Raw genomic sequence first — 70,191 nt, 5'->3', positions numbered from 1 at the left:
TTCTTTTCATGGGAGAATTTTTTTCTCATGTCTTCTTCACAGCACTAGTCTAGCAAGTCTCCTCTTTCTAGCAGCAGGCCAGGAAGCAGTGATGGGTCTGCGGGGCAAAAAGTCCAGTTACCCACATGAGAGTCAGAAAGGCTTTGCCCTCTCCGTGTCGGAGGCTCTGTTTTCCCATTGGCATTGCTTGTTCCTGCAGTTCCCACCCGTAGTGGCAGCAGGAGAGATAACCTGCTTCTCTCTCTGCTGAATGCTGTGCTGCGGACGCAGCTGCTCCTGAGCCCTCTGAAGGAAGGTGGTTGCCATCTCGGTGAAACAGCTTTGGGTAGTTGTGAGGGAACCTGTCACAGCATCAGTGCTGGAACAAAGGGCTCAGTAAGACCCCAGAGGCTTGGTCAGGGCGTGGGCTGGGCTCAGAGGGGAAGCAGCGGGGTGGAGGGACGCAGAGCAGCTCATGTCACATCTGGCCAATGTCCTTATATAAATGCCTCAGACCTGTGAACCACTCACTCCTGCCAGTTTCGTTGGCTTTGCTCTGCTCGCTCTCCTCCCCCAGGCATTAAAATGAGTCTCTGAATAATCCTCCTTTTGATTTTCTTGCTCTGAAGTCCTCCCCAGCATCACCAACTTAAAACTGCCCTTCTGTGGGGAAATTGCCCACTGCTCCGGCCACGCACTGCTCCTCGGGGCCACGCTTTTCCGTTCCCATCACATGCTGTGCTGTGGGGAAGCTGGTGGCTGCTGGTGTCTGCAGAGGGCAAAGTAGATCTGCTTGGACGCCGGAGAGCTCTTGGATTTGGCGCTAACACCCAGACAAACCCAAGGCTTTGAGGAGGCAAACGCTGTGTCTAGGAATTCAGATCAGCAGTTGTTAGTGAAAACCTCAGTAAGGCAAGAGGCTTCAGAGCTGCTGTTGCCCTCCAGGGATGCCTTCGCTCTTTGTCAGGGCGTATGCATTGCTCGCTCAGACCTTCTTGGAAAAGGAAGCCTCAATATCAGCCACACCGATGGGATTTTTTTTTTTTCTTTTTGAGCTGAAAACCAAATCCTCAGTGTTTGCTGCCCTACTGATTAACTGAAGATAGGATAAGCCCTTCCAAGCACTCTGTTAGTGCAAAGGTGCAAACAGTCCTTGCCTATCATTACCTCTTCTGAGCAGATGATGTGGATCTTGGGGAATTCTGGGTCTGCTCCTGGTCCTGAAGTGTGCAAAAGGGGTCCTTGGGGCCCTGCGAAGCCCTGTGAGACCAACAGCTTAACGAATTGCTGTCAACCTTCCGTTTCTCTAGCATCCGTGTCTCTTACAACTTATTAATTTCTGGAAAAGAGAAGGCAGCAGTAGGGGAATGCACAGAGAGAAGCCCTGAACATGTTGGGAAGGTGGAGAGGAGAAACAAGCCCAGGATATGGAGACGTCCTTGCTGGGACATAAGGCAGGTGGTCCCAGATCCCGTAGGTGCCTGCTACTTTGGTAACACTGGGCTGGTTCTGGTGGAGAAAGGGCCCTGTTTCTGTTTGCACGGTTTGGAAATATTTTCCAGGTGCTCCTGGTCCCGAGGAGGAGCACAGGGCTGTTATGATCCAGCTGGCCTGTGGAGGTCAGCCTCGGCTCAGGGAATCTCCCCGGCAGCTCCCGGGGAGCAGCAGGATGGCCCAGCTCCTGCCCCTCTGCACCCTCCTCAAGTCGGGGGCCATCTCTGAGGCTGCACCTTTCCCCCCACGCAGGGTTTAGTGGCTCTTGCCGCTCTCCTGCAACATCCCACTGCTTTTTCTTAGTCGTTGAGAGGGAAGAATACGGGGACACAGGGATGTTTGACTTCTGGAGAGGTAGAAATGTTTGTCCCCGTGTTCTAGGATCTGTGCCACATCTCCAGTGTGCTGACCTGTGTCTCACACTCCTGAGGGTGCAGGTCAGAGATGACCACAGATGGACATCAGGACTCTTCTTGGTGTTTTTCTGTGCTTTTGGTGTCTTTGAGATCCCTCCTCATCCAACAAGTGAAGAACACTGGAAATGGATGAGTGTTTGCTGTTGTAGGAGTCTCTGTTCTCACAATGCCACAAACTACGACAGCTCTGTAGCCTGGACAAAACGCAGCTCTAGATGCAGATAGTTTTCGAAGGACTCTGGGGAGCTGAAGGCTGTGTGATGCCTCTCTCCAGACCCTACCAAGCAGGCCAGTGGGACAAGCGCCTCTTATTATGGCATTTTAAGACCATCTCTTTCCCACAAGGCATTTCCTTGGCCCATCCCTAATGGATCCTCACTGAGGATCCCAGAGCATGGTAGGATACTTGGGTGGTTCCTCTTGCTGTGTGCTGTCTGCGCAGTGCCTGGTGCTAATTAGCAGAGCTGAGTTTAGGCTCCTGAAATGACCTCTGCTGCTGGGCTCCTGTCCTGCCCAGGGGATGTGGCTTTTATGCCACTTTAGTCACTAATGACAGTGATTGTGGTCATCATGGGAAATCAGGTTGCTGGAGCTCTGAAGCAAAGAAGGTTCCCATTGCAGGTGTGTGGTGAGGCTTTAGCGTCAATGGAGAACTGATGGAGAAGAAAAGTACCTCTCACTCTTTGATCTCTCCCATAGCACTTGTCAGCCCCTTCAAGGGAGACTGTAACAGTGAGATCTGAAGGTTTCATGTCCCTGTTTTCCTGGCAATAGATGGGACAGGTATTAAACCCAGTCTTCTTGAGTTGGTGCCTGGTGCTGCACCACAAGCCCTTGCTGCCACTTCCACCTGACAAGGGCCCTGTGGGACCATCTTCCATGCAGAAATACATTTCCCTTTTTTTAATACTGAATTAGCTCTGTCTTTGGCAATACAGAATTATCTGACATGACAAGTTTCGCAAAACCAAGGCTGAGGAGACTCAGGCCTGCCTTTGAGTCTGTTCAATGCTGGCCATTGATGGTGCCCTCTAGTGTCCTACCACAGGGGAGAAGAGCTTGGTTTAGGATGGTGTTGAAGGTCCTCGCCTTGCCTAGCCCGTGTGGCAGTGGTTGCTGCCAGTGCCCTTTGCTCTGGCCCCAGCGATGATTTGGGACAGCAAGTTTTCCTCTCAGGTGTGTAGGAAATTCCCGTGGTGAAGGTCCAGGAGATTTGCTGGAGCTGGGCACCTCGGGTGTTGTCAGAGCAATAATTCTTCCCATTTCCCACCTAATCAAGCAAGGAAAGCTTAAACGATGTGGATGCTGTTGGTAACCACAGCAGATGCTCAAAGACTCTGCTGCTCTCTGGCCGGGTAACTGTCCTCACTTTGTGCTCCCCGGGCTCCATCACAGCCATTAATATGCGGAGAAGTTGGATTCACATTTTAGACGAGCTCATATTCTTTGCTATTAGCAGGTTTCTATAGATGCCACAGAAAGCATGTTATTAAGGCAGATGAAAGGCCAAGGAACGAGTTTGCTGTGCTTGTGCATGCCCATGGGGTAAACTTTCTGCCCCTCCCCCATTTTTTTTTTTATTGTATCCATTCTGCATCAAAGTTGCTTCGAGAAGCGAGCGAGCTCCCTCCCCAGAAGGGCCCTGGGTGGTAAGGGAGCAAAACCACAGAGTGTTTCACTGCTTGTGAAGTACCGGACTGATCGCTGGGCTGAGCCAAGCTGACAGGTTGATCTTTTGCTTCCTGCAGCCTGTTGTTCTACCAAAAAAAAAAAAAAAAAAAGGCAGCCCCCCTCCTTTCCGGAGACTCCTCCACCTGCCCTGCTCGTTTGCTGACTCGTGCATTCCTCCTTCCACATGTTATAAAGATTAATCGCTCCAGTTGGAGCTTGGTGCGACTGGGCAAGGCGAGACATTCCTCTGTTGACATTGCTGCTTTTGACTGAGGGAGGCCAGAGGTTTTGGGCTCGCCCTGGCCAGTTGATGTGTGGGCAAGCTCCTCGTTGAGTTTGGCCACTCCTTGTCTTGGGCACAGAGGGCAATGAGCCCCCAGCATGTACGCAGTCCCTGGCAGGAGGGATTTCTCTCTGCAGGATGCACAGCTGCCTGCTGCTGTTGCAGATCCCATGGGTTTGCTCTGGAGACCAAAGGGGCAACCAGGTCCTGAGCTGTGTGACAGTGGTCTGGGCAGGTTTGGACATAAACTTGATTCTGCTTCCTGCCTCAGGAATGGGAAAGTGCTGCTGTGCCGTGGGGCAGGAGTAGCCACGTTCAGGTAGCAGATAAAGTAACGTGTCTGTAGGACAGTGGGGAGCCCTGGTGGAACCATGGTCAAGGGTCTTGGGGCTGTTGCCTGTCCTCTGTCGCTGCTGGAGCTCTCGAGCACTTTAGATCTCGGAGAGCTTTTGGCTGAATGCACGTACCCTCTCTCCAGACCCAAATCAATCTCACAGCCACACCGGCTCTTCCTTCAGATCCATCCATTAGAATCTCCAGCCCTAAAGAGAGGAATGTGGCTCCTGCCTTGCCCAGCTCCAACCGACCATGGGACGAGATGGCCAAGGCTGTGCCAGAGCTTTGGGAGAGCGGAGGCTTTCCCCAGGGTTTTCTCTGCCTCGTGCTGTCCTGTGCTGTGCACGTCTGCCCCGAGCTGGGAAATCAGGGCTGGAGGCTGCAAGGTCAAACCTCAGAGGTAAGTAGGTATTTCTGGAATTTCATAGAAGAGAGGAGAGATGGGGAGCCTTGAGCAGAATGCACGAAGGGGAAAGGGTGCATCGTCTAGAGAAACAAGGACTGGGAAGAGGCACAAATCTCCCTTGTGGAGATGGGAGCGGCGGAGGGGAACTGCTGTCGGGGTGGGGGAGAGGAAACAAAAGGTGCAGATTCCGGATAGATGTTAGAAAAAATCTCCGGTCGGCTCGGCAGGCTGGGGAACCGCCACCACTGGGGGTGAAGGACGTGTTAAAGCGCTCCAGACAGATGTTTGTCTATGTAAACACCAGCGTGCCTTGGGCGAGGGAACAGGTTCGGCGGCTCCCTGGGCTCCAGCCCTGTTTCGCGGTGATTTATATGCACACACTCGCTGGGGAGCGCCTTCGCTCGCCTCTGCCCTTGGCCCACCAGAAACACGCGTTTTGGAGCTGGAACAAAAGTTCACATACATACTGCTTTTGTTGCGTTTTGTCATTTATTCCTAGTCTCGTTGGGCGCCGTAAAACAGCTTCTGGGTATGAGAAGGATTATACAAATGAAGCTGTTGTAGGACTGTAATTTCAGAGGTTTTTTTCTTACCATTAGAATTTTTTCTTTTCTTTTTCCTTTACTAAAAAAACCTTCTTTTGTGCACTTTGGACCAAGCTTGTCATATTTCTTAGAGTCTCCAGTGACTCCTTCATACTACAGACTTTCTGGAGTCCTCCTTGTTAGACCAAGAACTGCATGATTCATTGTGTGCTGGAGATTTAATACTGCACGTAAAACATTCCCAGTTCAAATTTGTTTTCTTTCTTTCCCCCCTCCCCTCTTTTTTTTCTTTCTTGGCTTCTCACTTACATCCTGGAATTTTTTCACGAGATATAAAATAAATACATTCCCAAATATGTCCAGTAGGAAATGATCCGCTTGGATTTTTCAGCTGCTGTTTTAAGGCCTTTAAAACAATTTGGTGCTGTTCAGCTTTCTGAAGGGATGGCTGTGTGTCGGGAGGACCATCTCCTGTCCCTCATGGTCCTCTGAAGACGCACATCACTCCATGAACAGCTCAGCCTCTGCGTGCAGCTGGGTTCCTGCATTTGGAGACACGTGTTGCTTACTGAAGACTTCTGGCATTGCTTTACCAGTGGCGAGATGTAGATATTTAGTGCCAAAAGGGACCTTTTTGGTTATTCAAGCTGGCTGAATCCCATCCTTTAAGGTCACCAGCCCTGCGGTGGCATGTCTCATCCCGGCGTTAATCAGCAGGTGGTTCACTGGGTCTGTCCAGTGTCTCCTGGGACTGAACTGCCATTTCAAGAGCAGTGGTAGGGGTCAGCTTCTTCTGAGGACAAAGTCCTCTAAGGGGCAGTTAAGTGATGACCTGAACCTGGGAAGAATTAGTTGAACTCTTTAATTACAGGTTGCCTTAGGCCTGCCTGTAGTGAGGTGTATCTGTCCTGACCAGGCTCCTCTTCATCTGCATTTTTAAAATATATGGTAATGAATTCAAGTCCATCTTAGCCATGACCTGAGAATCAATTTTTTTGAAGGAGCCCAGGGCTGGGTTTCCTGGGACTTGGTCCTGGCAATGGGCTCTTAGAGCAGCTCTCAGCCCTTCCCAAAGCACTTGAGGAGTTTGGTTTGCAGGGGGACCTCAGCTCCACAGCAGTTTCCACCAGCCTTGCACTTTGAGGAGCCCGTCCCCAGGCTGCAGCGTGGTGGGAGCACGGTGGTCCCGCTCCCTTCGCGGCCCGAGGACACGCTGCCTGAAGCAGCGCTGGAGTCGTATCACCTACAGCAAGGGTGGGTTAGCCAGGGTGTAGAGGCACACGAAGACGCTCTGACTTCTTGAAGGCCAGGAGCACCTCCTGGTTCTGCACAGTGCCCTGAGGACCCGTTAGCCTGCTGGGTGCTAATGATCTTCTGCTGTTTCCCGGTAGGCACTTGCCTCCATCCCGCTCGCTTCCTGCTGGAGCACTAGTTTGCATCGCAGCTTGACCTCAGGATGCAAATCCCCTGACTCTCCTCGTTAACGTGGTGATTTGGGCCCATGGCGGAGCTGTTATCTCTGTGCTTGAGTGACTTGAGCAGCTCCTGTGTGTGTGTGAAACTATTTATCCAGCCAGACAGTGTTCCTGCTTCTGTGCTTGTGTAAACACCTCGGGGGTCTAATGCAACTCCTGGCTGCCATCATTTCTCTGCTCTGCTTGAGGAACTGCCTGGAAAGGCAGCAATAATCATATATGGGTTTTGCTTGACTGATGTGTGCTGGGACAGGCTCAGCTTGGAAACACGGGCTGTCCGAGCCAGCCCCCAGCAGGATCATGGAGATGCTGCCATCAGGCACTGTCCCGGGACGCCCAGCCAGCTGGCACCCAAAACTACCTTTGCAGAGTGGGTATTTTTTGGGAGCTTTGTTCCTAGCTCTCCTTCTCCAGGTGACCCCAAAGGAGAACTTTGCAGCACCTCAACCTTGCAGAAGCAGGTTTGCCACCCCTCTCTGAAGGCCTTTCAGCCACCCTGACACCCCATGCTGGGATTCCCCAGCTCCTCGTCCCACACCAGCCTACGGGATACCCAGGGATGGGGGGGTCCTGCCCCCTCGTGCCCTCCAAACCCAGGAAAATGGGAAAGGAAGGGAAGGTGGCACGTGGGGACGTGGTTTGTATCAGCTCAGTGAGGGACCAGAGGCTGTAGGTTCAGTTCTACTTTTTTCCTTTAGCTTTGTGCAGGGTCCCACCTTCTTATTTACCAAGGAAAAAGTCATCTCAAGGCTGTGACCACCCTTTGTATAGTCCAGAGGTCATTTCCAAGAGTGGCCACTAGCAAGAGTGGCCCTTCTGCAGGTGCATCAGCTGCATCCCCACCGGCCTCGCTGCCTCCTCCTGCGCCGGCGGGACCCGGGGGCTGCCAACCCCGCCGGTGCAATCAGCCAGCCATCGCGCCGCGGAGCCGGCGGTTCGCGGGCTGGCTCGGCCGAGGAGCCCAGCGCCGCTTTCATTCAGCAGCCTGTAAACACGGCGGTTCAGGCGTTGCTTCAAGTGTGGTTCAGCCATCGCTGCTGTGGGGGCTGCAGCTTCCCGGCCGGGGTGGGGCAGGCAGCTGGGGGCTGTAATTGCTTCAGCCACCCGACTTTAATCCACCTCTGTTCATGAGTCAGTGCCCTGAGGGGCTCAAGTTAAGAGCTTGGGCTCACTATATATAGTCAGTGGGGCTGCTAGGAGGCAATTCAGGAACCTGCCCCTCCCCGTTGGCTCCCCGGGTACCAGAGGTAGGGAGAAATACCCCAAGATGGGGAGTTAACGAAACCTGTTCTACTTAACGCTGGGCCCAGACATGGAGCCCATCTGTGGTCAGTTGTTGCAGTTCATCTGCGGCTGAGGCAACTTCTCAAACCACTTGAATTTGCGCTTAAGACGGCGTCTGCTGGCGCTGTCTCACGGTGCACAGCTCGCGGGCGGATCGGCCCTGGGAGCCAGGATTTGTCCTCCCACCCCAAAGGTTCACGCTCTGCTTCTAATTCGGGGGGCTGCCCGCGTCTCCCCTGTGCCTGCAGCCAGGTGGGATGTTCCTGTGGCCCCACAGCAGAGCTGGTGGGAGGACCAGGTGTCCCCAACACCCCACGGCATCTCAGCTGCTGTTCATTGACTGTTTCCACTTGCAGAGGGCAAATATCGAGCTCATTTGCCAGCCGTGTCTCCTGCAGAGCCACCACGGCACGAGGTGCAGCTGCCCTTTAGGGCTCTGCAGCTCCTGAGCACCAGCAGAGAGGACCCAAATCTCCACCCCACCACGGTGATGGAGAAGGCGGCTTTAAATTGGGGCTCCCTTTGTGCCTGGCTTTGCTGCGCTGGCGAGCACACTCGGCTGATGGCAGTGATGGAGCAACTCCCCAGCACACATGTTAGTGGTTTTGAGGGCTAAATTGGACCTTGAGAATTAGCAGCCTTGTAAGTCAATAACAACATGTCCTAATGAATGCAAGATGTCCCTAGGAAATGAAGGCTCCTTCGCTCAACTGGCATCCTGTGACTGGGAGAGGACCAGTAAACAAGAAGGAATGCTTCCACTGGAGATGAGCAGAAGATACAAAATCGACATCTAGATATTTCAAACACACCCCAAATGTGGGTGGCGGCGGGGGGGGGGGCGGGGGGGGCAGCGCGAGCCCTTTGCAGTTGTGAAACACGGCAGCGTCTGCCGCCCGGCCGGCCCCTGCATCTCCCTGGGGCGGGGTGGGCTCTGAAAACTGCAGGCCCGTCCCTCCTGCCCCTCGCCGTCACCCCGTGGGGTGGGATGACACCCGCGGCCGTCCGGCCGAGCACTGGCAGCCCTGTGGCCTCTTGTGCAAGGGCTGTGTTTCCCTCTGCCCCCCTCCAGAGTTGCCTTCAGAAGCACCCAGGGGCCCCGTACGCATCCTCCACGTGTGGCTGCGGGCAGCCCCGGGTGCATCCCATGTGCTGCTGAGCTCTGCCCTACCGGGAGGCTGCGAGCAGCCGCCGTTGCAAAGGGGAGGTTTGTGTTCAGGGATGGATTTGTGGGGGTCTGGTGTGCTGGGAGGAGGTGGAAGTTGGGGGGTGGTTTGCAGATGCTGCGATCGCCCCTTGGCTGCCCCGATGGCAGAGGAAGGAGCTGTGGGTGAGCTCTGCTGGGGGCACAGCCAGCAGGTAAGGTCTGGGGGGCTGTTCCCGTGCTGTCTCCCCTGCTCTGCTGCTGCGAGGGGCCAGAGCGGGTGATCTGGGCAGGTCCAACTCAGCCTCTTCCACCACTGGGGACAAGAAGTTGCCAGCATCCCCGTGACTTGCCTGGCCACTCTCTGAACCTTCCCACCCTCAGCCCCGATTCACCGTTTAACTGCTCCGCATAGAAAAGTTCCCCTTCCACAAGTTTGCAGACTTATTGCTGGAACCTCGCAAGCATTAGCACTGCTCTGCATTAGGAGTTTAATCCTCCCACTGCCTCGACATAACGTTTGATCGTTCCCCTAATTGCACGACACGTACACAGGGCTCTGCTGTGTCACGAAGCAGCAGGAACGTCTGTCCACGGTTCTGGGCCTTGAAGTGTTCGCCACCGCACTGCCTGCTGCTGACACACCCCACTATGATGTGTCCCAAATGTGTCCTGCATGAGGGCCGGCGTGTGATGACGTCCTCACGGTGTGATGATCGCTCACAGGCACACCAGCGAGCTCAGCTCAAGCCTGGGTGATGCTCAGAGGTGACCCTGTGCCTTGAAGCATCAGGGGCGTTCATCCCCCCCAGGGCAGCAGCAGTGGGATTCTGGGGTGTGGGTGGCCCCGAGGTGCTCAGCATCGCTGGGAGCGCTGGGGTTTGTGCTCTGCACGTGCGGCCAGGGCAAGTGGGTTGCGACGTCCTGGGTTGTGCTGCCTCTCCACGCATCGTCCCAGGTCAACTACCCCATCCTGCCTGTCCAGTTGGCAAAGTGGCGACGTGGGGCTCTGCCGGTAAAACCGCTCCGGGAGAGGATCTAGGAAAAGGCCAGCCTGGTTTCACCACCATCTCCTCCTCCTTGCTCTGAAGTCACCGTAGTTTCAGGTAAGGTTAACAGATGATTTATATTCACCACCCATTAAAGCCAGCGCTCGCCACTCTGTCCTGCAGGCTGGCTGCCTCGCAAACCCGCGTGGATGACAGCGCACCGCAGGGAATTGCTCGTTGACCCCAAGCTCTCCTCTGCCAAATTACCCGGGTTGGCTTGCAGGCAGCCTCCCGAGCAGAGCACGGAGCAGGTCGCATGGAGGGGCTCGTCCTGCTCCGCTCCCACCCACCCTCGTGCTGGGAGCAGGGTGCTGGGACGGCTCCTGGCCAGTATCTGCTCATGGCAACCCTGAAGCTAGTCAGGAAGAAAAAGGCTCCAATCTCCTAACGCCTCTCCAGCGCTCGCTTTGGTGTGTGGGAAACACTGGCTGGGTCGGGTGTGGACCCATAGCACCTGGAGCATCAGCGGTGATGTGTCCTCACGCTGGCAGGTGGCTTTTTCTCCTACGGCCGTTGGCACGAGCACCTTGTGGTACGTGAGCCGACCGGCCAGCCAGAGCGAGTGGCTGGACCTCAGGGTTTCCTCTGGGAGATGGGACCTCTTGGGTCTTGTCCCTCAAACCAACTCTTCTCCCCAAACCTGCAGGAGCCTGACACCTTCAAGACCTCACCCAGCCCCACCAAACCAGAAAATGGGCTGAAATTGTCCCATTGCTCCCTGTTTCCCACCCAGGTGCCCCGAGATGGATGTGGGGGTGACACCTGGGCGACCCAAGAGCCGGCGGCAGGTTGGGGTGCTGCCACCACGCAGCCCGGGAGCACGCGTGCCCTTGGCGGGAGCAGGGAAGGGAACATGGGAACGGTGGCGTTGCCCAATCCACGCGCATGGAAATGAACTGCTTTGTGCGCAAAAAAAGTCGTCGTTTTGCAGAGGCGCTGGGTGTGTGCGCGTGTGGGTGTTCAGACTCTGCAGAAGCAACCTTGGATGCCTGGAAAAATCTTCTTTGTGCATTTAATTAGAGGTAAATCTGATTTACATGCGAGATGCCTCTTGGTCTGAATCTGCTCGTTGATTAGCAATTGCAGCCAATTTATATTGTGTACTTTGTTTGCCTTAGACCACAACAGCACTACCTGAACGTAACAGATCTTTCTGCCTTTGCATTTCAAAGCCAGGCTGGTACCGGGGTGTTATTGCACAACCCGCTCGCGCTGCCCCGGGCCGGGCCGTGTGCCCGGGGAGTTTGGCCCACACTCCCCTCCGCCGGCCGCGGCTCTCACCTCCCACTTTCCCTGCGAGTCGGGGATGGTGCAGCCACTGGGTGACTCAGATCAGCTCCATGATCTGACAGGCGATGGGTCTGGCCAAGGAAAACCAGATCACAGAGCTGAGCTGGGCTGCACAGCTGACAGCGGGGAGGGGGGACACTGGGGACCACGGTGCTCCCTGGCTGCTGGCAGATGTCTCTGGCTGAGCCAGACGTGATGCTGCACCATGGCGCTCAAACCGCACTGGGTTTGCTGTGAAACAGCAGCACTTGGAGTGAGTAGGGGCTTCTCCAAGTAGAAAAAGTCTTGCTGAATTCTGGCGCGTGCAGAGGGGATGCCAGAGGGGGTGTTACCGGGTTTTTCCACAGCAGCGCCGAAGCGGTGGGGCTGGGGTCGGCGTGTCCCTCCTGCGCCTTTCCTCAACGGGGCCAACGGTGCCTCGGCCGCGGGCCGGGCTGTGACCCCAGCGGCTCCTGCCCGTCTCGCCTGCCCAGCGCTGCCTGCGCGGTGGTAAGGGCCCTGCAGAGGCTGGCAGGGGAGGCTGCCTGGACGTGTGTGTTATTTCCTGTGGTCAATGCAAACCATTCCCATAAACCAGCAGTGTGTGGTTTTTGGTTCAGGTTCCTTTTTTTTCCTCCTCTCTCCCCTCCAGTGCCTGCGCTAAGCTGGGTCCCTTCCCCAGGCTGCGGGGGGGTGCAGGACGAGACGGGCTGCGATTTTCTCTTCTCCTGGCAAACCCCAGCAGGGTGTTGGGGAGAGCTGGGTCTGGCCTGGCCACCTCCACCCACCCCATCCACGCCTGGGTGGTGGGATGGGGCCCTGTGCTGGGAGATGGGGGTGGGCGAAGCACAGCTGATGCAGAGTGGGGTGCAAGTGTGAACCTCCAAGTGCAAGCCCCTGGGGTTTGGGGTTCAAAAGGCACCGCTCCTGCTCCCCAGCTCCTTGTCCTGCTCCCTGACACGGCTGGAGGAGCTCTGCAACTTTTTCTCCATTCCTTGGAGATGGAATGAGGAGGGGGCTGATGGTTAGCAAGGGAGGAAAGGGGAGACCCTTTGATGCCCAGATTTCCTCCCCGTGCTGAAAAGCCAGGATCAGAATCAATTCTGTATTTCTACTCTCTTTTAGAGGAAATGAGGGTGGGTTTGGGATGTTCCCAGAGCTGGGCAGTGAGTGGATGTGGTGTGTTGGGATGTCCGAGCCCAATGGCTACCAGGTCAAGAGGGACCTGGAGCAGCTCAGCCGCAGCACCAACCCTACGAGGACTTGGGTGACGGCCCGTGCTCCATCTGAACAAACAAGGAGGAAAGCGGCAACCGTTTAACCCAGTTTTGCAGAGACAGAGCGAGATGAAAGCGGTTGCCCGAGGTCATTCCATAAATCTGGGGCAGAGCTCACATCCGAGCGTGCATCTTCCCCATCCTCACCTCAACCCCAGCACGGCCGATCTGGGGCAGGTTTGTGTCTGCTCATCCTCTCCCTTTGTCTTGTCCATGGCTTTGAAACACTCTCGGGTGCTTTCATCTGCACCACGCCAGCTCTCGCCGCTTGAGGCCAGCATCTCCTCCGCTCCCAGGAGCTGGGCCAGCGGCATCCTGGGAAGGTCCCACCAGCTTTTTCCAGCCACAGAAAGGGTCATCCCTCACCTGAGCCATGTCCTGTGGTGCTCTTTTGGAGTGGGTGGGAAAGCAGAGTCCTTGTCACCTCGATTAAAGAGGTGCCCGAGGTGGGCGGGAGGCAGCCAAGGTCCTTTTGCTGAGCTGTGGAGCAACGGGGATTTCTCTGACCCCCATGCCCGAGCACTTTAGGCCTTTCTTGGGGAAACAGGGGTGCGTCAAGAGCCTCGTTTGGCTTCTGTTAATTGCCCCCACTAGGCTGGAGCGGGGCAAAGGTTCACTGCCAGCATGTGCCCCATCTCTGCCCTGTGTCCTTGTCCCTTGCGGGGAGGGGATGAGTGGGTACTGACGGGGAGATGTCGGGCTCCCTGCAGCACTCTGAGGATGGTGATGCTCAGGGTGGGCTCCATGTCCCCAGCTTCAGCGCAGTGCCTGTACCCGAGCGGCTTGTCCAGCCTCCCATCACTGTCAGAATTCCCATTAGATGTGGCTATTCCCGTCAGCCTGGAGCTGCTGTCTGCCTTCTTCAGTGAAGCTGGTGCTCTGGGAAAGTCCCAGTGTGGGCTCATGCTTGTTGCAAACCCTTGCCCATCTCAGCAAAGCTCTGTTCCACAGCGATGCTCCGCTGGCTCCCTCCGTGCCAAAGCCATGGGAACCGGCCGCATCCCGCCTGCCTGACTCAGCGAGGTCCCAGCTGGCCTCTGTGAGGCAAAACCCATCCCTGGTGGGAGGGAAGGCTGGGGCAGGGGAGGGAAACAAGCCTTCCTCCCCCGGGAGCCACAAACCCCGTGGAGATGACTAATCCCCTCCCTCACCAGCTGTCCCCGCTCTCTGCACGCTGGGAAATGGCTTCTCTGCGAGGCTGGTGGCCCTGGAGTCAAGGGGACCAGCAAAGTCACTGTGGTCCAGAGAGGATCCCTGCTCCCAACCCCACATCCCTGCCGACTTCGCTCACCCTCCTGTGGGGGGTTTGGATGCTCCTGCTCCTCTCTGAAGGCTGTTTAGACCTCCACGACACACCTCCATCCCTCAGCAACCTCCTGGCCAACATGCAGATGTCCAGATCCTGTCTGTGTTTCTGTCCATGTGTTTGAGCGAGGCCAAGGCTGCTGTTTGGGCTAGCAGGGAAAAAAAAAAGACAAAAAGGCCAGACCCAGCCCTGCCATCCCAGCGCAGATACATCCTTCCTGGTCAGCCAAGCCTCTGCACAGCACTTACCAACGTCTTCCTGAGCACCTTCAGCATCTTCCTGCGGTGGCAACTAGCAGAGGGGCTGGAATTTCCTCCTCCTGCTTGGGCCAGACCTGAGGTCGGTTCCTGGTCCAGGGACAACGCTGGCTTGGATTTGGCCCCCACCAAAGGAACAGCACTGTGACTTCTTTTTTTGTTCCCCCCCCCCCCCTTTTTCTTTTTTTAAGCAGATGTTTATTTTCCTTGTGGTTTTGGCAACCCAAGCGTTATTGTACCGAGCTCGCCGAAGCCTGGCCAAGCCGGGAGGGAGAGGCAGAGCCAAGCGGGCCGGTCTCCCATGGGCAGAAATGGTGGTGTTTTGGGGCAGGGGCTGAGCTGGTGTCTTGGCCCATCACCCACAGGCCGTGGGTGCGTGGTCCCCGAGCATGGCTTGTAGCTGAATCCATCCTGACATGTAATGTGGAAAAGAAACACAGCTCTCAAGGAGAGACCTTGCACTGAGTTGAAGAGACTCTGATTTTGGGCTAACAGCAGCAGGGTGGGAACAGGAGCGAGTTTTGACTCTTGCAAAGCTCCTTGTGCCTACGCACGGTTAAAAAGGACCTTCCTTACGTGCACCGGTGTGCGGCAAAAAGCTTGTCCTAAAAACCTGCAGCCTAAGCAGAGAAGAAGGAGAGGGCTGCACGCTGCCTTTGCACACCCAGGGAGGGAGAGCCTTGTCCAAGCCCTGCGGGGAGGTGGTGGCAGAGCCAGAGCTGGCTTCTGCCTTTGCCGAGGAGCCAAGGAGCGCGTCCATCCCCTGCCTGCCTCTGCCCTGCCTGCTTCTGCCCTGCCTGCCTCTGCCCTGCCTGCCTGCCTGCGCTGCGGGAAGTGGGCAGCCGCCTGAATTGCAGGGTCGTGGTGCAGACGAAAACCAGAGACTCCTCATATGTGCAGCTCCCAGGGTCCCCTTTAAGCAAAAGGCCTGGCTGGCGTTTTTTATTTGTGTGGTGTTGTTTTTTTTTTTTAATTATTATTATTTTATTTGTGTTTATTTTGCTTTCCAGACAGGCTTTGGCCAGCAGGGTTGCTGGTGTTTGTAGGCAGCTCCCGTGGAAATGAAACTGGACTTTCAGTGCCCGGCTTTTCCTTGTCGAAGCGCCTGCTCTAAGCAGCACAGATCCCCCCCCTCCCCGACGCCTCACCTGCGGCTTCGGGCTGCGTTTCCTTCCAGCCGCTCATTTTTCATCTTCAGAGCTGAACCCCTTAATACTTTTGTTGGCAAATGCAAAAAAAAAAAAGAAATAAAAAAAAAGAATCCTGTAAAAACAGCTGATTCAGATCCGTAGTATCTTGATGTGGCAGAAAGAAATTAGTTCTTGCATGTGGGCTGAGAAAGGCTGTTTGTCCAGGAGAACGGGGGCGGGGAACAGCTTCCTTGATTCCTTTCTTTTTTTTATTTAAATGATTGAAATCTCCCTGCTCCCCGTACTGGCAGGGGTTGTTTCCTTTAGCAGCAAGACGGTGCTGGGGAAACGTGCCCGGACACCCGTGCCGGCAGCGCCTGCTTCCCCAGAGCATCACTTGCCCTGACCCTCCCCTGCTCCATCCCAGGGCACCCTTGGGTGGGCTGGGGACCCCCCAGCCCCTTTGGTCCAAGAGCCAACACCAGAGAGGAGCCAACGCCAACAGCCCCAGTGGTTTTTGGAAGAGCCCTGGCAGCGTCCAAGCGGTGGATGGAGAGGAAATAACTAGGAAATAACAGGATTATTTATAATATGTATCATATAATATCATATAACGGGTCCAAGCCCCACTCTCCCCCGGGGATGCCGATGTCAGCAGAAGGGGGGGAGGTTCCCAGCCAGGCTGGCACCTCGCTGGGCACAGCCCTGCCAGGCCACTTGTCACAGCCAAAGGGTTGGGGACAAGCGTCTTGAAAGCAAAGCTCTGCCCCACAGGGAAAGGGGTCAGATGGTTCCTGGGGAAGTTAATCCTGGTCCAAAAGTTGGAGCTGGTTCAGTGCAGCTCCGGGGGCAGGTTGGTCCCGCGGCCCCTCCTGTGCCATGGGGCTCCGTGGGGACGGGACAGGATGGAGCTCTGCCCACAAAGGACCACCAACACCGGCACTGGCAGATGCCTCCCCATCCTTGGGCTTGGGAGAGGTTCAAGCCCGGCATCCCATAAATTATTATTATTACCCTTTTTTTTTTTTTTTTTTTTTTACCCAAGAATAAAAATTCCTTTGCAATTGTGAAGCGAGAGCCTCGCAGGACTTCTGTAAATGTGCATTAAACTGACTCCGGCTGCCTGCAGCAGTGAGAGGCCCTTTTGTGGACAGGCAAACCAAGTCACCCGGTGAAGCGGGGAGTCTCCATCCCCTCCATCCCACTTGTCCTCAGGTTTTCTACAGCGCAGGCAGCCCAAAGCTGGGGTTAAGCCTGATTTCCAGCCCTTTCCTTTAGGCCCAATTCCTATTGTTCGCTAAGCCCGTCCTGAGCATCTCCCTGTGCTGCCAGAATGGAGATTTGGTCCCCAGCGGGGAATGTCGGTCCCATCTGGAGCAGCCCTGAGCTCTGCATTAGACCGACAGTTTCCCAACTTGGAGGGTGAGGTTGGGGAGCAAAGAGTTAAAATTTACTCCATCCACCTGTATATTTTCACAAGCCTTCAGATAGCAATCAAGAATGCAGGAAACGGTGTATTTAAGGGGTCTGAATTTGCCAAAACTGTGCCACAAGTCAAACTTTTAAAGCAAAGTTTATTTGTAAAGTTACAGAAGGCTGAAGTATCTCCTGTGAAGGGGTAAGTCTCTTTAAAGCTATCCTTTTTTTTTTTTTTTTCCATCTCTGCCTTTTAGAATGATTGGGCTTGGGAAGAGGGAGAGGATTCATGAAGAGGGGCTTGGTTTTAATCTAATAAGCATTTTTTTTCCCCTGTAGGCAAGTGCTAGAGCTCATCAAGGCACAGACCAACCCTGCGCCGGGTTATAGAGGGGCCTTTGACGTTTGCCTTGAATAATTTCAGCTTGTTTGGAGCCACGCGAGGGACCCGATAGGGCTCAGCCATGCCCCAGCTGTGGCTCCCCAGCTCCGGGGGGTGCTCAACACCGCCCAGACCAGCATCTGCCTCTGCCGGCCAGTGGGATGCTGCGACGGTGCACGGCCAGCACATGTGCGAGGTCTTTGGCGATTAACCCTGCCCACCCCTGCGTGCTAATTAACAGGGATCCTCGGATCTGTAACGACTCTGCGAGGGTGTTTTATAACCTCTTTACACGCGGCGTTGAAGTGACAGCCGCAGAGGTGGTAACTGTACTCCTAGCGCAAGGGTAACACATTAAAAGTTCATTATATATAAAAAAATTAATTATGTTTGTATTTCTTGTGGTAGGTAGGAGCTGGGTAGCTTTTATTTGGCCCCTTGTTGCCCGTGGGCTCTGAGGGGGCAGGGAGGGGGCTGTCAGCATTCACATCTTGAAACGAGGACCAGTCACATCTCCTTTTGGTGATGCCTTTGGCTCCCGATCGCTGCTTGTCACGCGAGGGGGACGTATCCCGTCCTCTCCTGCACCGGAGAGGAGGCAGCCGAGGTCGGCGGCACCTCCTGCCTACGTGAGCTCTGGCAGGCAGGCAGGCCCGAGCACGGCTCTCCCCCACCTCCTGCAGCCTCGGCACCCAGGGCAGGGCGCTGAGCCGGGCAGGGGCCATCAGCCCCCTGGGCAGGGCTGGGGGAGCCCGGGGACCCCCCCAGGAGGGGTGAAGGTGAAGCTGAAGCCTTAACTCCATGCTGCTTCCCACTGCTTTGATACACTGCAGCCGGCAGCTGCCTGCAGGCAGAGCGGGCCTGTTGCTGCCTGCAGAAGAGCAGGCAGGCGAAGCCCCGTGGCCAGGCATGGAGCACACGTTGCCGGTCCCTCCCTGGGCCGCTGCGGCTCAGTTGGACCCCGCTGCCGTGCAGGGACGCCGACTCGGGGAGTAGCTACAAAACCAGCCGGCGGCTGCTTTTCCGAAGGCGTCAGGTCAGCGCAGCAGGGCTGGAGCGACGGCATCCTCGGGGTTTGGCATCCATCGCCTCCGTGGCGGCGTGTGCACAGATCCCTTGGGTTTATTCAAATCCCTCGGCTCCCTCTCATCCCTCTGGAAGGAATCGCTGATAAATAGGGGCTGGGAGCGCTGCTGGGCGCGGGGCAGCGGGGCCGGGCCGCAGACTGGGTGGCCCTTTCTTGGGTGGTGACTAATGACTCCTGTAATTGAGATGAGGCTTTCATATACCCCAGCAGGTGAGCTGACATAAGGAAGGTGGGGGGGAAAGAAGCAGAGATAGGGGTGAACGCGGCGTGTCTGGGTGCCATGGGCGCTGCTCAGCCAGCCTGACCGGTTGAACCAGCCCGTGCCGGGGTGCCGCATTTCGGCACAAGCCACCCAGGGCTGGGCTCACACCTCCTCCCCGCTGCCGCGTGCCCTAACGTGGCACCGAGATGCCAAAGTGCATGAAGGTTTTTGGTTTGGGTTTTTTGTTTTTTTTTTTCCTACAAGAGAAAGCATGAAGCCACCCGAAATGCCAGCTCGGCTGGGGTTTGTGTGCGGAAGGTGAGCACCGGCTCCCGGCGAGGTCTGGAGGGTGACGTTGGGGTTGTGACACGGCCTGGCTTGGACCACGGCACCGGCCCCGAGGAGCCGGCCGGCTGCACGGCTGGAAAAAACTCTTTGCAGAGAACAATGCAGGCAGCCGGGCCCTGGGGACACCCGGCACAATGGGGCCGTGCTCGGTGGGGATGAGCCCTGGCTCCAGAGGGGACATGCGACCGTCCCAGCCCAGCACCGGGGCAGAAGCGCAGCATCCCGGGGCTCCTGGGCCATCGCTGGCACCGGGCGGAGGTGGGTGCGGTGGGAAGAGACATTTTCCCCTGGCTCGCTCCGTCTGAGTCCAGCCCTTTAAATCTCACCATCAAAAAAGCAAAGGCCAGAAACCTACTTTACAGTCACTAAAAAAATGAAAATAAAATAAAAAGCTGCTGCCATGTAAAGGGGCATTTAGAAGAGCCACCAGCTGGTGCGTCCAGGAGCAGTGATGTAACACAGCAATAAAATAATCTCTTTAGGCAAAGACAATGATCTCCACAAAGCCAGCGATGACTTAGAGGGCTGGAAATGCCTCTCTGCTCCCTGATGATGGTGCTCAGGGAGGTACGTGGGTGTCTGCAAGTGTTGAGTGACCCTGCTTTCTCTCAATGTAAAAAAAAATTTAAATCCCCTTTAAGAAAATTCCTGCAGCATTTTCCACACATTTCTTTTCCCCCCACGTGGATTATCTCCTCTGGTTCCAAAGCCACAAGAAAATATCATTGTATTTTTAAAACGAAACCTCAAGGTAAATAAAGGCATGGGTTTGCATCTGCATTCAGCGCTCGCCACTTCTATCGCCCGGGTGGGGGAAAAAACTGCCAGCGCAGTTTTCTGCCGATATAAGATAGAAAGGTGGAGAACATTTTTTAAATGTTCTGAAAACATTCCATCATCTATAGGAATCAAAGCCCCATTGAAAGCTACAGAACCCCTCACATTCGAGGTTTTTAATGAAAACCAAATTTTTTTCATGTCCTGTGTTTTTCTTTGCAAGGACTTCCAGGGGAATACAACTGAAGCAGGGGGCGGACTTGGGGAACTTGGCTGGAGTTTCTCCTGGCCCAATAGGGCTTTCACTGTGGGTTTTTTTCTTAATGGTTTAAAGATAATATGGCCCTCGTATTTTTGGACTTGTGAAAGTGCTCTCTTGCCCTGGATCAGCGCTGGGTTATTTTTCACTGGAAAATAAATGATGGAGCAGGGGCAGGAGGGGAGATGGGGGTCTCGGTCACTTGCTGGGAGAGAAGGGCTCCCAGGGTCTGGCTGCTAGGTGTGGACAGGAAAGCAAAGACCAAATCTTGGGCTTAATATTTAACAGCATCAAGCTGGGTGAATCCTGCCACGGGCAGAGGGGGCAGGCACCCAGGGGCCCGCCAGTGCCTGCCTTCCGTCCCTGAGGAAAACGTCCCACGTGCCGCAAACTGCCTGGCCCTGGGAGGGGAAACCTCTGCACACCCTTCTTGGAAGGCAGCAGGGTATGTCCCCCCCAAAAAATTTCTGTGTAGAAAACCAGTTGCTCTGGGTCAGCTGAAGGGTTGTTGTTAAGAAACATCTTTCTGGTTTGGTTTGGTGTTTTTTTCCCCATTTGCTTTTAGTCTAACTCAACGTGGAAGCGAGCCATTGTCATGATGAGGATGCTGGTGAAGAGGGGCCGGCAGAGCTGCCACAACGGCCCCATCTCACAGTAAGTGCCTTCCCTTGGGTCTCTTCCTTGGCTGCCAGCACCCCAAAAACCCTCTGGAACCACCCTGTGCCCAGTGGGGTCCCCAGAGGGTCATGGGGAAGGGGAGTGGGCAAAGTGCGGTTGCCCACCCAGGTGGGGACAGCGGTGGCTTGGCCGGGGACGCTGGACCACACAACTCCAAGGCGGTATGAGGGAGGGGTGCGGGGAGCCCTAAAAGCACCCGGCGGCAGGCTGGGGTGGCTCAGGGACCCCCAGGTTTTGTAGGAACATTTAATCCCCTCGTTAACGTCCCCCATTAGAACAATTCATTCTTTCACTCTGGCTTAAACACCTAACTTTACTTTACAGCTCATTTCATTTATGACTGAGAAATGAAATTACTGTATCGATTTCATGGCAGACAGTGAAAAAACCTGGGTGTTCCCAGTCGTAATAAACCCACCGGCTGCAAAGACAAACAGCAAAACCTGCCAAGAAGGGGACCAGGCTGCAGCCACCCCGGGGACAGCACTGGGAACGGCACCTCCAGGTCCCCTCTCTGCAGCCAAACCCAGCTCTGCTACGGTTATTTTCCTCCCCATCTTAAAAAATTAGCTGTAGATGTTTACAGGGACCCGGGGGGCTTTGCAAGTCGCTAGAATGGAAAGGAAATACGCTGCCTGGTAGCACCGGTGTGAAATATCCCTCCTGGAGCTGAGCCAGAGCCCAGGCGGGGGCTGGAGAAGGGGTTCGCGGGATCACGGGAGGGATCACCAGAGCTCTGTGCAGTGATGGAGAGCCTGACCTGGTCCTTGGCCACCCACCCGCTCAGCATCCCCAGGATTTGGGTAATCCAACCCAAAAAGGTCGCTGGATTTCTCTTGTCCCTCCTGCTTTGCTGCATGGTGGGGCTGTGGGCAGGGGTTTAGGGCAGCACCTCGGTTTGTTCCCCGCTCTCTGCTTGACCGCTTGTGCCTGGTGCCATCCCAGGCTCGGTTCAGTTGCCCACCCGAGACCACCAGTGGGATTTCCAGCCCCGTGCTCCTTGGAGCCCAGTGTCGGGCCAGAGACACACAATGTGCTGCCTGCCAGGAGCCCGGGATACGTTACAAATGTTTAAAAGCAGCACCCATTTAAGCACCCTGCCTGGCCCTGACCCCTCAGGGGTGTGACACTCTGTCCCGCTTCTGAGGCCAGATCCTGCCCTGCAAGAGCGGAGCATCCCTGGGGCAGCAGCACATCCCGGCAGAGATCCGATGGGCTGGAGGTGCCCGAGTGGGGCTGGCGGGAGGTGGCAGGTGCCGCCGGGTGCTGCTGGGTGCTGTTGGGTGCCGCGGGGCACGCGTCCCCCCGCCACGCGGACATGCCCCGTCACGCGTGTGCTCTCTGCCCACGCAGGCAGGTGCACGCCCGTGGGCGCTCACCTGGGGGGGGTGCACCGAAACGGCACCACGCGCACACACACACAGAGTCCCGCCAGGATGCAGCCTCGTCTCCCCTGTCCTCCTCGGCTGGCTTAATTAAAGCCCACTATCACCCCACCTAATGTGATTCCAAGGTTAATGAGGCCTCGCTCTCCATCCTCCCCTGCCCCGGCCCTTTGAAGTTGAGCTGCTTTCATTGCCCGGTGTCTGACGGCGGTAGGAGGTGCTCGGTGGAGCGAGCTGGGATCCCAGCACTGTGTCACTAACATTTTTAGCCTCTGTGGGTTAAGCCAAGACTAAAGACTCACAGGGCATGAGCCTGTTTTAATTTAAATGCTTCTGATCTGGTCCAGCCCAACCTCTGCGCAAGAAAACACCTTCCCTGCATCTCAGCCTGCTGCTGTCAGGGAATTAACAGTTATACAGGCGACTTTGTTTGCATGGCTTCAATAAAAATTAGTATATGTTATTAAATTACAGCCCTTGGCACATCAGGGTGCTTCTGGGGGATTTTGAGATGTGGCAGCTGCCACCCGAGCGGGGCAGCCAGGACAGGCGTGCGGGTTCGGGTGCCATCAGGATGTGTGTCCTGGTGACACGGCCCCACTTGGTGACATCCCAGCCAGGCGGGAGGGATTGAGGAGGCTGATGGGGATCCAGGGAACTGGGTTTAAATCTGGTGCTGGGAAAGACCCCTGAGCTCTGAAAAAGTGTTTGGATGCTTAATTTCCACTGGCTTTTTTGCCTGTTCTAGCCCCAAGTGCAGCCTTGATCCCAAACTGGCTTTAGGGAGAGATTTTCAAGGTGGGTACCTGAGATGGCATTGTAGAAGTGCCCCAGACCTACTAAAAATGAACCCAAATGGTCCCAACTGGACCATTCCCCACTCAGGAGAGCCCTGGTGCACCCCGGGGGGGGGATTAACCCTTGGAATCCCAGCTCCCCCAGCAGCCCTGGCCTTGGCTGCCCCCTCCTCCCCACGAGCCGGTGTCCAAAGGCCGGGGGTCCCTCGGGGACAGCCCTTACCGAGAGCCAGGGTTCAGCCTCCTTCCCTGCACGTGGGCTGGGCTGTCCCGGCCGGGAGCAAGCAGGCGCCGGGTAAAACAGGCGTCCTGGCACGAGCCGAGCAGTGAGGATTGTTGTTGGAGTCCTATTTATGGGAAAACACAGCCTGCCTTTTTTATTTTTTTTGAATTTGAGAGTCTCCTCTGCAATACATGGATACATGGAAATATTTGGGGTTGATTTTAGCTGAATAAGTTGCAGTTCAGGGCTGGATGGTGGCGTCAAGACTGGCCAAACGTGGGGAGAAAGAGCTCAGCAGAGGAGCTATAGCAGGCCTGAAAACCGAAACATCCTGGCTGCCGCTGAACAAAAGAGCCCTTGTGACCCCGGAATGATGGTTTTATTGGGTTGGTTTTGTATTGCACCAAACTTGAGAAATTTTGAGTGATCAGGAATGAAGGATTGTTTTTTTCAGGTTTTACAGTTTGGGCACTGAACCAGTTCTCCACTCCCCCTGCTCTTCTCCCAGCTCCCATCCTCGCCAAGCCTCTTGCCAGCCAGCACCGAAGAAACAGCCAGCTGGGGCTCGCTGCCAGCAGGTCCTGGCACGGCTGTGTATTTGCCCTTCACCGGCCTTGGTCGAACAGCTGCTGCCTTTTCCAACCGGGTGGGAATGGCACCGGTCACCTTGCAGAGCCACTGAGCATCAGGGCTGGCCCCGGAGGGGCGGGAAGGCAGCAGAGCCCCAGCGAGGGCAGGAGAAGGGGGGCAGCTCCGCTTTGGGGGGTGAGTTTTGAAGAGCCTGTGAGAAGCGAAAGGGCTCATTTTTGTGCCTGTCTGGGAACTGAAAAAAACCTCCCACCAACCTATATATATAAAATATATATATAAATATATATCTCCCCCAAGGCGCGAGGTCCCGCTGAGTAAGTAGATGTGAATGACGTGTAACCTAACACTTTCCCAGACACCCTAATGAATTTTCCATGTTTTCCACCATTTAGCTTCTAAATAGGCAGTATTCAAAAATAAAAAACCCCAACCTCAACAAACCACCCATCCTTTCCAGCAGGACGGCCCTGCAGCAGGGTTAACCCCCCGTGGATGCTCATGGAGATGATGCCAAAAGTGGGAGCCGGTGGCTGTTTCACACCAATCCCGGCGATGGGCAGATGTGGGGGGTTGATGTTTGCAGGTTCGGGGGGTCCCCAGGGGTGCAGGAAGGGTGCTAGGCACTTCCCAGGACCATTTGGCCCCACTATTTCAGAGGAACAGGATTGTGCCTTAATGATGCAAAGTTCGTTAAGGGCTTGACGAGGGAAAAGGATGGTGTGGGGAAGGCGAGACCCGGTGACAAGGCAGGCTCCTTCCCCTACGTCCTGCATAGCCTAGAAACTTTCTGCAAGTTGAAAGTTTATTTACAAAGACAGGCAGTTTGGACACACACAGATATTAAAATAGACGCTGGGGTTTAGAGTTTGGTCTGGAAAGAGAATATAATAAGATTTTTGCTGAGACTTTTGTTAGCTCTGTTCTCAAAGGAAATATTCTTCACTTTTCCTAGGAGATTTTTTAGCCCAAACCCCACTCAATTTAATATCTGAATGCTCAAAAAAAGTCATCCAAGCTCCAGGGATTTTTTTTTCCCCTTTCAGTTTTCATTTGCAAAAGAAAACCCAAACGTTTCTGCTCTGACTGCCCCACACTATTGCTTTCAGCCCTATTTTTCAGCATCCCCCTGAACAGTGGCAGCTCTCGGGTACTCGGCTCCACTCTCTGGCACCCAGGATGGGCATCTGTTAGGGGTCTCGGCTCTTGAAGGGCCTTTGCGAGAGGCTGACACACCCCACATCCCACGCTGCCATGCTGGGGTCCAGCTTTCCCGTTAACTTAGTGCAAAACGTGCGTATAAGCAAGATGCAGCCCCAGCCTTCACAGCACGCTGGATCCTGTGCTTGGTAGGTGGCCCATATAAAAATAACGCCCACATAAAAATAACACCCATCTGGCCCTCAGGTGTTGGGTACATTTAACACCATCAGCTCGCCGAGCTACCTGGGCCTCCCAGCTATATTTTAGATGCTGCTGTGTCCCCCCAGCACGGGTTTGGTCCAGCATTGCCCCGAACAGCAGCGCCTGATCCAGCCACAGCCTCGCTCCCCAGCAGGCATCACCCCATCGGCATCAGCACCAAAACCACTTTGCTGAAGGGGCTGCACCCCTCGACAGCCCCTTTTCCACAGGTGACCCAGCACACGTTGGTACAACAAAGCCCTTTTTATTTGTCCTCTTGTTCTTTTTCCTTTTCTTCTTCTTCTCTCTTTTCATTGCGGCTTTGAACGAGGCTGCGAGTAAAGCATGGATCAATTTGGAATGGAAAGTTCCTGTAAATAATAGCTACACCTCGGGGTGTTTCCTCTCCCAGTAGCTGTGAAGAAAAGGCGGGTATGTCTAGGGTTTGACTTGAAACATATTCCCGCTGGCCAGGGCTGCAGAGCCCGGTTCTCACCCATATTAGCATTTATTGTGGTTTTGTTCGCGCTTTTCCTTTTCTTTTTTTTTTTTTTTCTTTCTTTTTTTCTCTTTCTGTGCGAACGCCGCTATGGGCTACGCTTATGGAGATGCTGCAAAGAAGAGGCAGAGCCTCGACTCCGGCACGTCCACCCTGCTCAATGGGCAAGGCGCTGGCATTGCCCTGGCACGCTGCGGCTGGTGCCTTCGCTCATGAATAACGCTTGCGTTGAGTGGCTTGGCTCCTCGGGAGCCCCCAGCCTACAGCGCATTGGCATCAGCCGCTATTGTAGGCTGGGATTTTTTTTAATTTTTGCTTTTCAGCTGTCATTTGGGTTCTGGAGGCGAGTGGTGAGTGCTAAGGGGTTTGGGTTTGGACCGCCTGGGAATTTGGGTCCTGTTTAAGATTTGCGCCGGAGCTTTGGTGTCTCGGGAAGCGGCGTGGCGATGACAGGCGGCAGTCAGGGTGCGGGATGCTTGGCTGGGGATGCAGGGGTCACCTGCCAGGTCTAGCTCGGCGCAGTGTGAGTGGTCCAGACCCACGCTGGAGAAGCCTAAGGGGTTTTCTCAGAGCTCACAGCCCAGGGGGTCCCCCCCCCACCCATCACCTCCCTGCATCCCTGTGAAGGCACCTGCCTGCCCTCCTCCCCAGACCCCTTGCAACACCTGGTCGAGCCAAACTGTGGTTAAAAGCAGCCATGAGGCCTCCGTCAGACCCCAGATCCAGGCACTGGGGTGCTCAGAGAGGTGCCAAAATTAGACCCTGGAGAAAGAGCAGCGTGATGAACCTTCCTCTGTACCGGGGCACAGATCTGCTCCCCCCGGCAAGAAGTGAGCAGGCGGAAGGCACCGGGGAGACTTGTAACCGTACGTTTATTATTCCACATGGAAAGTCATTAAAATGATTACAAGGAGGCCTGACGATATAATCACGTACATTGGATAAGAACATCGACACCAATAATAGAAAAGCAGAGCTGACCAATTTGCTATGGCTTCGTACCAACGCGATTTCCACCCGCTCACGAAGGAGCCTGGCTCTGTTCTCACTGAAGCCAGCGCAGCAGAGACTCCTCCAGCGACAGCTTCTTCCAATGACTTCAACAGGAGCAGACCTTCCTCTTCCTCTCCCTCCCTCCCTGCCTCCCCCCCTCCCCAGTGACAAGTGCTACAGGTTAAAAAGATGGGCTACATATTAAATATAGGGCATTACCTTCAAGTAGGGCTGGTATATTACAAATAACCACATTATTTGGTATCACTAGCATTTTTTTTAATGTCCATCATAAGACACCATTAAAAAACCCAACAACTTTAGCCTTCTTTATCTACAAAGATCTTTGTTCTCATCTCCTTAGTTGTCTGTTGTTATTTTACCCTGCACATACAAGTATTAGAAGCATTATTAAGAATCGGATCCTTCAACACATTTAAGAATTATATTATTATAACAAATAAGACCAAAAATTAGATTTTATAGTTAAATATTCTGTGAGCCAGACAAAGGGGTTTTACTGTACAAGCAATTGTGCATTTTTTTAAAAAAAGCAAATTATAGTGCAAAGCAAAAAACATTGGCCTGTCTTGTGACCATTTGCATACAACAGAGGTGCATATATTTACACCTTCACATGACAATATGTCATAAAAATAACATTGTTGCCATTCTTTTTATTATTTTCTTTTTTAAATTCACTACGAACAGTCTTAAATTAACCTAGTACTACGAATGCCTTGTTTTCTTTGTGCTTTCAATCAGTGGCGCGATCGGATGATAAACGTAAATGCATCAAAACACAGGCTGCCGTGGTCCAGTTTCTACAGCTGGCAAGCACCAGAGGGTGCTCGCTGTTGCTAAGGCAAGTGAAGGTTGCAGTTTTGCTGGGGTAGGGGTTTTTTTATTATTATTATTTAAAAGAGTTGTTCTTCTTGTTGCTTATTTAACTCATGAGTGGTCATCGCAGCTTTCCAACTAAGCCAGGATGTCTTGCTCCAGTCTTGACATGGTAGTGCAATTACAACGCTCTGTACCTCAACCGAGTGCTGATGAGCTGCCAACTGAGATTTGGTGAGAGGTGGCACGGCTGTAATGGTGTAACTGAGACAGAGGGGCCGGGAGGGCAGCTGTGGGGTTTGAATTTTGTTATGTTCATGCGAAAAAAAAAAAAAAAGCAGCTTGGTTACTGGTGGCACTGGGGGCTGGGGACTGGCCGCGTCCCCTTGATGCAGGGTAGGGTCTGGAGGGGAGCGGGTACCACAGTTACGTGCTCCCCAAGAACCTGCCCACGCATCCTCACCTCTGCCAGCACGAGGAATCCCGAATCCAGCCTGAATTCCCACACCAGCAGAAAGCACAGCTGGCTTGCGGGAGGCGACGTAACTCTGCAGCATGAGCCAGGCCACTAACCCGGCCTTGGGGGAGCTCCTGCCGCCTCTCCGGCTGCCTATGGCCTCCCGTCACAGTCCTGTTCAGGTTGCAATCTCTTTGGTATCAGCTACGAGGGTGTGTGGTGCCTGGGAGACCTGGTTCCTCCAAATGCCGCGTGATGCAACCAGATACTGCCGGGCTGGCGGTACCTTTAGTGCCCCTTCTTTGGCTTATGCATCTACAGCAAGCCTGGGGTCACTTGGGGGAATGGCAAGAGGGGTGAGGGGATGGAAAAGGCCAGATAACATTGCTTTGCAATATTCCCACCACCGAGGGACTGAGTAGAAATTGCTCCTTTCTCCAAATCTCAGTTAGAGCTTTCAGTATGAACCGACAAGTATGTGTCATTTCTGAATAAAAAAAGTCATCACGTGTCAATCCGCTCTGGGTGAAAACACGGGAAAGAATCATAACAGAAATACGATGCTTTGCCACCAGCTGCATGTGTCGCCACTCAGAGAGGATGAAAGGAAGACCCAGAGACTGGTGGCAGGGTAACGCCAAAGGTTCCCAAGTCCCTGTTGCAGCTAATGCGCTTGGAAGTGCATCTCATGCATCTTGGATTGTCCTGAACGCCGCCTTCATTTCAGCCACCATCACTGAGATTTGCTAAGAGGAGCAAAGAATTGAATGGTGAGGTCAGGACAAAAGAGCAAACAAAACAAAACAAAACACGTCTCGTAAAAAGTACATCTCATGTAAACATACAGGAAAGGGGGGTCTGTCAGGCACGGGATCAGCCACGTTACTGTTTTAAAAATGACGACAACGACAAAAATGAACAATACAACCTCTGTCGTCAACAACAAATAATAATAATCACATCACAGCTCTTGTTCACATGGCTGATGCCGGCCGACCCGCGAGGAGCACGCAGCCCCCGCACGTGCCCGAGTCCCCGCGGTTGTGCTGTAAACCAGACTCTCACGTGCCGCGCGTCGTCCCGGAGCTCTTTGGTGGTCAGGGGCCCTACACTGGCTGGGAGGGAAGGAGAGGAGACAACGGGGGGTTTTTTCTTTTTTTTTTCCTTTTTTTTTTTTTTTTTCAGTTCAGTCTTTCTGCATTGGCAGAGAGATGGCTTGGACAACTCCCTGGCCTTTTCTCTTCTCTGAAACATTTTGCAGAAGAAGGGTGAGCTTTTCGTAACTTCTGAATGCTTTGTGTGGGGAAGAGGTGCGAGTGAGATGACTGAGAAGTGTTCTGCAAGAAACAAACATCTGATTCCATACATCCTTTTTTTTTCCCCTATGTACAATCCACATGCTTAAAAGATACAAAAGGAACCACATCAAGCGACGAATTCAAGCCTCGTGGATGTTCATCTTGAAATGTAACGTAGGTCCCCATCCGTCTTTGCTTGATGTTTGCCCATGCTTGCATGCAGAGGATCCTGGTTTGCTTTTGGTTTGGGAGACTTTGGTTTACCTTTTCCCTAGGCATCATTTTGCTTTATTCACTACCAAAAGGAGTAGCGTAACGGTGGCTGATTAAGTTAAAGATATCGGTGCCCAGTTGAGTTCCTCCTAGTAGGGTCTCCAGACCGACTCATCCATCCTCCCAGTAGTTGTCATGGTCGTCGGCGAGTTACTGTGGCTCCCATCCGCATCCACCCCGTCGTTCTGATTGCCCAGGTTGGGATTCATTAAGTTGTTCCCCGCTGAGGCACTTGTACAAGAAGAGAGCATCCGGGTGGGGGAGCGCTCGCCGCCCGCCACCATGGAGAACTGGTAGGAGCCCGAGGACGTGCCGTAGTACAAATGGTAGGGAGAGGGGTTGGCCTGGAAGGGTCCACTTTGGTTTTGCGTGGAGCCGGGGTAGGGGGGTGGCAAATAAGTGTGGTGGAAGCGTGTCGTGGTGGGCATGCTGGTCATGCTGATGCCCCCGATGCCCGTGGCGGAGGGTGTTGCGGTGTAAGGGAAGGCAGCGGACATGGCGCCGGGGTAATGCATCCGTGGGTCGGAGAACCTGGTCTCGGTGAGAGCCGGCAGCGTTGGGAAGGAGCGATCGAACTGCCGGGGGTCAGAGAAGGGGCTCAGATCTGACGTGCCTGGTGGGGGGGAGGAAGAAAGCGGGTCGTTAGAGCACTATCCTGGAGGCTTGTAGAGTTTTCCCTATAGCCTGGGCCATCCCCTGCGCAAGGAATTAAGGTCAGAGGGAAAAGCATCGCTTGGCTCTGCCAGGGAAGAGAGCTGGGGAACTTAAATATAAAAATCCTGAACCCATTTGTTTAAGTTGTTCCCATTTCCTGTCCTAAAATTTGTTGTTTCCTATCCAAGAAGGGACACGACTAAGCTGACTTCTCTAGGGGTCTATTCATCTCTGGCAGATTAAAAAAACACACCCCATAAACACAGAAAAAAAATGTTTAGCCATTACATCAGCTGTGTAGTAAATAAATGGATGCAGGCCCCAGACGGCCGGTCCCTGAGATAGTCGGTGGTGTATATACACACACACGGAGATGGAGAGGAAAAGCTGGAGTCCAGACCAGCCTGCTAAGCCTTCTTGTGGGTGGCCTGTTCGTGCTGATACCATCAGGGGATGGAGCTGATAAACACACAGCTGAAAACTCCCAAGCTAGGAGCCACAACATCCCTCGGCTTGATTTCTCTGTGTATTTTTCTCCTTCCAAGAGGATAAAGGGAGTGAGAAATTCAGGCTTTCTTCTGCTGGGGGAAGGGACACTTGGGTCAGCGTGGTGGGGACGTTACCCAGCTCCCTTGGATGCTGGAGCCCCCCATGCCTTTTCTTGTGGGAAACCTGGGTTAGAGATGGAAACCCACACCAGCAGAGCCTTTGAGGACCTCAAGGCTTTTCTGGGGCTCTCTCAGCTGTGCCGAGGCTGGTGCCATTCCCTTACAGAGCCCAGCACATCTGGCCTTGGCATATCTGAGACAGAGAGAAATGAGTTTTGGTCTCCAAGGAGAGATGTGAAACCTCTGTCCTCAAGACCTCCGCAGCCCACGCCAAGCTCTGGCACTGGTTATGCAGGAGGACATGGCTAGAAACACTGCGACTGTGCCTTTCTCAGACTTTTAACACCCCTCATGAGATGAAAATCTCTAGAAAGAGCAGTTCTAGCCCAAAGCGCTTGGCTGGTGCACCGAGCCCAAAGCCTTGGCCAGCTGGAAGTGCCTCTTCATCCTTCCTGTTTACTCCCAAGATCCCTATTTTCCCTTGTTAAAAGCAGGGGCATCGTGCCTTTCTGCTTTGCTACTGGGATGTGATCTGGCTTCAGTGACTTTTTTTTTGTCACATTGGCTGAATTTTGAATCTACTCAGAGCAAGAAAATGTGTGAGATGAGTATGATAAACATGCTTGCTGGTTTTAGATATGCATATATATACAGACACACACATTCATATGATTGTATATTTGCTATGCATGCATAGGGATGTGTGTTTTATATATATTTATTATGATGAGGCATTCTTAACTTCTCAGGGCTGGTGATCCAGGCCCTGCAGCATTTCCCCAGGAAAAAATACTTGAGTTAATCCCTTCCAGCTAACTAGTGGCAAGGGCATGCTCTGGAGGTGCAGATAGGGAGGGGATGTGATCTGAACCCTCTTTCTCATCCCAGGTGAGTCCTTCAGCCATCGGCCGCTGGAAGGAGAAGGGGAGGGAAGGTTCCTCCCTCCCCTCCAGGCGTTTTGCGGGCGATCGGCAGCGCCTGCCTTCCCACGCAGGCTCCATGGAGGAGAAAGGCGGGGGAGCACCTGGTTTGTGAACGTGGCTGCGGCTTTGGTGCGAGATAAGAGAGGAGCAGCTCAAAGCTGTCACGAAGCGCGCTGCTCTGCACACACCCGCGGCTGGCTGCAGCCGAGCCGAGCGTGGAAGCAGCTGCCTGGCCGCAGGGCCGCCCCTCTCGCATGCTGTGTGGAGGGGTAGCGTGCTTGGGCTGGCTAGAGAAGCACAACACTGCGAAAAATACTCACAACTGACCAAGCCAACTTGATTTCACACCTCAGCCTGCCAGCAGGCTGCTCTGCCCCATCCCAAAGCCATGCTACTGCAAAAGCAGCACCAAAACTGCTGTCAGGCGCTGTGCGCTGAGGTTTGGAGACCAGCTCTGCAAGAAGCAGTAAGCCTACAGTAGCCTTAGCGACCCAGCAACATCCCAGCATAAGGTAGGACCATGGGACAAAACCCTGGCTGAACTTGGACTGGAGAGAAAAAGTGCTATTTTCTGAACACCTCTTCCCTACACACACACAGCCCTGCCACTGCGGCCCATACACTGCCAGAAAGCGGTCTCAAAATCCCCTCCAGCCCCCAGCAAACCCAGACTGCTGCTCGCTACCTTTCCGAGAGCAGATGACAATCTCCAGCCATCAGCCCGTGCTCCTTTCACACGCCTATAAATAATATTCCATAAAATGCAAATCGAAATAAAACGTAAGTGCTCAGGGCACATTTCCCTTTCCCTCTGTAACATACTCAAAGGGGTTTTTTTTAGAGGCTATGTTTTATTGGCCTGAACTTGCAACGTTTGGCAATGTGTCTTTGCTACTAATTTAGACACAAGTGTGTAAGAGTGTTAATTACAGGCCTTGTGCATGGAGCAAAGCACAGTGACACTGCTGGGTCTAGAGACGCCCCGGCTATTGCCTGCCAACCACGGGCGGGCAGCAGGCGAGCTCTCCAGGTGCCAGGCTTTGAGTCCCCCGGTCTCTGACCGACAGCGCTCCGCAGGGCTGGGCCGCTATAAATCCGCGTGTGTGGGTGCGATCCCTCAGAAAGCAAATCCCCTGGCTGCGCCTGCCCCAGCCGGTGGAATCCACAGCCCCGCAGAGCCCGTGGGGCAGCCAAATGACCGTGACCAACCGCTTTCATCTTCACTGGGCCTCGGGCTTAAAGTCTGGCCCAGAATCAAGCTCCAGCTTTCCCCGAACAGTCTGAGGCTAAAATAAAAAAAACCCCAAACAACCCCCAAACCCAAAACCACTTGTGTATTTTGTCTCTGTGTTATCTGGGGGGGGGGGCGGGGTGTGTGTGTTCGGCCTTCCCAGGCTGTGGCAAGCAGACACCAGGCGGTAAACGCTGGTCTCCGTTTTCCCGTGGCCCGCAGCAGCCCCCGGGGAGGCACAGCCCGTCCGTCCCCGCTCCCCGCCGCGACACCCAGGGCCGCCCGGGGCAGAGGCGGCTGTCGCCGGGCCAAGGCACGTTGCTGCCTGGCGGAGAACGGCTCCCCCCGCCGCCCCCTCGTTAAACCACCGCCACGTTCTCCGGGGGTCGCGGCGGCCGCCGGCGGAGGGGAAGCCCCGGGCGGGCCCGTCCCGCCGCCAGCAGGGGGCAGCGGCGGCCGGGCCCGCGGCGGGAGGCGGGTGGGAGGCGGCCGGTAGAGGGAGCCGCGGCCGCGCCGGCCTCGCTGCTGCGGGAGCGGGCGGGGGAGCGGGCCCCGGGCCGCCAGCGCGGCGGGGAGCCCAGCGCCCTCACGGCGGGGTCCCTCCGCCACCTCAGCGCCATCACCTCGGGGCTGCCCCTCCATCCTGCCTCCTTCATGTCAGGGCTGCCCCTCCATCTCGGCTTTTTCACCTCATGGCTGCCCTTCCAATCTCAGCTCCTTCACCTCCTCCATCTCAGTCCTCACCTCAGGGTTGCCCCTCCATTTCAGTCCTCACCCCAGAGCTGCCCCTTCATCTCGGCTCCCTTGCCTCAGGGCTCCCCCTCCACCTTCGCCTCTGGGCTGTCCGTCCATCTTGGCCCTCACCTCACGGCTGCCCCTCCATCTCAGCGCCCTCTCCTCCAGGTTGTCCCTCCATCTCAGCGCCCTCTCCTCAGGGCTGTCCCTCCATCTCAGCGCCCTCTCCTCCGGGTTGTCCCTCCATCTCAGCGCCCTCTCCTCAGGGCTGTCCCTCCATCTCAGCGCCCTCTCCTCCGGGTTGTCCCTCCATCTTGGCCCTCGCCTCAGGGCTTCCCCTCCACCTCAGGATCCACACAGCCCCATATCTGCCGCCCCGGCCAGGGGCATCACCCCTCCTGCCCTGAATCCAAGGAGATCCACACTGAAACACCTCCAGCGAGATCCAAATAAAACAACGCTATTAATACCCTCCATAACCACCTAACTCAGCAGCAAAGCAACCCTCCATCACACTTAGCCAGCCATCAAATGGCAACCTGGAGCAAACAACGCGCTAAGCAAATGCCAGGGAAATAGGAGCGGGTGAAGTTGTACCCTCGGGCCCCACGCTCCCTTTGAAATCACAGCCGACAACGCAGTTTAAAAATCCCATCTCGCTGTCCCCTTCTCCAGTGCAGGCAGAGCCCAGCGCATCTCACACACACATCTGCGTGGTAGCGCTGCCTCGGAGGATTTACTACGGTTTGCCTCGCTTACTCGCCGTCCAGCCCCCATTTGCTTTTTTGGACCCTGGCAATCTGAGCTTGAGTATTTCAGTTGTCCAGTTGCCAATCAAAATATTTGAAGGAAATGTTTATTTTCTTCTCGAAATCACACCAGCTGCTGCACTAACTGAATAAGCCCATTTAGCTGTAAGAATTTAACCATTGTAAGAGTGAATTGAGTCCCCCAACTACTCCAAAATCTGACCCAATCTATCAGCGGAAATGTCAATGTTTTGGATGGGAGTTTGGGGAAGTGTGGAATGTGTATTAAATAAAAGCCATGTAAAGGTCAAAGCCCTGATTAGTAATGCCACTGTCTCCTCGTTAGGGCTGTGCTGCCCAGGGGACCATGGAGGCCAGGACACACCCCGTTATTTAATTGTGCAGCTGCAATTTGCACCTTTTGAGGACCCCCAAGTCCCCCTGCATGTGGAGCTGGATAGAAACAGACTTTCAAAGCCGCTCAGCCCCTTTCCAGATAAAAAAACCTGTGCTCAAGCGACACAGCAGCTTTCTTTTCACCTCGGAGACAATATGGGTCTTTTCTTGTGTGGATGGCAAGGAGATAAACGCAAAAAGCCACCTCTGAGCACTGCATGGCGATGGGAGCTAAACCTCTGCCAGTTTGTGGCAGAGCCAGGCAGGGCAGCGAGGGCTGGTCATGAGCATGGAGGTGGGGAGGCTGGTTCGAGAGGCTGCCGACCACAGAGGTTTCTCTGGGTGTGTTCAGCCGCCTCCCTTAAGACCAAGCTGGGTTTGGGAGCTGCCTTGGATGGAGTGAAACTGGTCCCTGCACCCTTGCTGGGTCAGGACTGGTGGATCTGCTCTGAGTTCCCTGGAGGCCTTCGGGCAGCTGAGGCAATGGACCCTGCAAGAGGTTTTAGGGACTCACAGCACTGCCGTGCATCCATCCCAGAGAAACGGTGGGGGTTTCCACTGCCTCCTAACCCAGAAAAATATCTGTTCTGCTTGGAGAGAGGAAAGGGCAGCAAAAGCAACGCCAGGACCTCTTCAGTGCTGCAGAATGGGAAGAGCTGTGAGGGACAACTAAACAAGCAGCTCACCCAGGGCATGTGCGCAGAGCACAGCACCGGGGCTCGATGTACAGCAGTAGGAGGAGATTATCAGATCATCTGGGGCCGTGCAGTGATGTAGGGAACCCGAGCAATTCCACAGCACCCAAGAGATCACTCTCTGGTCCCCATTTTAGAGATGCGGGGAACATGCAGTGGCTTATTCAATAAGTCAGCAGTAAACCTAAGTATGTGTGTATATTACACAACACACAAAAATACTCATAGTGTGTGGTACACACAGAGAGAATAAATGAAATTTAGAGGAAACTTGATAGTGTGGCACTCTCCAAGTGTATAGAATATATAAATATCTTCAGCCTGGCCATATATCACCATTTCATTTATATGCATATATGTGCCTTGCAAAATTGTCATGAAAAATATAGCCCGGGGGAAAAAAAAAAAACCTCCTTTCCTGTCTTATGCCATGATGATTGACGACAATGTAAACACTAATGATACTTTATGCTTATGTATATAATACGCATGCATGTGTGAGATGGAGCGGGGACAGAAATTGTCTCTCTGTGTATACCTTTGGCTATTTTTTCTTTACTAGTTTCTGTGATGCTTGGAACTCCAAGTTGTCTTTCAGCATTTTTCTGACCTCTCTTCCTCTCTGCTTCCTTCCCCTGATCATAAAGGCTCCATGTGGGAGCACAGAGAGGCAGGTGGCCAAAGATGGAGAGAATCTGCCCTGTATGGGAAGGTGCACAAGATGCATTTGATCTCTGAAGACCCAGCTCATCTCTAGAGCAGGCGCCGCTCTCCTCCACACCCACGCATGCAGGCACGCTCTCACGCCTCTGTCACAAATGTTAACAAGTTCATTCGTTTCCAAGTCAGAGACAACTAAAAAAGAAAACGGCCCCTTCCTCCCTCCCCACAAAAAATAGAGCAAAATTTATTTTGGGGGAGGAGGGGAGGTGTTGAAAAAAAATGAGGGTGTGATCAGCATCCGTTGTTACACGCCCATGGAGCAATTGTTCTGTATCTGATATAACCAGCTCACGAACTGGGTGCAAGTACTTCCTCTGCAGAGTTTGAAAAAAAAAAAAACAACCCAAACCCCAAACCAAAACACAACACCACACACTCGCTTATCAGAGCATCGCCAGGCACCACCTCAAGATTGCCGAGCACGTTTGCTGCTCAGTTTTCTAATTCTCTTCAAATACCGTGTGCTGCCGTGCAGACAGACACTCAACCCCCAAACCTACTCCAGTGAGCATCGCAAACCTTAACTGCGCTCTCCTGGGTCCTCTCCCAGCGCTTTCAATCAGATCCCAAATATGCTGGGCAACAGCCTCCTGGTCTATACAGGCGGGCAGGGCAGAGAGGCAGGGAAATTCCCAGGTATTCCCAGCTCAGTGAATCATGAACCACATCTCAACCTCCTCTGCAAACTCTTCAGGGTCGATTGGATGCTCCCAGCCATTTGTCAGACCCATCCTGCCCTTCTGGGGAGGACCCTGCTTCTAACGTCCAGTCTGGATTTATTCAGGGCCAGTTCAGCCCCATCTCCTGTGCCAGCACTGTCCTTCATAGCTTACATTAGCTCCTCTCCTCTCTGATGTTTACCCCCTGGATGTATTTATACAGAGCAATCAGCTCTGCTCCCAGCCTGCCTTTTGCTAGACTAAACAAGCCAGGCTCTCCCAGCTTCCTCTCCCGCGACAGCCTCTCTCTTCCCCTCGCCATCCCCAGAGCCCTCCTCTGCCTGCATCCCCCTGCCCGGCACGAACCACATCAGGCTCCATCCCACAAAGCTAATGAATAAGCTAACGGTGCTAATTGGAGCGGGTGGGTGGGCTGAACGGGAAACGCTCCCTTGATTGCAGACACTCCCTCTGGCCTGCCTGCGCCTTGCTCTTCACCTGTATTCAAAGGGTATTAAAAAAAATTAACAAGCCCTGACTACATAAAAGGAAGTTGCTGAATTTACAACCCCGCCTGCAGCTAGACCACCTTGCCTGCCGAGCAGGTTTGGACCAGGCCAAGTCTGCCATGGGAAACCCACTGCGGAGCAGCAGGCTGATAGGGGTGGCTGATGGGGCGATAGGAGACGGGGCTCCAGCCCTGCTCTGCTGCTCCCGGGCTGCACCGCAGCCGAGCAGCCCAGCAAGGCGGGCAGTGCCCTCCTGCAGCGGGACCCCGGCCTGCAGGCTCCCACTCTGAATCCATGAGGATCCCAGCATAGCAAAAATCCCCTGTCAAAGGCAGGATGGCATCCCTGGAGCCTGAGGGAAATTCAGCCGGGCTCATTGCTCTGCTACGTCACTTGTCTGCTATTTCGTAGGAAGTGCAGCTCCTCGGCACCCTGAGCTGAGGCTGGGACACGAGGCAGCTGCACGGCAGCAGCAAAAGCAGCGGTGGCGGGTGCTTGGCCTCTCTCTTGGGGGATGCTCCCGTCCAGCACTGGCCTGTGGTTCGTCTTTGACGGTTACACGCCAAATTCATTTAAGGGACATCCACTGTGCAGCGGGCAGATGTAATTGAGAGGAGCAGAAAAGCAGTTTAAAGATAGGCACAGAAGCCTGCGGAGCCTGAAAGCAGGCAGGAAACCCATCTTAAGCGTGTTCCTTCCTTTGAGGCTGAAGCTGAATCCCACAATATGTTTTCTTCCCACTAATGCTTGCCTAGCTTCCTTTGGAAACAATTTAGCCTCTGCCCATGGCAGAATGTTTTTATCCATTAAGAAACGGATATTTTAAAGAAACCATAAGTCGATCTGGACAGGGATTAGGAAGCAGCAATTCAGTGTATTTGCTGGGCCCATAATTCAGGACTTAACCTCAGAGCAGCCACGTTGCATTTCGGAAACAATAGGGCACTCGCTGCCTATGCCAAGAGGCTTCTTAAAAGTAATGTAATCCTTTAAAAATGTATATTTAAAAAGAAAAAGAGAGAGAGAGATTTTACTTTAAATGCATATGGTGAAGCATTCTGCTGATGACTGGCCTACGATAAAAACATTGCACTGGCTTTAAGTAATGGATTGGAGATCAAGCTGGTTAAAGCTGAGCTGTTTCCAGGTCAGGAGATACGAAAGCTCTTCACCAGCAAAGACAACGTCTCCCAAACCGTTCAGCAGACACTAAGGCAGGGAGAGGCAGGATGAAGTTTGCAAAAGGATCCAGCGTTTACCGTTCTCGCTGTGAAGTCAAGGGAATTTGGTTTCACTGGAGCAGTATGAAGAGTGTGCAAGGGGATGTTAAGTGCATTAATCAAAACAGCTTGCTCTGTTACTGAGTAGATCAAATTTAAAATCACTTTGCAATTGTCCTCGTGTACACAGGGCCCCTACATGTTGCCGGACAATGCACACGATTGCTTTTGAGTGGCTGAAGATGTTTCCACCACAAAGCTAGAACACAGGAGCCGGCTGCATGGGCGGTCCTCCTCTGTTGTAGTGGGAATAAAATAGTTCAGTATGAACCGCTGCTGGAATACGGGCAAGGGCAAAGCGTCACGCGGAGGATTGGGGGCTGCTAGGACCATCCCGGTTCTCCCCGGGAGGACGTGTGTTTGTCACCATCCCACTTCCCCAGAGCAAGGGGGCCTCGAGAAGCAGCTGAAGGCAGGCAGAAGCAAGTTCCTTTAACATCTTGCTTCACTTTTTGAGAGCTACTTGATTTTTTTTTTTTTAAGCTAGAAGACAAAACTTGAAACGAAGCAAGCACGCAAGGCTCTGGCTTCGCGTGCCCCATAATAAGGAACCATTTCAAGCCTTCCTAATGACAGCTTGGTGTCTCGCTGTGGAGATGGGAGAGCCGGGATTTCAAAACCTCAGATTTTCCAGACCTCACTGGAGAAGTATTGGGCCAAATCCTCAATGGGGGCAAATAGCTCTGCTCTGCTGAAGCCAGGGAAGCAGCACCAGCTGATGCTACATGAGAGTCTGCCCGTCCTACCTACCTGGTTACAGGGCCAGATTCTCATCGCAGATACACAGGGGTGAACCCAGAATTACCCTGTTTTTCCCCCAAAACAGTGGAAATGGGAATGAAATCTGGTCTATGGAGATATGCAAATGTCTGTCCTGTTTGCAGGCAGACATGGAAAGGGATTGATTGCCCATCTGCATGGGGTAAAGTAAGACTGAAGCCACTGGAATGCACTGACACTGGGCAGTGGGAAACCAGTCTGAGAGCAGGATCTGACCCGCTCGGCCACGGTGCTGAGCACACTCTCCTCCCATGTTTCCTGGCATGCCCTTCAGAAACGATCGGTTTTCTCTTACCGGGAGGTTTTTGGTTTGAGACCATTTAACCTCAGGATGATCATTTTACATGGGGGCTATTTATAACCCCACGGGGCTGCTTTACTGAAAGTCTGCTGCAAACGGCCGAGGGCCAGATTCTTCTCTGATTTACACCAGCGTCCTTGCTGTGATCTCCACCACGGCCACAGTCTTCACTCTCCAGGAAGAAAGCTTGGACTGGGCCAGAGCAAACACATCTCCAAAGGACCCCAATTCCTCCCAAAGATAAACACTGTCTCCTACGTGCCTGTCTGCTTCAAAGCCCAAACCCCATGTGCTGTGTCCAGGGATTTGAGGTGCCTGAATCCCCCCATGGTGGCCGAGGCTGTTTCTGAGCATCTCGGCTCCCCAGCCTGGTTTTGCCAGAAGGGGATTAGGAAGTAGTTGTACAAACTGCTGGGTCAGCAGAACCAGGAGGCCAACTACATCCAGCACGTGAGCTGCTGGGCGTAGGTGATCATGGAGGGAAGACCTGCCTTTCTGCCTCTCGCTGGCCCCCTTTTAATCGCTGCACAGGCATGCAAGGATGCTAAAAACATTAAGGTTGGGAAGCACCCAGGTAAAGAATAATGGGGGCCGGATGAACTCCAGCCTGCCCCGTTCGTCCCTCCTAACCGATATCTCGTTATGCTTTTTGCTAATCGGCTTCTTGTGTGTGTTACCTAAGAACGTGCCAAGTCGTGAGAATTACAGGCCTGTTAACTCCTGTGTTATTCTTGGCATGGGCCAGGCTCCACTTGCTGGGGTAAAAATTATGATCTTTGTGAATAAGCCATGTGTGTGTGAGAGAAAGAGGTGGGGTTTTTTTTATTATTATTATGATTGGTTATAGTCAGCGTTGTGTCAAAAGGACAGGGCTGAGATTAAAATTACTGAGCTGATTCTGCTGCTAGTTACGCTGGTAAGAACCCACAGTAATTTTAAGACAGTTCCTCCAACTTAGGAACAAGGGAGCCAAGAGCAGAGTGTGCACGAACTGCCTTTTGCAGCATTCCTGGTACTTTGGATTCACTCCGCAGGAATGATTTTAAATGGCTAATTTTGTGTGTCTCCACTCCTGCTGTCACTTGACATTTGGGAATTTGGCACAGGCGGTAGCTTGTGGCCAGTTTCATTTTTTTCTTGTTGAATTTGTGTCATCACCTGATTCTTTGCTCCAAACGACGCTCTTCGGGTTTCTGGCACTACAGGGGACTGTGCTAATTTAAAATACGCATCTTCTTTTCTTCCCCCAAGAATCTCTTTCTTTATTATGTAGCCAATGGGACGAGCCTATAAAAGTCTTTCTCTCTCTCCCTCTTGCCTTTTTTAACAAAAATCAAATGATAATCCTACACAAAATGCCCGGGTTCTTCTCATAAACCGTGCTAATATCAATGAAAATTCCAAGCATAAAGATTTGCATTTCAATGAGAAATAAATTAAATTTTCACTGTAATTTTGGGTTGGGAGGAGCGGGGGAGCTTTTACAGTTCGGGTAACGTTTTCAAACATGTTTCTGTGCCTGAGACACCCTCTTTGCCAATGACACTGAGGTTTTCAAACATCTACGTCACTTCTGAAAATGCAACACAAAAGCTTTTGGAACTTTTCATATGAAACCTTCCAAGAAGGGCCGTTTTCCACCATAACTCAAAATGCAAATGGCTTAAATAATATCCCTTAAATCTCCATTAGTAATTCTACTGATTTTCAAAGGAAAACACCACCAAGATTAAAAATGCATGGAAAAAGAGCACGTCTCCCATGCAGAGTGGAGAGCGGTCTCTCCTGATGGCATCTGGCTGAGCTGAGAAGTGCTGAAAGCCGGGAGCAATGAGGCAGCTGGATATTTTCAAATGCAATGCTCAGTTTGGAGCTGAAATTCAGGCGCATGGGAATTAACAGACTGACCTCTCTCGGGTAACTGGTGACAATTCCGAACTCTTTCCTGGCAACAAGCTACGATGCAGATTCACGGGGAATGCCCAAGGGCTCAGCTATGCTGAGGGCAAATATGGGAAGAGTGAAGGCTCTGTGTGTGTGTGTGTGTGTGCGCGCGCGCACGCGTGCGCCTGTGCAGGTGTGCATACGTGTGGGGAATTATGCTGGAGCTGGGTGATGGATCACCAGACTTGGCATAAACACAATGCAACAAGATAAGAAACCATTTGGATTAGCATGTAAAGTATAATACACCCTTTCTAGTTGATGCTTAACCATCTACGCGGGTGCCTTCATGTCAAAGAAGCTACTGAATTCAAAGTGCGTTCCTCTGATCTCCCTCACATTCCTGCTGAAACTGCTCAGTTCTTCCTAAACCCCCGTATCTAATGGTGCACAGAGAAAAATCACCTGGGTTTATGATTCAGCAGCCATCTGCTGATTTAATGGGTGCAAAAAGGCTTCCAGGGTCAAGAAACCCAACCAAACCCCTCCCTGGCTTGTCCCCCAGGCAGGGCTCCTTACCCTGGGGAGAGCTGGACTCCAGCCCTAAATACCATCCCGATGGAAGCTGACTCGGCCAGGACGGCTCCGCTCCCTGCCCGGCCGTGTCGGGAGTGCGAGGGTTCGGGGTGTGACGCCAGGCTGGGGCACCCAGCCAGTTACCTTGTATTGGAGTTTGAGCCTGGGACCCAAAGTGGCTTGGGGTGCTGAGGGATCCGCGGGGGTTGGGTGTTGTTGGGGTGACTCTCATGGACTGGCGCAGCCGTTCCAGCTCCCCGTAGCGGTCGGTGAAGGGTTTGGCTTGGTCTTCTAGCTTTTGTCTGTGCCCTGGAACATGATAAGAGAGTCTGATATCTAATCAGTTACCTTTTGGCTAGAGCACCCTGGTTACACACAAAATCGACGCAGCCTCCATATCTTCGCGGTTTGCTACTGTTCACAGGCCAGTAATGCGTGGCAGCCCCAGCAGAGATCGGCTTCCCGGGGGGCTTTGCACGGCCCACGCATGCGCGAAGGCCTCACGGTTCAGACAGCTGAAAGCCACCAAAGAAGAGACGCAGACTGACCCATGCAGGAGGCCCCAGATGGTCCGGCAAGTCAGCATCTGATCAAGGAGCAGCAGTCAGGATGCCCTGTGCCGTGCCCGAGCGACCAGCCTACACCAGCCCTCGCTCACTCCGAACAATGAGGGGAGACACGTGCGAGGCAGGAGAAACCCCATCTCCTGGCAGGGTAGTGATTGGGGAACCAGGAAAGGAAACATTGAAATTTAAGTATTTTCTACAGCGTTTGCTCAGTGCACAAAGAATAAACTCTCATCTTACTCCAGCCCCCTCCCCAGCTCTGCCCACCCAATGGGGTTGGAGCCAAGCGGGGCTCAAGAAAGCACAGGAGGAGGGACGGGAGCAGCCCGCCCTGGTACCGCACCTTGGCCATCTCACTTTGCTTCTTTCTGTTCCTCTTTTCCTACCCATAAAATGGGGAGACTATTCACCTACCTCCCCTAGGCAGGGTAGCAACTAATGAGCATTTGTAAAGCACTCCCAGCTCCTTAGGTAGCAGCTGCTGGCACAGGGCAATAATTATTAAATTTATGCTAATTGTCCCGAGGCGAGAGGCGCATGAAATACACTTGATACATAACTTTCGCATTTTACTATATTAATCATCACCAAACGGCTTCACTCTCTCTGGGCCAGATTCCAGTCTCAGTTACACCCGCACAAAGCTGGAGGGACTCCAGAAAAGCCAGAGCTGCTTCAGTTTTACATCAGTGCCGGGTTCAGACCTTAGACTCTCCTTGCTCTTTACCTGCCGGAGCCAGACGGCCACGCAACACCCCCAGCTCTTTGCACCTGCCATGAAAGGACCTTCCCAAGGTGGCAAACACCTTATCCCGGCGTAATCGAGAGCAGAGCTCGGGGGCACTGGAGGTGTGCAGGCACGTCGGGGAGATAGGAGAGGAGCTGGGAAGGAACCCTTCTGCAGCTCTTCTGAGAGCTGGGCCTTATCAGATCCAGCCCTACGGTCCAACATCCATCAAGTCAAGCTCAGTTCTCAGTGGATTTTAAGAAGAAAAGCGACGCATTTAAAAGGCGAAAGACACAGCCACCTCTTGCTCGCACCCCCCTTCCCTTCCCCCCTCACATCTGTGTAGCGTGAGCTTGGTGTCAATTTATAGCAAAGTCACAGAAAGTCCCCAGACTTCCCCCTCTTTAAATCTGATGTCTGATATCTTCTGATCTCGCATTTGCTTGGCTCATCGAGCTCAGGCTGCACTTGCCAGGCTGTCTGCGGAGACGCCGGATAGCTCGGGCGGGAGGGGAGAGCATCGACTCCGGAGGGGATCTCACGCTCCCAGCTTAGCTCCCTGCCACGGCGGTGCTCCACGGGTGTTCCAACAGCAAACCGCCTCCAGCCACAGATTCTGAGGGGCTTTGACCCTCCCCTGGGAGCTCCACATCCAGGTGAGCCCCACCATCCCCCCCAAACTCTATACTCCCCAGGCTCCTGGGTGTGTTAAAGTCCAAACCGAATGAAAACGTGCTGACGCCAGAGAGCAAAACTTGGTAAGGACGAGCTCCCAGCTGAAAGCACAACCCAGTGGTATTTTGAAAATTTATTTTTCCTGCTGTGTGAAGTAAACCAAGGAAACCTCAAATCAACACCATAGATGATCTCTTCTAATCTCTGTGCGTTCCCAGACCTTGGGCATCTCCACGTTATTTGAGGGCCTTCAGAGACATGAGCAGCATCTGTCACACGGTATTTGTGCTTTCCCCAAGGGGAAAAGCGTGTGCAGTGAGGTGTCTTGTTTTGGTCCACATTTTATTATTTCAGTATACATTTGAGCACGGAAGAAGAAAAATAGGTTTATGTTTTTCCTTTAACCAGTTTTCTCAAGCAGAGATTAGCAGAGAAGCCAAAAGGACTTCAAAGACCAAGTTCCACAGAAATTTAATGGAAATTAAATTCTCTGCCTCTATCTCAGCTGAAACCCTATCCTGCGGTAGTATCTGGCATGTGACGGAGAAAATCCTGAAAAATAAATCAAGTGATCTCTATGCTGATAATGTTTTTAAAGATTATTCAGCCGTACGACTTAACCGAGGGCTTCATGTGGCTGCATCATGCTGCACTGTGGTTGCTCCAGTCCCCACACTGTCTGAATGCGGGCGCAGCCCCGTGGGGTTTTTAAGCCTCAAGTAAATAGCAGTGTTGTACTTACACCCTCTAAAAGGGGCTGGTTTGTGGGGAGACCCAGCAATTACCAGCAAAAACCCCAAAAACCTAAAACTATCCTGATAAAAAGAAAGTAGAAAACTTGATGCAAATATGAGTCAAGGCAAACACCGGGGCTTATTTAGGAGTGAAAGCCCAGAGGGGAGCAGCGATGGGATCAAGACCCTCCCCAGCTCTCCTAGACCCTCTCTGGTTTGTATCCCACCCCATCTCCATGGGTGGGACCTGGCAGAGCTAAACCTTATGAAACCAGGAAGCGAACGAGTTAAAAACCACCAACTTGGACTGCCAACCCTCCTTGGTACAGGCTGTCTCCCCAGGACTTCCTGCCACTTGTCACTTAGAGCTAGGGACGTCAGACTTTGTCACGCAAGAGAGAATCGCTATTAATAGGTTTCTTTCATCAGAACAACCTGAGCTTTTTAATTTCTGCAGCGGTTGGCTTCATTAAAAGCCCTTCCCCATCTACCCACAGCTGTCACGGAGAGGAAACCAATGCCATCAAGTGAACAATAGCTCATACCTTAGAGAAGAGGAAGGTGGTTTCTAGCTTAACCCAAGGACTGACTCAAAGCCTCCTGAAGCCAGTGGGTGGATTTTCAATCGACTTCAAACAGCTGCAGACCTCATCCTAAGAAATCTGTCTGAGAAGTCTTAATCACCCCGACCTGTGAATTTTGGGGCACGAAACCTGCTGTTGGGTTGGAGATTTCACACTGCATTTCCAGCTGTGCCAGCACTGGCTTGCAGGTCAATATTTATGGAAATGACAGTCCTTAGTACTATAAAATGATGGCAGCTACTGACCTTAGGCACTTTCTGTCAACAGCGCAAGGGTTTTAACGCTGGATCGGGTTTCTGAATCAGTTAACTCCAATATTGAACATGACATGATGTAAACACTGACAGATCACCTACGATCCTGATGTAATAACAAGATCTGTATCAGCATATCAAACAAACGATCCCATTGAACACTTCCCAGCTGGAAGAACCGACATGAATTTGACACTTTAGGCCAGTAATAAGAAGCATACTGGAAGTTTTGGGTGTTTCCTTGGACTGCAGACAGCGAAACAGTGTGTGCCTCACTGGAGCTCAGGCCCTCAAAGCCATGACTTAAAGACATGCTTTCTGCATTAAAACATTTAAAGACCAAACAGACCCAGCTCTTCCTTCTAGGAGTGTGTAACCTGATGTGGCTTCCGAAGCCGGGACCTGGATGGGGTTTCCAGGCAGTGGGGGGATGTCCAGCGTGTTCACCAAAAGCGGTTTATTTCCCCACATTACTGAGATGCAGACTATAATGTTGAACAAAGGTAGAAAGGGGCTCCGGGAACTTCATGGCTTGAGTGATGCCAAAATCTCAGAGCTGGCAGATTTGATTTGAAAAAACACTCTCTGGGGTGCCTGGGGGTCTCTGATTTATCTGTGTTTAGGTGTAGATGGGGTTACAGTCAGGAGAGACAAGGAGCTGCAGAGCCTGCTCTCTGACCTCAGAGGTTCGGATTCGGGCGACACGTTTGTCCCCGTCCCCCGCTGTAGCCCTGTGCTACCAAAGGACGGGAGAGCAGATGGTGGGAAGTGGCTTGGCCCTCCCCAGGCGTCTTGCTGCGAAACGCTGGCGGCAAGCTGGAGCGAAGGAAACGCGGAGCGATTCAGTTCGGGGGAGGGATGTTCATTAACACACACATTTGCAGATCATTTCCTTAGTTCCACTGAGGAGGAGACAAGAACCAGGAGATGGTAGCGTGGGCTGGGGCAGCAGCTCGAGCCGAGCCATCAGCGGCTGCAGAGGCCCCCACTCATCCACCTTCAAAGCAAGGCTCCAAGCATCCCACTGGCAAGCTCCCCCCATCCTCCACCCGAGGCTCTGCTCAAATATTAACAGCCAAACTCCATGGCTTGGCCGAGCAGGAGCTCCCCAGAGCAGCCCGTGCAGCCATGCACACACAACCCAGTGCCTTAGTCTCTACATGTCCGTGAGAATGGACCACAAGAAAGCAATCAGCAGTGGATAAAACTCCGGCTCAATGCGCAAAACACCTTTCAAATCCCTCTTGTAGCCCTCAAAATAGGTACTTCAGACAGCCACGCCAATCCTCTACAGAGGGTTGAATTTTTTCCCAGTCTGAGTCTCGGCTAGACTATCAAGTCCCAGCATGTGCTCCAGAAACAAGCCACATGTGAAACTCCTGTGTTATGGGAACAGCAGGCCTGTCCCTTACAGCAGATGTTGGGTGGTTTCATCTTTGCTCACCTATAACACAAGACATGAACATCCCTCAGGTTTTCCCTGGAAACCCACCTTCGGCTCAAGACTCGCCATGGGAAATTCCCAGCCAAGATGAATTTGGTGGAGCCCCACGGCCAGTGAAAGAGGGAGGGGAGGACAGTGTGGAGACAGGAACCGAGCTGCCCGCAGCGCCGGCAGCTGGAAGGGACTCAAACATGACATCTCTGTGGAAGATGATGGAGATGTCCACCGAGCTCCGGTGAACAGCAGCAGCCGGCAAGTGCCAACACTACTTCAGCCCACTTCTAAAAGTTGAAGCCCAGAAGTTCACAGGAGGGAGCAGGAGGAAAATGTTAGAAGAAACCGTCTCTTCTGCTGCCGAACAAAGTCAAGCACAGATAACTCATTATTCACATGTTTGAAGTTGGCCTGCTTACGCCATTTGGAAAGAGAATCAGTCACGGCGAGGCTTTGCTTTGGTTTCCTCTGGCTTTCGTGAGACACTACCGCTACTGTCTTTCTCCAGCTTGGAGAGAAAGGGGAGTGTGTCGCAATGCGCCTCGGCTCGCATGTCCTGGCAGAGGATTTACACCGACTTGAACAACGAAAGGAAAATAATATTTAAGGGGGTGGGGGAGAGAATTAAAAAAAAAAAAAGGCTCCTAATTTATAAAGCTTTTTTAGCTGGTGGTGGTCTGAGATGAATTGGCTGCCTCTAAAAGGATGAAAATAAATATCCCTCTTTTTGAAGGAAATAGGCTGGCTCCCGGCCAGCTGGCAGGAAGCACAGAGATATGTTGCATTTACAGTAGGTTTTTTACTGTCTGAAGCTCCAGCAGCGGGAGAGATGTTCATTCGAGGCAGCCTGGTATTGATTAACTGGCTTTGCAAGCCCCTAATCTCCTCTCACTTACGGGTTAGTCCCTCAACTTTGTCTCTGCCTCTCTCCCTGCCCACCCTGTGACGGGAGGCCTTGCAAGTGGGGCAGCTTCTGATAAATCCTGTTGTGGCCTTTTATTACATGGGGAACCCCCAAAACTAAGCCCTCTGGAAGGAAAACAAAGCAGGGCATTAATTAAGATATTTAAACAGAAATCTAGGGTAGCATTTCCAAAAGCTCCTGGGATGTGAGAGCCGTGGCCTGCCTTCAAATCAAAAGGAACCTCACACCTAAATTTCCATTCAACTTCAGCACAAATCCCTGAGGGACATGGGCTCCCCATTCCCAGGGTTTCAGCAGAGAGACTTGAGTCTTTCTGGATTTGCAAAGATATTTAAAGCACTTTACAGCACAGGGAAAGGTGGGGGCATTCTCAGCAATAGACTGGGGAAAATTCATCAGGTTTAAGCATTTAGCCCACTTGTGCCTTGCTGAAAATCCCCGCAAGCACTTTCCTGCATCTTTCCATCCTTAAAGACCTCTGAAAATCTGACTCTGAGACTGCAGAATGAATTAGGTGGTTTTTAGAAGTTTTGATTCGCAGATCTGAAAATTTCACCCCGTGTGTCACAAACTAGCAGATCTGTGCACATCTGCGGGAAATATAGCAGCTTTCATAGCAGGGTGCAAAAACCACCAGCCTTGCTGACTTCTCTGCAGTTGCTCCCATTTCCAGGAAGGCAAAATTCATTTATGGGCTGTGATCCAGTGCTCATGAAATTAGGCAAAGCCCCTGATTCAAAGATTTCAAAGCTGGGTGCTTGGGAGGAAGCAGACAGATCTCAAGCACATCCAGCTGGTATTGCCTCAGTCACGTCTGAGATCAGATTTTCGACTGTGTATATTAGCTGTCGCTGCGTAGATCAGTGGAGTGATGCCAATTTCCAGTGAGTTAATGCCTGCTATCTAACAACTTGAAATGGGACCTGCGTGGTACCAGTATAGCTGGTTTTTCCCAGTTAATAACCAGTTCCATTAGGGCAAGCACATCAAATTCCTTTGGGTGACACTGGTTAAGGTTACTCTGCCCAGGATGGGGAGGCCCATCTGCTGGGTTCAGACCTGTGCGAGGGATGTGCCGTGGCACAGCTCATGGAGATGAGATGTATCTGACGCTGCGGGGCCACGCGGCAGCCGGCTGGGTAGAGCAGCGCCTCGCCGGCTGGTCCTGTGCCCTCGGTAACACAGCGCAACCCGGATCAGACCCAAACTTTCCCAAGGTTTGAGGATGCCGAGTGCTGGGTTTCCCCTTTGCCCTGGGACAGAGCTGGAGCCCAGCCCTGACATTTGAATGTTAATATCCCCCGATCGCAGGACTGAGCTCCAAGCTCCATCTCCAGAGACTGGCTGGTATGTCGATAATTACAGCCCCTGCCAAGCTCTGCCAGCACGCAGAGCACAGCGCTTATAAGCAAGAGCCCCAGAGCAATGCTACCTGCACGGCACCCTTAATCCTCTCTGCAATGCTGCTCCTCCAAAGCCAAAACAGCAGAGCTGTGCAGGGGCTAACCACAGGCAGGGGGACTGCGCCGGGCTCCGGGGCTGTGGGCAGCATGGGGCTGCCGAGCTGCTGCCTGCTCCTGCCCGCGGTTTCAGGATGCGCTTGGCTGGGAACCTCCGTGCGAGGAGGCACGGCAGCACGGGGCTCGGCTGCTCAGCGCCTTCCCACTGCCACCGTCCTCAGTGCAAGGGCTCGCAGGCTGTGACAGGCACTGAGGATGCTTTCTGCTTGCTGGGTCCCTCTTCTTCCTCCCTTCTCTTCCCCTCTCCCACTACAGTGCGTAGATTCACTGGAAAGAGTAAGATAAAATAATGCAAAATCATGTCTAAGCACCTTCCGCTGCAGGATATGATTTATTTCTGGCTGATTGCAGAACAGGTGACTGGTCTCCGGCAGCGGAAGAGAAGGGTCTTAGGAACTAAATTTCATCTCACTCTGAGTCAAGTCCTCTTCCTCCCTCTGCCACATCATTAAAGTGATTGGTTGTGCTGATAAGCCCTTTCGAGAGGCAGAAACGAGACGTGTCCTGCCCTGACATCTGATGTGATCTTGTGGTTTTGTTTGATAGTTCTGATCCTTTAGCTGTTGTCTTCCCTGAAATGAAACCTGCCTTTTAGTATTAACCTTTTTTTTTTTCTCTTTTCCAATCCATGACCCTTTGCACTGTCCTCCTGAGCTCGCAAATCCTGCCCGAGGGAAGCGGGGCCACATTGCGTTAATAACCCTGAAACATGCAGTCCCAGCTCCAGCAGGATAAATCCTCACTGACCACAGCCTCCGCATAGGCGCATGGCTCCCACATCACCTGCTGCCCACCACGTTGTTAGATCTGCTTTACAAAAAGGTAAACTGAGGCACGGGGCAAAACACTGCCCCTTTGCAAAGGAGCAAATCTCACCAGCATCCTTGCCACAATGCTCACAAATACTCCTTTCTAGTGCCGGCATGTTCTGTCACCTGCATCCCATCCCAGCGCCCGCATCCCTTTGCACAGGTCCCTTCGGGCTGTGCCGCTGGACCCAGCAGGAATTTCTTTTGCTGTTTATTTGTGCAGTGCCTGGCACAACTCACCCCCACGCCCGGCATCGAAACACTGCCGACATCCTTCTGGAAGAAGCCTTCAATGAAACTTAGTTCTCCAAACATCCTCCATCCACCAGAGGATCCTTTTGCTCCAGTTTAATCTCTTCCAAATACACTATCAGTGCCCACTTCTCCGATTCTGATTTATTTTCAAAGCCAGAGCAGGAGCAGGTATGCCTTTTCCACCCCAGCTGAGAATCGTGCCCTGGGGTTTTCCCAAAGCTTTCAAAAGCAGGAGGTGTTGCAACCAATTTTGACAAAGATTTCTTTGTACAATGCAAGCAAAAATAATTTCCCTGTTCTGGCGCCCAATATGGCTTCGCTTAGAAAATATTGGTCATTTTTAAGTGAAATGATTCTGAAGTTATTATGCACCAGGTCATTATAAAATGAGAGGTAGAATTTACTGTACACGGCAAATAAAATAATTAGAGGAGTGAATTTACTGGAGCCCAGATAATTTTGGTTGGTCTATTAATACTTCTTTTGAGGCCGGGATTACAGCCTCGAGCTGTAGCACCAAAGGCCCAGGCGATACAAACCCATCGCTCTGAGCACGGTCGGGCAGCCTTTGTCCCCGCTCTGCTCTCCCTAGGGAACGCTCTGCAAGCCCCCAGCACCTGGGTGTCCCCGTGCCCTGCTGAGGGGCCAGCAGGTCCCACATAGGGCTGAGGGTCTTGCACAGCCCAACCCACAGAAACCCAGTGCTGGGCTGCTTTTCTCCCCAAGGGGTTTTTATCCATCCCCGCTCAGAGCTGAGCCCTGACTCCCCCACGCCTTGTTTTGGCAGGATTGGGCCCTGAAGGGGTTAACTGGATAGCAGTGCCTATAAGAAATTAGAGGAGGAGGTAGTTTAACATAATTGCTTGTGATGCATGTATCAACAGCAGTCCGAACTGCCTCTGCAAGAAAATAATGCCCTGGACGGTCTCGGCAGATACCAAAGGGTGCAAATTTCCCCGCTGGGATCAAAACACATTAGCGATGGGAATACAAACACAGAAACCCTCCTTCGCAGCAAGTACTGATTTGCAAGGGCTCCTGCATGAACTCGGCAGCCCCGAGCCTCGCGCCGGCATCTCCTCATCCCTCCCCACCCGTGGGCCTCCTCCGTGCTCCGAGAGATGCAGGTTCAACCTCATCCTTTGCCTCCTGCCCGGCCGCTTGCCACCATGACCCCAGTTAATGGGGTGTTAGAGAGGTTTTTAGGGGATCTGGCAGATGGAGGGTGAGAACGGGTGGTGTGTTGTGCCCCGCTCGAGCTGCCTGGTGAGGCGTGCAGTGATGGCACTGGTGCTGTGCCATCCTCCCAGCCCCTCGCCCCGGCTGGAGTTTGCTTTTCATTTGCCTCCATCCAAAGAGCAGACAGGACAGGGCCGGATGGGATGGAGCTGAACGGTCTCCGTGCAGGAGGCATGGGGTGGCCGGGGCTCTTGGGCACCATCCATGCGAGTGCCCCATCCCAGGAACCAACAACCCCAACTGCAGCTGGAGGGACAACAGAGAAAACACCAGTAAAACTAAAATATTAAAATACCTTGCGTTCCCACTGAGGATTTTCCACACCTGCCTTGGTGTGGACACCCCCAAAAGCCAATGTCCCATCCAAAGTCCTTTTGCTCCTCCAGGTAGGGCCCTTCACCACGCTGGATCAGCGCAGGGAGAAGCAGAGACCCATGAGCTCTGCACAGGAGCCGTCTGGCAAGACTGGGGCACAGCTGGGATTATCCTGATGTCCCCAGGCAGCATCACCCCCACCCCGAGTCCAAGGGCCACTGCGGGGAAGCACCATGGCAGGTCCCCCACCCGCAAGAGTGATGCCGAAGCTCCCGGGCAGTTGTACGGAGCCCACTGAGTTTCTTTAAACATCCATCTCAAATGGCTGCAGTGTGTCCAGAGCAGAGAGTTAATAGGGAAGGAAGTAAATGTCACTCAGGATTTCCTCCCCTTCCTTGCCAGGGAAAGGGACAGGTCTCAAGAAGTGGAAAATCAGCATATTTTAAACACCGCTTTTTAAATTAGAACAAATTATAGCAATTTTAAATTGACATATAACTGTCCAGGAAGTGGTGAGGTCATTTATTTATTTAAATGATCTTGTTGGTTTGATTGATTAAGTTCTTTTTTTTTTTTTTTTTTCCATATTTTCCTTTTTTCTTCACCATTTCCCTTTTTTTTTCCCCTAATTCCCGGACAAACTGGGAAATGTCTGTGTATTTATATCTAGCTAAGGACAAGCAGGGAAATAAAACAAAAGGCCCTAATAATACCCAAAACTCTCACCCCATGGGAGCACTTCAGCACTGAGCCTGCTTTTAATTAGAGAAACATCTCAAGTTCAAGTTTACGCATCCCCACAAGAAGCCTTTTTGCCAAGATAAAGATCTGAAATCGTACAATACTGGCACGACGCAGCCCCCGTCCTGGGTCTCCATTCGAGTTTCTGTGAAGCGCAAGACCCTGTATTAATTTCTCTCTTCTCCAAACACTTGCCAAAGCCGTATCAAATCTCCGAGGGTAAAAGGCGCAGCAAACACAGGGTGTCACTGCCCTGGGCACGCTGCAGACCACGGGGTCCCAAAATTACCCGCAGGAATATGGCAATAGGGGATCATTTTGCCGTTGTTCTTCCTTGGCTCCCATCCTGTAACCCTGTCTGACTGCCCCACTCCCTCTGCTTCATCCTCAGCTATTTCAGGCTGTCCCTCGCTGACCCGCACCCATGTGTGCCATGCGGTAGATCCCGATTCCCCCCGTGTCCCAGGAACGGGAGAGCTACAGATTTTATTTCACCATCCAGATTCATGGAGCTGGCACCCAGGAGGGCCACAACGCATCGCCCCAAGCCTCCCCGCGGCGCACCCGAGCCCCGCAGAGCCCTTCCAGGTCTCCATCTCCTATTAAAGTTGCTTCGAATCATAACAAAACCAGGAGACAACGTTTTTTTTTTTTTTTTTTTTTTCCTGTGTGGAGGAAGCACGGTGTGGATCTACACAAATCCCCCTGCAGCACAGTTCTGCGTGACAAGTCGGCCACATTCCCCAGCGGGCTGAGGGGTTCCTGCCTCGGCCCCACTCCCCGAGAGCGGCTCTGCCTTTCCCAAAAGTGCCGGCAATTTCCCTTCCGTGAAGCACAGTGTCTGGCAGGGCTGGGATGTGAATTCATGGATCAGCCACTTCTCTCAAACGTAACAGGAATGTTTCTGCTTTGTCTTTCTCTCTTTTTTTCCCCCCAAAAACGGGTGCAAGTGAGGGAAGCCCTGAAGAGATGCTCTTTGTTACAAGCAACTACCAAGGAGTCAGAAATCTTGCCAGAAGCCACCAATGCTTTTAAAGACATTACAGCCCAAAAGTTATCAAGGAAATAACCAACTCCACAATATATTAAACACATCATTTTGTATTTTTGATGGCATTTAAGCCATTAAGGCATGAAAATATGATACTGCTGAAGGAATCAATTTTGCACAGGGCTGCTGTACCCCAGGAAAAACAAACAGGAGAACCACGGGGAAGCCCCCACCACCAAAACCCCCCAAATTCGAGCCCGGCCGCCAGCGAGCGTGGAGGGGCTGACTCAGCTCTTCGGCCTCACCCAGCTGCGGCATGGCCTTGGCTCCAGGCAAGCTGCCTTCGCCTTCAAATAAACACATCCCCGCCGTGCTGGGGGGCTGCGGGGGAGCGGCGCTGGTTTGGGGGTCGAGCCCAGGGCCGAGTAGAGATGGTAGTGGGGAGGGACCGTTCGCTGGGGGGACACACACAGACTGACTCCACGCAGGCAACCGTCCCAGTTAAAGCATTGAAGCTTCCCAACGCAGCCCCTGGCAAATGCAAAACGCGAGTGCTCGGCCTCACACCCCCCTGCCCAAAATCTGCAGGTCAAGTTGGGCAGGGTGGGAGGCTTGAATTAGGGCAGCACCATCTTAGAGTGGATGTCTGGTGATTTCTAGTTGTTAGCATCACACTGGCGGCTCTGCAGAGCTCACTCTGATTAACAGGGTGGAATATTGCACCTCTTTTCCCTTCCCCGAGTAAAACAGGATTTCAGTTTTGCTATTTCTGGCAGTAAATCTCAGATTTATGTACAGCCACGAGGGACAGGGGAAGTAGCAGGGGATCGCTTGTATTCCTAGCATGGTCCTGCTCATACATTTTCTCTCTAGTCTCAAACTGGAGCATCCACTAGAAATAAAAGAAAAAAAAAAAAAAACCAAAACCAAAACACAGCAGACTCCTCTGAACTCCAGAAAAATGGATTCAGATGCACCTTAAATAAATAAAAAAAATTGTGAAAGGCTTTTTCACAGTGGTTTGCAGACACGCCAGGGCTCGGGGAGCCGGCAAGGCGCTGGGCGTGGGATGAGAACCAAGATGGAGGTGGTGAGATACGGGGGTGTGGGCAGCGGTGCCGAGGTGTGTCGGGGCTGGCGGGTCCAACGCAGGACAGGGTGGTTCAGGGCGCTGCTTTTATCAGCACGGCTTCGAGATGGATAGAGAAGCCACAGCAAGGCATGTGTCATCCCCAGTAAGTGCTGATACAACCCTTTCTCCTCCCCGGCTGCCACCTGGGCAGCACAAGCACTGCTGGAAGAAGTGTCCTTACAGCAGGGCTGGGGGCACCCGAGGCCACAGGCACCCTCCTCCCTCAGCCACTCCAGCACCCCAATATTAACAGCAGCAAAGGCCTCTTCAGGCTGGATTTACAGATAGGATTTTCCCCTTTACAGTTAATCTTTCTCCCAGTTTTTCTGCTTTTTTATCCCATACTGGAAGCCAAGAGCCCCCAATCCACAGGGTGCTCAAGGGCAGCCAGCACCCAAGCCACAGCCTTGCACCCACTGACTGCCAGCACCCCAGGGACACAGATGCCACTAACACCTTGCACAGGCACAAAAAGGGGGGTTTCCACCCTCTGCAGATTCCAAACTCTTCATTTCCCAGCCGAGAGTGCGGGCTGGGCTGCGGCTTGGGCTGACGTCGTGCGCGGGGGGCAGGTGGGGAGGGAAACCCTCACTCAGCTGAGAATCTCAAAGAGATAAAAGCAAAAAGCAGCAATTCTTGGAAACGACTCAGAGCCGTGGGAGGTGAGAAGCCTTTCCACCCACCAGCTACATGCTGCGCAAGTGGGGAGCGGGTGCTCAGGGCGAGCCAGAGCGGTGGCCACCAGGCTGTCCCCTCTGGGGTGACACCACTCCTGGCATGGCCCCATCGATCCCTTCCCAGGGACGTGGAGGGGAAGGAGCCTTCTAAGGAGGGAAAAGTGGTCATGGAGGGGGTTTGTGGCTGTGCAGGATGAGGCCCTGCCAGAAAAACCCTGCAGGAACAACATGTTGGGAGAAGGGACATGAAATGCTCTTGCCTGGCCGGGGGTACCCCACCCCCAAGCCCCCTGGTCCAAGCCAGCAGATGCTGCAGGATGGGCACACACTCCTGGTGCTCACTGTGGTCACAGCACGCAGGGACACGACCAGAAGCACCAAATCTGTGACACGCACACTCAAAACAAGCAGCGCAGGAGACACCAGCACCCATCACCAGCACCTCCGTGAGCGTTCCCACTGCTGAGTGGGTGACAAGGGCGGATGCGGGGACCTCACTGCCCCTTGCTCTTCAGGTGTGGAAACCCAAGATACAGCCCTTCCTCATCCTCACCCTCCATTTCACCATTCAGCACAGGACAGGAGAAAATTAAACTGCAATGTAAGAGCAGGGAGGTCTGTGCCACTGAGTGAGGGCTGCAGCCCCCAGTGCCTCGCTCCAGCATCCCACTCCCTCCTCTACTCTTTGCTGGTAGCAGCGGGGGGGAGGAAGAAAAAAAGCTCCATTCACCCAAACTTATGCAGCATTAAACCTCAGAAAGCAACTGTACACTCAAAGAGGTCCAGGCCCTCACCATGCAAGTGAAGAGGGCTCAGCACACCCCGGCACAGCTGCCTTGCACCCCTTCCCACCTCCCTGGCACTGGTACACGGGGCTCTGTGCACGCTCCCAGCCAGAGGGAGGTTTTTTATCCCAGGTGAGCAGGGCTGGGTATAGATGTGCTTCCCCACAAGGGTTATGGTGGGTGATCAAGGCCTCTTGGTCTCCCTTTCCTCCTCCACACAGTGGCCAGGACAGCAGGGATGGGGTGGAAATCAGAAACAAGGGGTTAAGGATAAAGGAGGTTTAGAAAAAGGGGAGAGAAGTTAAGGAAGACTGAATGGCAGCAAGAAAAATGTCAAAGAGAGGGGGAAAAGCATTTAAAAGGAGAAAAAAAAACCAACTTTGCACAAGGGTTCCCAAGAGATGGGCAGAAAGGGACTGGTGCTGCAAGGGGGACCTGGGAGAAGGGGAGCAAAAGTGACAGCAGAGAGAAGGTGAGAGCAGTGGGAAGGGAAGAGGAAGGCAGCCAGCAGGTGGGTGTGATGGGGGAGGCCCTGGAGATGCTCCCATTTACCCAGGAACAGACCAAACATCCCTGTATAGCTTCCAGCTATTCATTTTTCCATGTTCTGCCTCTTGTGAATTATTTTGCAAGCAGCTGTGGATGCAAGAGGGCTTTGCACCAGGGCTGCAGCTCAGCCGAGTCGGGCTCTTGCTAAATAAAGAGCTGCAGAGAAGGGGGAAAAAAAAGAAGGAAATTCCACAGGAAGTTCAAATATTTTATTACTTCCTGTTTGTACAAAGTATGTCAACACTTGGCACCCGCTGCGCCATTTGTTTAGAGTTAAGGTGTCAACTTGAAAAAATGTCCTTTTTCTCTCCAGATCTAACCCAGAAAGAGCCTGAGCACAAGTAAAAAAATATCTCAGAGTGAGCAGGGCACTTGGAGGGAGCTGCATGAAGGCTTGCAGGGGATGCTCGGGGACCACGGCGGAGCAGCTGAGACAGTGGCTCAGCCAAAACCACCGCCATTATCAGCCCCACGCACGCCCCGAGGCTGCTCCTCGCTTGGTTGGGGTCCTGCAGGTGAGTTTGGGGGTCTTAACACCATGGCCCAGCTCTCCTAGTGCCCCCATCCAGGCTCTGGCTGTCACCCTCTTCCCTGGGATTTCTCACCCATCTCGACTCGATTTCAAACTCCTCAGAAGTTTTTCTGGGCGCAGCTTTAGTTAAAAGACTTGCTCAAGGGCTGAGATGAAGCGATGGGACAGGGGTGGAAGATGAATGGGATGCTCAGAGGTGGGGCGTGGAGCCTGGCCACGTTTCTGGCCCAAAAACTCCACGAGAACATTTGCTGGAGGAATTTTGCCGCATCTGAGAAGACGATGCCCAGGGCTTTCCCAGGATACCAAGACAAATGGCCAATTCTTTCCACATTAAGGGTGCTTTTCTGCCCGCTCACACCAGCCCCACATCCAGCCTCCAGCCCCGTCTAGCACTGATCCTGCACAACAGGAGCCAACACACACTGTGTCCCACTCATTTGCAACATCACAGTCAAGAAGGGGAAAAAAACATATATTTTTACGCACACACCCACATATACACACACATATATGTATTCCAATATATATGTTAAAAAGTGGATATATTATATACACACACATATAAAAATTGCAATTCCTGCTGACAGCTCTCGCCTCCCAAGGCCAAGCAGGGGAGGGCAGTGCGAGCCATCGTGTTTGGCCAAAGGTGGTTATTACCGGGGCTGTACCGGCTCCGACAGCCGGCCAGCGAGCCCGGCGGGTGCCGGCGCACCGAGGGGTGCTATGCCGGAGAGCCACCCAGTGGCAGGTTAACCAGGAAAACCACGCTGGGTTTCCACGAGTGAGCCCGGATCATTTTGCAGCCGGTATTTCCACACCAAGGGTTTCTACAGAGGACTGCAGGGAAGGAAGGGCAAAGGGCATTATTTAATTTTTTTTTTTTTTAATTTCATGTTCATTAGAAAATGCAAACCAAACTGTGGCAAAAAAGGTTTTTTAATTTTTTTTTCTTCCAGTGCAAGGCACTGGATTGTCATCAATCATGAATTTAAGCCCCAGGGTCAAACTGGAAGTCAAAATACAACCTTTACTGCCAACAAATCTATGACCGTCTGAAAAAATCCCCAAAAAGCACAACTTGGGTCTAAACTCCTTCAACTGGCGATTTATGGGCTGCGGGGGTGCAGGGATGGGTCAGAGATCAACCTTTGGGGTCCACACAAGACAAGGGTATAAGCAACAAATAAACACCACACAGACCTCCTTAAGGAACCTACACCTCCAGCACGAACATTTTCAGGTCCACAAACCAGAAAAAACACACAACCAAAACCCAGAAAACTGCTGACCTTGCAGCCCAGGACAGCATCCCAGGGAAGGCATCCCTCGGGCACACCGAGCCAGAGCCAGGGCACGCTGCTCCATCCTCTGGTTTTGCCTAATTACGCCAAACGAAGGCACGGCCCCAATCCAAACAGCGCAGGGCGAGCGTGCCCGCAGCTCAGCCCCACAGCTCCCTGCCTGGCTACAAAGCCTTCGCCTCTGTATCAGAAAATTTAAATTAAAAGATCGGGAGTGATCGGCCGAGATGTTGAAATTCAGGAGGAGCGGGTATGATTCAGCGGGGGTTTGGCGAGCGCTGGCTATCGGTGAAGTCAGAGCAAACCAAACGCTAAGAGTAGTAACTATCTCACCTTGTATTATTATTTATGTATTCCTGATTATTATTATTATTAGAAAGGCGATCTGATGCAGCAGATAAGGGGCTGAGCCAGGAGTCAGGAGACCTGGTTTCTATTCCTGACCTGGAAGAGTTGTGAAATTCCCTGCCCAACCCCTACCTGCTTTCCCCTCCCGGCCCCAGGCCGAGCCCGTTCCCGGTGGCTGCAGCACCCACCACATCCCACGTTTGTGCACCGCCGCAGCCCCACAACAGGGACCTGCCTTGTCTTTCTGGCTTAAAAGAAAAACCAACAGCGTTGCATTGCCTGGATGCTGGCTTTGCAAATCCAGCCCGGCAGCTCGACAGGCTCCTGTAAAGCCTCTCGCGCTCCAAAATAAAAATCAAGGGGGAAGAAAAATCCAACAAACCCTCATGCAAATAAAACCCCCTCACCGAGGTAACAGCCTCCACCTGGCCTGACATCAAGGGGCACCGATGGCCCAACGACAGCATCAACAAAAAATATTTTCTAAAGCATATTTAGAAGGATCAAACTGTTTCCCTTCAATTTGGGCACTGACAGCTTTACATGCGAAGGGAACAAACTCTGCTTTATAGTCCCCGGGGTGGTGCTGAGCAAGCAGGAAGGTGAAGCTGGAGCAAAAAGCCGGAGACTGAGGCCCCGGGGACAAGGTCCCACCGCACAGGGAGTCCCACAGAGCAAATAATACTCATGGCAGAAGGAAACAACTCCTGTCGACGGCACCGGAGCGTTTCCCCGCGCTCCTCCGATCACGGGAGGTGCCAAGGTGAACTCAAACCAGCCTGACGCCAAAAACCAACCCAGCGAGGCAGGTTTGCAGCCGCCTTTGCAAAGAGCCACCCTCAACCAAGAGGCACCGTCCTGCATCCAGGAGAGCCTACTCAATCAAAACAAAGACGATTCTGCGGTTGAATCGTCTCTTTGGTTTTCTCAAGCAACGCAGCCCCCGGCCGTGGGTGCTGCCAGCCGGAGCCTTTGACAACCCGAAAGCGAAACCACCACTAACCAAAAGGGGAAGGTGCTCGCCGAGCCCTCCTGGGCCTGTGTGGACAGACAGGCAAATACAACCATGGTGAGGAGGAAACCTGCAAACATTTTTAGTTTAATAATCAGCAAATCAGCCTCCAAAGCTGGGCACAGCATCTGTGGCTTTGTAACCCCCCCCCCGAAATGCCCTGCTGGATTTGATCCCTTGTAGTTTCGCTGTCGAAGCCCAAAGCATTTTCCCTACATCCCAATCACCCCGAGGACCGGAGCTATAAAACCGTCCCTCCACGGTGGGATAGGGAGCGTGGTGAGAGCCAGCAGCAGGCAGGGACACACGCCACGCTCCGCTGTGTGGATAAAATAAAAGCAGCCAAACCGTTCCCGCTGCAGCGCGCGCTCTCAGGGCTCGCTCGGCCACGCAAGCACCATCTCGTTGGCTCTGAGAGCTGCAAATGGTGCCGGTCCTGGCCATGGAGGGCTCAGCCCCCTTTCACCCCCCTCCCCGTGCTGCTCAGTGACTGCCAGATAAAATCCATCACTTACTTCGTGGCTCCCGGGGTCCGTCTACAGTCACTTTAATGGCTCGGTGATAGGTAGCGACTTGGGTGGGGTTGGTGAACACGGTGATCGTCAGGGTAAAGCTTTTTCCTAAGGAGGGTGGGGGAAAAAAAACAAAACCACAAGAGAAATGAGGATATTCACATGGGTTCAGCTCTTGTGGGAGCAAAAGACTCCTGCTGGAGCAAGCTCAGACACAAATATCCACATCCACCGAACTCCAACACACACATCATTTAATTTTATGAGACATTATTGCCGAGACACAAAGCTCGGCCGGCTCCCACTGGGGTTCAGCTGGCTGCAGCAGAGCGAGGCTTGGACCCAGTTCAGAGCGGGAGCCAGGACCTTCCTGGATGGAAAAGTCACTTGTCCCCCCCCCCCCGCCCTGTCCCCATATTGAACCCTCCACCCACAGCAGCTTCCTGGTGCCTTCCCGCTCAGATGCTTCCCCTTTTCCCATGGGAATTCAGCCCTGAAACACGGCGCTGGATGCGGGATCCCCTCCGTGAGGGAGCGATTTGGGTCCTGGCACCCCTGGGATGCTCCTGCGGGAGCAAGCTGGGGAGATGGCATCAGCTCGCAGGCGATGGGTGCTGGTGCCTGCGGGGGAATCCTGGTGGCTTTGGCCCCACAGATGCGCCCGTGCAGAGACGTTTGGAGGGGACCTGCGATGGGCTCTTGGCCATAGGGCACCCACAACCCACGGACAGGGGCCAGGGCTAAGAATTGGAAATTACAAAATGGGAACTGAATCCAGTCAGCTTTGGCCACCAGAAGCGGCCACCAGCCAGCCAGCTGTGGCAACTGTCCCCCTCTCCCAGGCCCGACCAGAGAGCAGGAACCCGCTGCTGGGAAAGAGTTCAGATACCATCATGGGGGCTTTCAGGGATGCTCTCGAAGCACCGAGCTTTCACTTTTTTTTTTTTTTGAAAAAGGGGGCAAAGCAGTGAAAAGCTCTTGGAGCCCAATTTTGCAAGAACACACCAGCAACACCTTGCCCCGGCAGAGCAGGTTTCCAACCGCACTCCGAAAACACTTTTGGCATCACAAAGCGTGTTATCACACCTGCACCCACATGCCAGCTCTCTCTCCTCTCCCAACACCCACCCTGACCCCAAACCCATTCACCTCCTGCAGCCTGGGCAGCCCCATCCCAGACCCTCTCCCTGCCCCACCTCAGCTGCCATCACACCCTCCATGTCCAGCTGATGGGGAGGCTGCGGGGGAGCAGAGGCCCTTCCTGCAGAGACCGGTGCTGTGTCGGGAAGGGGCTCCGCTCCCCCCCGCCCAGCCTCCCCAGATTCAGGAATCTCTTGGGTAAAGGAGGGAGGTTGTACATTCACGGGAGCAAACTGCTCTAACCAACCCTCCAGGAGCAATCACTGTGGGATTTCACAGGTATCGAGTATTTCAGAGGTATAAACCCCAGCAGGAATCAGGCTGGAAATGCCCGTGCAAAAGCCCTTTGCTCCTCCAGCCTCTATTTCACAAATAAATGCAGTAAGAAACCACCTCCTTCCTCTTTTCCCCTAAAGGGATTAGGGGTTTGCAGATCCCGACCATCATCTATCTACAGGGTTGGACCTGAGAATATCCATAGCAAAACAAAACAGTATTTATACAGCTAGAAGGAAAAAAAAAAAACAAAACAAAGCAAAACAGAAAAATGAAATTCTCTCCTCTGGAGAACATCCTGCAATTATCGCAGGTGGGAGAATTTCTCCACGGAAGCATCAAGGGGGAAAATGCTGGCTTTAAAGCAGACAGCAAGCATCAATCTGTGCCTTCCCTCCGCTTTCAAAACACTGCACAAGCCTTCAGCTCACTTTTTGCATAAAAAGGAATTTTCTTTTACCCTCCCAAATACAATTTTAATCCTTGGTGAAGCGGTGGCGCTGACAACCTGCACAGATGAGCCGCGCTGCCGCAGCCTGCGGAGCGTAAAGGCTCCCGGACGCCTGCACGGCCACAGAAAAACCAACCAACACCCAGCATTTATTGCCAAAAGGTTTGCAGAACCGGAGTGAAGGGATGAGGATTATTAGGAGCAATTATTTAGGAAATTCCGCAGGAGGAGAGGCAAGGGGAGGGAGCCCCTTGGTTTGCAGGCGAGGGAGCAAGCGGTGTGCAGGCAAGTCCAGCTTGTGAGACACAACCCTCCCGCACGCCCGCAGAGCCGAGCCTAGCTGAGCCCGGCTCCCCTACTTACTACTACATCTAATATACTTTTTAAATTATTTTAAATTTTTTATTGTCCATGTGAAATAACTTCCCTGCATTTTAGTTCCCCCCCTCCTCGCTGCAGATACAAATACCTCTCCAGGGAGGACGGCCGCGGCGCGGAGCCGACCAGGCCATTTTTGCATCTCTTAACAGCTCTCAAAAATCCTCCCATGAATCGAAAATGACAATTATTACTCAGCATCATTTTTTTACTCATTTCCCGCCTTCTCGGGAAGCTGGGCTGAGGTTACTCATTCCCACCGCGCCCCGGCCCCAGCCACGGTTTGCCGGCTGCGTGGGGCTGGATCCCAGCTCTTGGGTGGGTTTGGGAGCACCCACGGCTCCGTGGGGATATTCCGGCTGGGAGAGCAGGCGGGGGGGCATCGCAGCACCCCGCTGGCCTTGGCTTTCATTTTATACGGTGCAATCTGAGTAGAAAAGGGGTATTTTTTGTTGTTTTTTTGTTTTTTGGTTTTTTTTTTTAGAGCAAAGCATAGAGGGAAACCGGTCCTTCTCCTCTCTCTTTGTCTTGTACATGGAGATGGTAATGGGGGGGGGGGGGGGGGGGGAAGGTGGCGGGTAAGGACCTGCTCTTCCCAGCTCACAGTGCTGGGGAACGATCCCAAACACGTTAATACTAAAAATACCCAATTCTGAACCATTTCAAGTCCTGTTTTCAAACCGGGAGCCTCGCTGCGTCTGATTTTACAGGGCTCCTGCAGCTCGGGCACACACGCAGGCTGTGCGTGTTTACAGATGCTCACGGCCACGCATCGGATTTACACAAATATTTACACACACGCAGAGCTCTGCCCCAACAAAATATTTTGCAGCGAATCCAAATTTCTGCCAGAGTAAACGAAACCAGCACCGGGCTTCCAGAGATTCAGCCAAACAAGGGAAAGCAAGTGTGACACCCTGAATAAAAATTCAATAGAAACGATTTTTCACACTAAATAGGTCCGAAAGAGCCCCTGGCCGGGAAGGCACGGCCGTGTGCTTCGTGCTGCGAGAAAACCCCGCTGTGCCGCCTTCACGCCAGCCCCGGGGAGGCCCGGCGGGGTTATTTCTCTGCCAATATTACAAAGCCTCATCCCACAACAATATATTTAAAAAAAAAATAAATCAGCACTTGAGTTACACTCCTTGCTCCGAAGCCTGTTAGAGGCAGCAGAGGTGTTTCCACTGCTGTAATGAGTATTTGCCAGGACTCTGCCCGAGGAAGGAAACTATCCATGCAAGTGCTTTCTGAGACTGTAAACTACTGTTAATTCAGAGCTTGGGACTGCAGAGGAAGAAAGTTAATAATGAATTCAAGAGTCAAGCTGAGATTGGGTTGCATTCAGTTTGGAAATTTATGAAGGAGAATGAAAAAAAAAAAAACCAACACAGAAAGAAAAGAGCCTAACAGAATAATTGATTACAGAAATGAAAGCGTAATTCATAAAAGAAAAACATTTTCCATCCATCAACCTGCAACCAGTTAAGTGGAGAGTTTTAAAGAAACTGCAACATGGAGAAGGAGCCAACAGGAAAAAGGAAATGTATGAAAGAATGTAAACTATTCAAGTTTCATAAAGAGGAACAAGTAAACAGTTATTACATGCAAATAATTCCTAACATCACTGCTTTTAATTAATGCAGAGAAGTCAAAATATATCTGACATCGTGTGTGTATATTCGAAGCCTTTGAGAAAATGCCGCCATACGGCCATTAAGATATAATATTCTTATTTTTGTTTAGACGAACAATCAAGTGCTTCGATCTGCAGTGTTGATTGGTGATGAAATGCTGAAATTCTATTTGTACTATTTGAAATTCAGGTCCAGCACGACAGCGAGGGATCAGGCGGGAGGGAAGGGCAGGCAGGGCTCTGCCCCCCCCGGCACCCGCTGCCGTTCAGCATTTGCAGGGGAGTTTTTTCCCTCTCCTCGGATGGCACAGCCCGATTTCCTTGACGGTTTGCTTTGAAAAAGCCAGCGGCATGAGCCGTTTAAAGCTAAATGATAGAGCCAACCTCTACGGCCAGAAGGTAAAATTTCTCTCACGCTTTTCCCTGCACCAAGCGTGGAGAAAATGAGCCAACCTGCCTCAAAAAAGCACCCACAGCTCTGCCCCGCGCCCTTATCCCCCGCACTGAAACGAGCCTTCCACACCCCTACCCGCTGCACTCCCTTCACGCCGAGCACTGCGTTATTATTTTACTTAAAACACTTGATTTTCACCCTTTCAAAACGAGCTGCCGGGTGGGTCATTGCCCCCGAGCAGAGTCACCTGCGGAGGGGACGCGCCGCTGCCTCCTCTCACCATTTGATGGGGGAAATTCGGGCGGATTTGGGCCGGGGCTGCTGCCAGCCCATGCACCTGAGAGGAGCTGCCTTTCCTCGCCGCGGAGGTTTTACAACGAGATGTATTTAATTCCTGCCCCGGGAGGAGCCGGGCAGAGCCGCTTTTGCTGCGGGGGGCAGTTGGGGCTGCTCCCGCATCCCCCCCGCATCGGGGCTGGGGGGTTCCTCCCTGCGCGACAAGCTCAGCCCGCAGCAACGAAACCACCGGCCCGCGAGAAATACGCCGTTAAAATAAAATAAAAATTAAAATAATAATAAAAAATCTAAACGTCCCTTTTTTTTTTTTTCCTTTCTTTCTTCTAAAAAGCCGAATAAAAACGACAACCATTTCCTGGCCGGTACCTACCCCTGCCGCTTCTCCCAACAAATCTGAGGTCGTTAAATCTTGCTACTTGGTTTTTCATCACGGCGGAGGCGTTGCGGAGCTCTGCCGAGTAGTTTTCGTCGTTCCCTGCCATCACCGTGACCACCGTCCCGTCGGGGACATCTCCGAGGGCTACGACCTAGGGCAGGACGAGAGCATTTTAGGCTAAAATTAACTGCGGTGGGAGCTAACCTGCCCTACGTTTCCCCTCCCGCCCCAAAACCCTCCAAAACCAAAGCAAAACCAAAAGCAACCCGAACCCCCGAGAAAGGCTGGAAAACCGGAGGGGGAAGGGGTAAATGAGGTAAAAAAAGGGGTTAAAAGGAGCGAAGGGCTTGAGGGGGGTGTGTGGGGGGGTGTCAGCCCGCCCTCGGCCCCGTCGCGGGGAATTGCGCTTTTATTTTGTTTGATTCACGGGTTAAAAAAGCGCCGCCGAGCGCGGGGCGGCCGCGATGGGGGCCCCGGAGCTCCGCGCCCGGCCCAGGGGAAGCGCGGGGGGAGTCTGCGGCGCTGCGCCTCCGCGGAGGGGAGCGCGGAGCCTGCGCCCGTCTGGCGGAGAAGGGACACCATCCCCGGGGAGCAGAGCCTCGAGCTCCCGGCGCCGGGACGGCCGGGGGAGCCCCGTTTGTAAACACAGCCCGCCCCCCCCCCCCCCCGCCCCCCGCTCCCCGGGACACCGCCGCCGTCCTGCCCGGCTGCCCCCGCCTCTCCTCCCGCTGAGTTTTGGCTTTTCTCGCCTCAGCCCCGTTCCCCCAAGCCCCGGGGGCGCAGCGGGGATGCCCGGCCCGGGGGTGCCCCGACGGGTCGTCCCGTCCCGCGGGGAACCCGGGCAGCGCAGCCCGGTGCCGGTGCTTCAGCTCTTCGCTTTCTTTTTTCTTTCTTTCTTTTTTTTTTTTTTTTTTTAAGATTAGATCTCCCTTCCCTGCCTCCCTCTCCCAGGAAGGTAATTAACCTCCACTCTCATTAAACTTCAAAGTTGCCTGAGAGCTCCTAACTGTACGGAATATCTAAGATGCTGTGACCGCGGGGCAATGCGGAGACTTGATTAAAAATAATAAACCGGGCTCGCTTGAAGGTGATGTCAGGAGCGAGTTAAAGTGAAAGGGGCGGAGGGAAGGAGGCGAGTGGGTCGCGGCGGAGGGCAAGCCCAGGGGTCCCTCCGAGCCACCGGGGCTACCTGCGCGGCCGCAGCCCTTCCCGGAGCCCGGGACTTACCTTGAAGGCGACGGGCAGCGTCTTGTTGCACCTCCAGTGGGACGGCAGCACCGAGCACAAGAAGTTGGGGCTGTCGGTGCGCACCAGCTCGCCGGCGTGGTCGGCCAGTACATCCACGACGGAGCGGACCTCGGGTCGAGCCCGGGCTCCCGGTGCGGGGGCCCCCAGCGCCCCGCTGTTCTCGCCCATCTTACCGCAGGGGAAGGCCGTGGAGGGGGGTGTGAAGCGCCTGCTGGTGCTCGGGTCTACGGGAATACGCATCACAACGGCGGGCGTCAGGGAGCCGCCGCGGCCCGGGGGTACGAGGAGGGACCCGGCGGGGCTCGGCGGCGGCGGGGCGCGGCGGGGGCAGCGGCGGCCGGGCCCCGCGCTGCCTCGCTCCGTCCCGGCGAATCGCCGTCCTTGGAGAAAGCGGTCCGGGGTGTCCGCTCCCGCCCGGTTCCCGGGCTCGTCCCCGGTGGTTTCGCTGCTGTCCCGTCCGCCCCGCCCGGGGAAAGGCGGCGCGGAGCCCCGGTAGAGCCACGTCGCGGCCGGGCGCCCTCGACTGCAGGCGGGTCCCCTCCGCCGGGCGGCCCCGAAACCAGCTCCCAAGTGTCAGCCGCGCCGCCCGGTACCGTATTTACTGCCGGCCCCGGGGGGGGGCGGGCCACGCCCTGACGGACGGGGCGGCGCGCCAATGGCACGGCCGTGGGGGTCCTTCTCCCCGCCCACCCCCCGGCTCCTGCGGGGCGAAGGGGCGTGGTCACCGCCGAAAAGAGGCGTGGTCTCCGCTAAAACAGGCGTGGCCGCGGTTAGCCCCGCCCCCAGGGCTGGCCCGGCGGGGCGGGCGCACGTCGGGGCCCCGGTGGCTTCTCGCCGCCGCCGGAGGGTTTTGGGGCACGATGGGGCCGGTTTGGGGTCGAAGCCGCCCCCGTGCTGAGCGGCTGGGAATAGAGCACGTCCCCCGCCGCCCCCCCGCGTCCCGCTGCCGCCGCCCGCGCCCCCCGCGGTGGCTCGACCATGGCGGGACGGGACGGGACGGGGGGGACCCGCGGCCGCGGGGAAGCCGCTGGGGACCACCGGCACACGCGTCCCCAACGGGAGGACGGCTCGCCCCACGCCGTGAGCTGAAAACCCCAACCTCCGCCTTCTGCCTCCCCCCCCCCCAAAAAAATTAAAAACCGCCTCGATCTCCGGCGGTCCCGGGGCGCCCGCAGCGCCCGGCGCTCCCGGCAGCTCCCCCGGGGCTGCGGCTGCGGGCAGGGCCGGTGGCTCCGGCCGGAATCGTTGGTGAGAAAATTCGTGGCGAAGTCACCGGTTCTGCGGGAAAAGAACGAAGGCGGCGGTTCGCTCCGCTCCGCGGCTGCCCACCCGCGGAAACGCCGAACCGCGGGGCGGGCGGGGGGCAGAACCGGGGGACAGAACCGGGGGGGCGAGGCGGAGGTTTCGTTGCCCGGCGGTTTCCCGGTGGGGCTGAGCCGGTGGCGGTTTGGGACCGGGACGGCCCGTCGGTGCGGAGCCAGCCGGGCCGCAGCGTTCCCGGCTCCACGCTGCGCGGTGTGAAACGCGATTTTCCTTAAAACAAACCAAAATAAACCCCAACACCAACAAAAAAATAATTCTCCTTTTCCTGAACTCCCTCCACAAAGTAATGAAACATTTTCCTCCGCAAGCCGCAAGGCCCGGGGGGCCGAGCCCGGGCCGGGCTCCGCATCCCGCTGCTCGCAAGACCCAGAAAAACCCCGTGTTTGTCCAAAAGGAAAAAAAAAATATTTTTTTCTTTTTTTTTAAGCCAAGGGGAGCGGAGGTTCCCTCGCTGCAGCGCCCCGTTAGCAGCCGGGGCAGCGCGGGTGGCTGTGCCGGTCCCCCCGGGGACCCACGCCGGGTCCGTCGCGCCGGTACCGGGGGCAACTCCGAGCCCAACCGGCCCCGGGGGGTCGGCGGGACCGGGGGGGGCGGCCACCATCCCCGCGTGTCGGGTCGCCTCCCGCAGTTACCGGCGCTGAAATCCTGCCCTTTTTAGGTGAAAGCGGCCGCCGGGTTTAGTTCTATTTTTCGCCCCCGGTTCAACAGCGGGGGGGACCCACACAAACCCCGGAGCAGGGGGCAGAGCTGCGGGGGGGGGCGGAACCTGCCGGGCCGCGCTGCCGCCGTCCCACCCCGGGGTTTGCTGGGGGGTGAGCACGTCCCCATCCCGGTACCCCTCCCGCCCCCGGTAACCCCCGGGAGAGGGTCGGGGGGCGGGCACCGAGGGGATGGGGTGGCCACACTGCGCATGCGCCAGCGCCTCGGCGCGGCCGCTAGTTGGCGCCGGGGCTCCGCCGTGGCGGCTCCGCGACGGGGCGGCCCGGCCCGGTGACCCCCCCACACACACCCCCCACACCCCCCCCGGGCCCTCTGCCAGGCGGTGCCTCTCCTGCCTCTTCCCGCTGCTCAACCGACCCCCCCGGGCTAACCCGCCTGTGCCCCCGCCGCCTCCCCGCGCAGCCCTGGGGGGGGGGGTGTGTCACCCGGTCGCATCCCCCCTTCCTCCTCCTCCTCCTCCTCCTCCACGGGAGCTGCAGCCCCGGAGCCGCGCAGGGCAGGTATTGCCCCTCCGGGGCTGCCCGCCCCGTCCTGCAAGCCCCCCCGCGGTGATTTCGGGCTCGGCCCCAGCAGGACAGAGCTGCCTCCCCGCAGCGCGATGCCCGTTTGCAGCGGGTGCATTATCCGTTCAGTGTCTGCTCACAGCCCTGCCACCCACAAATTTCTCTAATTTTTTCTCTCCCTTTTTTTACTGGGAGCAACCTGTTGGAAAAGGCACCTAATTACATCACCTCGGTGACCTCGAAGCAACATACAAATGTCTCCCCAAAGCACCCGGAGTCAGTCACCGATGTATTCCCAGGTGCGCAGGGTACCACGTCCTGCCCCCTCCCCAAAACCCGTCTCCCCGGCACCCTCTGCCCTCCCACCCTGACTTATTCTTGACTTCAGGGCGACGGGGCGCAGCCTCGCCCCCACAACCCATCACATGGCCTCGCGCTTCTCCGCTGCGTAGGTGCAAAGCCAGCTGCCGACTTGCAGCGATATAAAACGAGACCCAAAACACAGGGCAGCGGCAAAGCAGGTTCCCCCCAACCCCAAACTGGCTGGTGACCCCCCGAGGCGCAGAGCCCAGCAAAGCGACTCAGTGGCTGTTTCTGCAAAAAGGTGTTGAAATGAGCAGAGCCGATCCAGAGCTGCAGGGACCCACAGCACCGTGTCCTTGCAGGAATTATCTTTCATTTAAATCATCCTCTTCAGCACAGCAGGATTCAGACTCTCAAACCGGGGGCAAACCTCACGCTGCTCTCGTCCTCTGCAAACCAGGAGACGACGGCACGTGGGGATTATTCTTCCACCGCCCTCCCTGCACTCCAGAGGAGGTTAATAGAGTCTAAGACCCAGGATTTGCATGGGCCTCTTTTCAAATACTTAAAAGCTACTGTTCACATCACAGGGAGG

The 70,191-nt window shown here is 53.9% G+C and overlaps 1 protein-coding gene across 1 annotated transcript; it reads right to left on the bottom strand.

The window, feature by feature from the left end:
- Positions 1-26,219: 26,219 nt before the first annotated feature.
- Positions 26,220-67,329, bottom strand: RUNX3 (RUNX family transcription factor 3). The gene is made up of 5 exons (XM_074894484.1): positions 66,727-67,329; positions 65,494-65,650; positions 60,558-60,662; positions 42,075-42,239; positions 26,220-29,840 (listed from the first exon to the last, which is right to left on the bottom strand). Exons 1-5 carry the CDS (start codon positions 66,985-66,987, stop codon positions 29,317-29,319), a joined length of 1,212 nt encoding a protein of 403 aa, XP_074750585.1. The 5' UTR covers positions 66,988-67,329; the 3' UTR covers positions 26,220-29,316.
- Between the last annotated feature and the right edge of the window lie 2,862 nt (positions 67,330-70,191).

Source organism: Strix uralensis, chromosome 25, assembly GCF_047716275.1.
Source record: "Strix uralensis isolate ZFMK-TIS-50842 chromosome 25, bStrUra1, whole genome shotgun sequence".
Lineage (NCBI taxonomy): Eukaryota > Metazoa > Chordata > Aves > Strigiformes > Strigidae > Strix > Strix uralensis.
Note: the sequence above shows the minus strand (reverse complement) of the source record. Positions and strands in the feature narration are given on the sequence as shown.

What these genes read in the sequence shown, in the direction of transcription:
- RUNX3 (XM_074894484.1), bottom strand. Translation starts at nt 66,987, where the DNA reads ATGCGTATTCCCGTAGACCCGAGCACCAGCAGGCGCTTCACACCCCCC. An exon ending in TGTTGGGAGAAGCGGCAGGG is followed by an intron (nt 60,663 to 65,493) that starts GTAGGTACCGGC and finishes CACCCTCCTTAG; the next exon opens with GAAAAAGCTTTACCCTGACG. An exon ending in GGCTCAAACTCCAATACAAG is followed by an intron (nt 29,841 to 42,074) that starts GTAACTGGCTGG and finishes CCCCCCCACCAG; the next exon opens with GCACGTCAGATCTGAGCCCC.